The sequence below is a fragment of the Euphorbia lathyris genome, chromosome 3, assembly GCF_963576675.1.
Source record: "Euphorbia lathyris chromosome 3, ddEupLath1.1, whole genome shotgun sequence".
NCBI lineage: Eukaryota > Viridiplantae > Streptophyta > Magnoliopsida > Malpighiales > Euphorbiaceae > Euphorbia > Euphorbia lathyris.
Genome location: NC_088912.1, coordinates 92,327,461 through 92,399,549, shown reverse-complemented (window position 1 = coordinate 92,399,549; position 72,089 = coordinate 92,327,461). Strand labels below are relative to the sequence as shown.

At 34.8% G+C, this 72,089-nt stretch overlaps 4 protein-coding genes and 1 long non-coding RNA gene across 11 annotated transcripts; all 5 read right to left on the bottom strand.

Annotated features, from left to right (window-relative positions):
- Positions 1-5,787: 5,787 nt before the first annotated feature.
- Positions 5,788-12,792, bottom strand: LOC136223281 (uncharacterized). 2 transcript variants are annotated; one of them, XM_066011208.1, is made up of 2 exons: positions 6,804-12,792; positions 5,788-6,201 (listed from the first exon to the last, which is right to left on the bottom strand). In XM_066011208.1, exon 1 carries the CDS (start codon positions 12,683-12,685, stop codon positions 11,786-11,788), a length of 900 nt encoding a protein of 299 aa, XP_065867280.1. In that variant the 5' UTR covers positions 12,686-12,792; the 3' UTR covers positions 5,788-6,201; positions 6,804-11,785. The 2 variants fall into 2 exon arrangements, with proteins under 2 accessions (XP_065867280.1, XP_065867281.1); XM_066011209.1 differs by having other exon boundaries at positions 6,831-12,792.
- A 26,935-nt stretch (positions 12,793-39,727) lies between these two features.
- On the bottom strand, positions 39,728-42,948 carry LOC136223279 (uncharacterized). The gene is made up of 2 exons (XR_010685892.1): positions 40,240-42,948; positions 39,728-40,067 (listed from the first exon to the last, which is right to left on the bottom strand). It is a non-coding gene; the product is annotated as an uncharacterized lncRNA (long non-coding RNA).
- Positions 42,949-43,583: 635 nt separating this feature from the next.
- Positions 43,584-47,111, bottom strand: LOC136221906 (uncharacterized). Its single transcript, XM_066009387.1, has 5 exons — positions 46,870-47,111; positions 45,647-46,590; positions 44,766-45,569; positions 44,552-44,670; positions 43,584-44,444 (listed from the first exon to the last, which is right to left on the bottom strand). The coding sequence occupies exons 2-5, from the start codon at positions 46,356-46,358 to the stop codon at positions 43,935-43,937; spliced, it is 2,145 nt and encodes a 714-aa protein (XP_065865459.1). The 5' UTR covers positions 46,359-46,590; positions 46,870-47,111; the 3' UTR covers positions 43,584-43,934.
- Positions 47,112-49,387: 2,276 nt separating this feature from the next.
- LOC136223277 (transcription termination factor MTERF8, chloroplastic-like) lies at positions 49,388-55,104 on the bottom strand. Of its 4 annotated transcripts, none has more exons than XM_066011203.1 (2): positions 53,758-55,104; positions 49,388-49,477 (listed from the first exon to the last, which is right to left on the bottom strand). In XM_066011203.1, the coding sequence occupies exons 1-2, from the start codon at positions 54,907-54,909 to the stop codon at positions 49,436-49,438; spliced, it is 1,194 nt and encodes a 397-aa protein (XP_065867275.1). In that variant the 5' UTR covers positions 54,910-55,104; the 3' UTR covers positions 49,388-49,435. The 4 variants fall into 4 exon arrangements, with proteins under 4 accessions (XP_065867275.1, XP_065867277.1, XP_065867274.1 ...); XM_066011205.1 differs by lacking the exon at positions 49,388-49,477 and adding an exon at positions 51,999-52,788; XM_066011202.1 differs by lacking the exon at positions 49,388-49,477 and adding an exon at positions 52,838-53,423.
- Positions 55,105-62,411: 7,307 nt separating this feature from the next.
- LOC136224437 (SAC3 family protein C) lies at positions 62,412-67,635 on the bottom strand. Of its 3 annotated transcripts, XR_010686424.1 has the most exons (9): positions 67,270-67,635; positions 66,240-66,340; positions 65,498-65,713; positions 64,396-64,617; positions 64,200-64,285; positions 64,027-64,123; positions 63,696-63,764; positions 63,444-63,536; positions 62,908-62,924 (listed from the first exon to the last, which is right to left on the bottom strand). XR_010686424.1 is itself a non-coding variant. In XM_066012770.1 (8 exons), the coding sequence occupies exons 1-8, from the start codon at positions 67,574-67,576 to the stop codon at positions 62,754-62,756; spliced, it is 1,293 nt and encodes a 430-aa protein (XP_065868842.1). In that variant the 5' UTR covers positions 67,577-67,634; the 3' UTR covers positions 62,412-62,753. The 3 variants fall into 3 exon arrangements, 2 of the variants coding, with proteins under 2 accessions (XP_065868842.1, XP_065868843.1); XM_066012770.1 differs by lacking the exon at positions 63,696-63,764 and having other exon boundaries at positions 62,412-62,924; positions 67,270-67,634; XM_066012771.1 differs by lacking the exons at positions 63,444-63,536; positions 63,696-63,764 and having other exon boundaries at positions 62,412-62,924.
- Between the last annotated feature and the right edge of the window lie 4,454 nt (positions 67,636-72,089).

Genomic DNA, 72,089 nt, shown 5'->3' with positions numbered 1-72,089 from the left:
TGTCTGATTCTCATTAATAAAGTTCTATTCTTTTCAAAAAAAAATTAAACCAATCGTAATTGATCCACCAATTAATTAAACCAATCATATTATTTTAAAATATATATATATATAAGCAAAAGCTCAATAAACATTGAGTGGTTGATAATGATTACTTTTTATCCTACTCTCTCCAATGGGAGAGTATGATACAATGGAGTATATTGAGTGGTTTATTATACCCCATTGGAGATGCTCTTAGGGCAAATTATTACGGTTCTCCATGTCAAATGGAGGAACTCCCATACATATTTTGACATGTATAATATGGAGCCACGTATATTATAAGAAATCTCACTCTTTTAATTATTATGTGAGATCACAATACGCGTATCCAAATATAAATTAGAGATCCTCTGAGTGACATAAAAAATCGGATGTTTAAAAAACTCAAATTTTAAACATTATTAAAAATAAATAAAACTATTTTATTCCTATATTCAACTTCAGTTGCATATTAATAGATTCCAAAAAAAAAAGTTTTAACATTTTTTATTTTAATTTCATAATAGTTTTGGAATCGAAATATTTAGATTTTTTCATTCCATCACATTCGGACTACATTATACTTTTTTATTTTTTTTTATTTCTACATGCATACATTAACTATGATCGGTAATTGATAAATAATCTCTGCTTAATCCCCGATTATTTTTAAAGATCTTGTTCATCTGATTAGTAACTTGTCAATATTAAAAATAAAATTACATCATTTTAATCGTTAGGGATAAAATTACTCGTCGTTATGAATATTTTTACCTTATCCCTATTCAAAAATATCAAACACATAATTTCAAGGATTTAAAACAGCTCTAGTAACTTGCAAGCAGGAGTAAAATTACATGATTTTAATCGTTAGGGATAAAACTACTCCTCGTTATGAATATTTTTTATAGCTTATCCCTTTTCAAGGTTATCAAACACATAATTTCAAGGATTTTAAACACTCTACACTTCAAAAATACTCTATTTACCTCTTTAAATTGACTTATTCACTTTCTTAAACTGATCTATTGACACCATGAACTTATTCAGATTGATTTATTATACCACTGAACTAAAGATGTCAATAAGAATGGGTTTCGAAGGTATCTTAGTACTACCTAAGTTTAACTTTGGAACATTTAGCTGGTCGATTCTGACATGCAAGCTCATGTGCTATCTATGGCAATTGTATGCACAATAAGGCATATGTATTCCACACAAAGTGAAAGAAAAGCCCCAGTAATAGAGCTTGAATTACTGGCGCCCTTATATTTGAACTTATCACACACCTAAACTCTGTCAAATTTTCTAGCACTCTTATTTGATGACATGACATGAAACGTGTTTAGGTGAAAGTTTGAATAGGGGGTTCCATGTTGTCACGATCCATCCCACGGACCGTGACCGGCGCTAGGGAACGGGTAAGCTAAAGCTACCGGAACGCGTAGCAAGCCTTAATATAATATACGATCAACCTTACCAATAGTCTTAACATAATCTAATATTAAATCATTCAATGAAAAAAAACACACAACATACTCCTCAAACTGGTACCGCGGTCTTGAATATAAATTTTAACATAATTCTTAAATCGTCATACATAGTAAGATAGATGTGTTGCCCGAAGAAAGAAATTAGGCTGCAACAGACTTCTAGTCACCTGAAAAATTAAAGGAGTCAAACCTCCTATAGTGAATTAATTATATGCAATGCATGAGCACAATAATAATAATAATAATATATAATATAAGTGACCGCACAATATGTTTTTCATAAAATTGTCTTATAAATAAATAGATAGGTGGTTTAATACGTGTGTTGGACCCTAAACCTCAATACCCAATCTAATAATCCATCAATAATCAGCATTTCACTCATATCCAATAACTGGGGGACCGAGAATAACTCAACCGACCACACGCCCAGTTAGCTGGAGGACCGAGAATAACTCAACCGATTCCATACCCAGCCTCACTTAAATCCAAAATCCACATATCATATAGCTCGAAAATATCTCAACCGAGCTTATCCATATATCACAACATTCACAATATTAGTATCATCAATATCCAATAACCCGATAGTACCTGTGCGCACAAGGTCGTGATGCCGCTTACCAGGAAGCATGTCCATAACACGTATTCATCCACAAATAATTACGTATAAATTATTATAAATAATAATACACCTTTATAAGTGAAAATAATACTTTACTTGAAATATCATGAAATAATTTATTATGAATACAAATGCATAACATATAATTAAATCACAAATTGCTCCTAGCCGACTGTCTTAATTTTCAGGTACTGCTGCTCCTCCTACTAGTTGAGTATCTAAAAGAGATAATATTATTTTTAGAATTTATATATGTTTAGGGAAATATTAAAATTTATTTTGTCTCGTTTTACAGACTGTCTACAGAAAATTTGGCAGAGTCTCCCCTATAAAACGAACATCCTCTTAGTAATAACTAGGGTCAACCCTGCAATAAAATACACTTCTATTTTCAAAAATATCCAAAGTCCGAAGCGATACTCCATAAACTGCAATTATCAACCCGGTTGGACATCAATCATCCGACAATTCTATAAACTTCTAAAATTCCTTATCATCAAACAACATATAAACATATATATTTATAATTCATTTTCATAATATCTATTCCGATCAAATTAACTAATCAATAATATTAAGAGCATAATTAATTAATTATACTTAGTCCAATCTCCCTTCAACCTTTGTTTTTAAAATTATATATTCTGAATTTTTATTTAAATGAGGATCCAAAAATTATTTTTAACCCAACTTAATTATTTTCCTTAATTTCACCCAATTATATACTCTCATAATTTATAGAGACTAAACAGTAAGGAATTTGGCCAAGGTCCAAGAATTAATGTTGCTCCAAATAATGTTTAGAACATTCTGAAGTTAACCAACTATTTTTCTTCACTTATTTCGTATGTCACCAGAAAATATCACCGGTGTTCGGGATCCGCCTATTGGAAAAATTAAAGTTGATTGTTTTGAGAAATTAATTATACCACTTTGTTTCTTATGATTCCAGGAGTCTAGAATCACTCTTAAAACACCCAAAATCAACCGGAAAATTAAACTTTGGTTAGATTTCTTACTTTTTCCGGCGTAGCTCCGATTACACCTCAAAACTCTTTGCATGCATCAAAATCTAGTGTACCCATAGATAAATCGACCCTCTGAGTCCATTTTTAGTGTTAGAATTGCAAAATAATGAACATAGGACTGAGAAATAGAGAGAATGTCAAAAATGACGAATTTTCTCTCTCTAAACGTTTTTTAAAAATTCAAAATCTCACAATAAAACTTACATGCATGCGTAGCTGGAGTTGAGAGTTTCGTTTCGGTATAAAAATCGTGAGAAGTGGTGAAGAAATGAGGAAGAACAAGATTAGAAAGATTGAGGAATGAAAATGGATGTCAAGGAGAGGGCGATAAAGATGATCCGGAGATCATCTGTTATTTCATCAATATTTGGCCAAATTTCACTTTGGTCCTTCCTTTTTTAATATCTTTAAAAGTTTCTCAAAAGTAATTATATTTTAGTTTTAACTCCTTCTAATTAATTCATTTTAGCAATTAGCTTAAATATATATAATTTTGGGTATTACACACGTCAACTTTGAAATCCGCCAAATCGGCAAATAGGGGTGTCGGAGGTCCAAAATTGACAAGTTAGTGCTGTGAACTTGCTTAAAGTTACCTATTGGCCCCTTGAACTTGATTAAAGCGAAATATTGGAACCCTGAACTTAAATAATACGTGCTTCAACTTGTCCAAATTTCGACTTTAGACTGCCACGTAGGACTTCGGGAGTTAATAATATCCCTTTAAGTAAGTTCAGATGTAATAAAACATCTCCAAAGTTCATTAGGCCAATAGTATTATTTAACCAAGTGCAGGAGCCCTAATGTATTAAGCCATAACAGAACTCACAAAAATTGTCAAATTATGCAAATCTATAAAAGAGCAATTGTTCATCAGATGTTTACATATCATGACAAATAAGAACCTCAAAAAACAGCAACTTGTTCTTTCAAATTCACAAGATTATTCTTCCTACCTTAATGAACTTCTGAGCATTCAATCCGGCAACCTTATCTGTAACCTCAAACTCATAGAGATCTGGCTCAGTAGAATTCATGGCATCAACCACCACACTGGCATCCATCTCAATCACAATTTTAGACAAACCTCTATCAATAACGAACTGGAGAGCTCGTTGAAGACAGAGGGCTTCAGCAATCCGATGAGAGAAACAAATTGCCATAGAATCGACAAAAGCACTGCTAAAATAGCGCCTATGATCACGCAACACATCCCCCAATCTGACAAAAATGAAGGCACATGACGGAACAAGTTCTCTGATATGAAAATTCAAGGTTTCTAATACATAAAATTACTTCCTCTGGGTCATATAATAACCTCTTTAGCTTCCTTAGTACGAATATACATCTCCAATAGACATGGGACTTCATTGCTATACTTATCAACATATTTCTTCAAGAAATCCTTCTCATTCACTAGTAAAAACTACACAGTTTTGTTAGTTCGTTCTACCAGCCTCTTTGACTCCAAAACCTTAAAAACGTTATACCAGGGTCGAACCCTTTTTTCAATTGAAAGGTCAAATGATACGGGGGTTGCAAGTAGATATTGATGCCCCGTTTTCATAGTATGCAGGTAGAAATCTACACTATTCCTGATGTTCTCGTCTGGACAAGCTAAACAATTTGGAGCTCGCTTGAAAGCTTTCAGAATCTCCTCCTCCTTAAATCACATATCCCTCATCACCTCAATTTTTAAACTTAAAACCCATTTTTGGATCTCAACCTTTTCAAATGGTCAATTAAATCTCCATCGTATGTTAAAATCAGCAGCTAGAACACTGTAACCGTCAAATTTTATATTTTCTTTTAACCAATTTTTGGACCCAAAAGACTTATCCAAGTTGACATAATTGTTTCTCTCGTACTTGTACCGACGACGGAACAAGCAACAGAGCTATTATAACATCTCAAATGCAATGCAAGTAATCTCAAAAGATGTCAACATCTCAAACACCTAATCCCAGGAAAACCAGAATTACTTCCTCAAAAACCAGTATCATGTTCAACAGTAAATTTGAAGTGCAAGAAAAAGGCAAAAAGAGTTTCAAAATTAAATAGTCTTTCACTATTATCTAAGGAGTGCATAAGAGAATTTGAAAGAGAGCAAAATCATAATTCATTCACAAATTGGTACACGTAAGGTTATTGTGGAAGTTCAATTTTACTCTCATAATACATAATACTCTAATTTTACCCCCAAGATATAAGCTTTAGCTAGAACTGAGCATGGACCGGTTCGATTCATAAACCGAACCAAATAACCGAACTAAAAAAAGAGGCATTATGGAAACTAAAACTTTTGTATCAGATCAGACTATCACAATAGAATATAATATTAATTTCAGTTGTTCTTTTTCCAGATATCTTTAGAAGCCTACTGAGAAGTTAGATAAAAGGTTACCAAATTACCGTAGTCATAGCAACACAACAATAGAAAGCATCATGAGAATTGGATAAGTTTTCTAAATGAAAATTCAAAATTTAGCAACAATAGCAATTCTAATATCTATTATGAAAAGAGGTGTTCAAACCATCATTCTGCACTTTGCCAGATTTCACAGTCAATGAAACTGACACACACCTCAAATAGGTTTTGCTTTTGGTTAGAAAATCAAAAATCAATATCTAATGACATCCATTGAATTTATCATACAATCAGCAGCATTTTTCCTTCAATTTTAGTAAGGGTATAAGTATCGCAAGGCAGAGTTTCAAATCAGTTCCCAAAATAATATCCATTGAATTCAATACTAATATCATGTGAAAGACAAATTAGCCCACCAAAACCATAATTAGTAAAGTTAAGACTATCCAAAGAACTATTTACCTATTTTAATTGCAAAGGAAAACTTACTTCATCTCCATCGAGCACCGAGCTTTTGCCTTCCTTGATACCAAGATAGAACTCTAACAAACCAGGGACTTCATCTATAAACTGATCAATATATTTGTCACGGAAATTCTTCTCACCTATTTCTATGCGCTTTGGCTTCTTGATCCCTTTTATCAGCTTCTTTGACTCCAAAACCTTCAAATAACACTATATGGTTCATACAATTATCATTTTTCTTGTATTTATATCATATAACCCGAAATTGTCACCCCCTAGTCTCAACCCCATTACTTCATACTAGATTCTTTGAGTAGTGCATATACCAAAATTTGTAATACTTATTTAAAGAGAAAGATACAGAATGAGTTATTTAAAGGGAAGACATTGTAATTCCATCATTGCCAGATTTCACAGTTAATGAAACTGACATATACCAAAATTGTAATTCCATCATTTAAATTGAAAGATACAGAATGAGTTGTCTTCCTTTTCTAACAAACAGAGCAAATGAGAGAGACTTTTAGAGTACCTAAAACGAAGACATAGCAATTCTAATATCTAATATGGAAAGAGGTGTTCATACCATCATTCTGCACTTTGTCAGATTTCACAGACAATACACTCACGTGATGAAATTTATCATACAATCAGCAGCATGTTTATAAGTAAGCAACGGAGAGTTTCAAACAGTTCCCAAAATAATATCCACTGAATTCAATACTAGTATCATGTGAAAGACAAATTAGCCCACCAAAACCATAATTAGTAAAGTTAAGACTATCCAAAGAACTATTTACCTATTTTAATTGCAGCGGAAAACTTACTTCTTCTCCATCGAGCATCGAGCTTTTGCCTTCCTTGATACCAAGATAGAACTCCAACAAACCAGGGACTTCATCTTTGAATTGATCAATATATTTGTCACAGAAATTCTTCTCACCTATCACTAAGATCCACATCTTGATCCCTTTTATCAGCTTCTTTGACTCCAAAACCTTCAAAACATGATACCTTGGACGAACTCTTTTTTCAATTGAATACCCAAGTAGATTGGGATTTACAATTATAGTTTGAGGCTCCAACTTCATAGTATTTGTTAGCAACTATGCCACATCATATACAACCTAGCTCACACCAGATTATTTCCTTTTCTGTTATGCTGTAACAACTTGTAACAACTTGTAACAACTTTACTTTCCTCTCATTTTTCTGTATAAATAGCTCCTCATGGAGTTATTCTCTGTAATCTTTTCTGTGATAACTAGTTCAAATCAATAAGATCAATTCCACATTTCTACATGGTATCAGAGCTTCACTAGATCTATTGAAAATCGATTGTTACAATGCAACGAAGAAGACGAGCAAATGAAATCAACGCTGGAGATCCGTTTGCAGAGGAAGTCGAGATGACGAACGATAATGTGAATCCTTTCGGGATTCACACAACTCCATCCTTTTCTTCATCAGAGAATCCAGGTCTTGTGCTAATCAACATTCAACTTACCAGTACAAACTATTTGTCATGGAGTAGTGATATGATCCGAGTATTAACTGCCAAAGAAATGCTCAGATTCATCCTCGACGATGAAGAAATACCGACTGCAGGAACTCCAGCATTCCGAAAATGGAAGAAATACGACTGTCTTGTCTCTTCTTGGATCGTAAATACAGTTTCAAAAGAAGTCGCTGAAGGCTTCCTAACTATCGCTTCCGCTAGGGATCTGTGGAAAGAACTAGGGAAAAGATTCGGTGCCAGTAATGGTCCGATGCTGTACAAATTGAAGAGAGAAATCAGCCTATTTCAACAAGGTAACCTCTCAATCATGATCTATTTCAACAAATTGAATCGATATTGGGATGAATTGTCTATGTTGCGTCCAATCCCTAAATGTTATTGTGATGCTATGCACACTTGTACTTGTCAAGCTTTTAAGAGAATGGCTGATATGACAGAGGAAGATCGATTATTACAATTTCTTATGGGCTTAAACGATCAATACGATCATGTTAGAGGCCAGATTTTGTTAATGGATCCTTTACCAGATATTAGTAAAGCTTTTTCTATGATACTCAGAATTGAGAAGCAAAATGAAGTTTCATGTGATCAAAATGTTGAGATTGCCAGTTTTAGCAAGGCTCCACCATTGAAGCAATTTGACAACAAAGATAGGTCTAAAGTTAAAAAGGACAATGAAGATAAATTTTGTGATCATTGTGATTGTTCTGGACACACTAAAGCTACTTGTTTCAAGCTCATAGGTTATCCGGAATGGTGGAAAGATCCAAAGGGAAAAAACAAGAAAGCTTCAGGAAAAGGAGCTAAGGCAAATGCAATTTCCACAGGATATAATCCTAGTGAAAATACTGATTCGGATGATGACTTCAATCCTCGAGATATGAAGAAAATGGTTCATGAAATGTATAAAATGATAAAAGGAAAGAATGCCTCTAGCAGTTTAGAATCTCCTTTACAGGACTTCAACACTTTTGCAGGTTTTTCTGGTTTTTCAGGAAATGTGAAATTGATCACAAATTTTGAAGCTTCTTGTACAGATTACTGGATTGTGGATAGTGGTGCCACCACACACATGTGTTCAGGTGCAAACTGGATTACTGAACTAACTCCTTTGTCACAATGTCAGTCAGTTTCACTTCCTGATGGTTCTTCTCAGATTGTGAAACATACAGGCACAGTACATTTGCATCCTCATTTGACACTTACAAATGTCTTGTACTTACCTGGTTTCAAGTACAATTTATTGTCTGTAGGTCAATTACTCAAACAAACTGGGATTGCGATATCTTTTTCTGCAAATTGCTGCTATTTGCATCTTATTTCTTCTCACCAGTTGATAGTTGTAGCCTGGTTGGTGGATGGTCTGTACTTACTTGACAGGTCCTCATTTTCTCCTTCTGTACTTGCAAGAGTTCAAAAATGCAATCTAACCACCAATAATCCTACTACCACAGCAGATATTTGGCATCTCAGGTTGGGTCATGCCTCCTTTGACGCTCTCAGTCATATAGAGCCTATTGACATTGTTTGTAGCTCAGCAGATTGTGAAACCTGCCCCAGTGCCAAGATGCATCGCTTTTCTTTTCACCATAGTGAGATTAAGACTACAAGCATCTTCCAATTGTTACATGTAGATGTCTGGGGTCCTTATCAGGTGCCTACTCATACTGGTGCTCGTTTTTTTCTCACTTTGGTAGACGATTACAGCAGGGTTACTTGGATTGTTTTGTTGAAATCCAAAACTGAGGTGTTCAAAGCCCTTGAGACTTTCTTCAAAATTGCAGCTACACAGTTTAAAACACCAGTGCAGAAGTTGAGGAGTGACAATGGTGGTGAATTTGTTAATAAGACTTGTGCAGAACTTTTGAGGGCCAATGGCATTTTGCACTAAACCACATGTTCCTATACTCCACAGCAAAATGGCATAGTGGAGCGAAAACATAGGCACTTGTTGGAAATCACTCGGGCTCTTATGTTTCATGCTGCATTACCTGTTACTTTTTGGGGAGAGGCTGTTTTGCTAGCTGCTTCTATTATTAATGTCTTACCAAGCCGCATTCTACACTGTCACGTTTTTGGCTGTTTATGTTATTATAAAGTTTTGCCTATGATAGATAAGTTAGCACCAAAAGCTCTAAAAGGAATTTTCCTTGGTTTTACCCCAAGCAAGAAGGGCTATAAGATCTATGATCTTGATTCAAAACAGATTATTACCTCTCGAGATGTCATTTTTCATGAACATCTCTTCCCTTTCAAACAAACTTCACCTGTACCATCCCTTGCATCTATAGACCCTATCATTTCTTCTCCTTATTCAGACTCAGACCCTGTCATTCTTCTTGATGACCAGCTCTCTACACCCATACTTCCTGATACAGTTTCTACTTCTCTTACTCCGGTTCAGGAACCAGCTCGCAGATCCACTAGAGTGAGCAAAGCTCCCTCTTGGTTCAAAGATTTTGCACTTCATAGTGCTTCACCTTTTCCTATAACCACTTTTTCTCCATCACATAAGGCGTTTGTTTTGCAACTTACAAAACAGAAAGAACCAAAAAATTATCAGGAAGCTACCTCTAATCCTGCTTGGACGGGCTATGAATGAAGAACTAGACGCCCTTGAACAAAATAACACATGGCTCTTAACCCCTTTACCACCAGGAAAGAAGCCATTACCTTCTAAGTGGGTTTTCAGGATCAAATACAAGCAAAATGGTGATGTTGATAGATACAAGGCCAGACTTGTGGCTAAAGGCTTTACTCAGATATACGGAATTGACTTTCATGAATCTTTTAGTCCTGTTGCCCGAACTGTGACTGTTCGATTGTATTTGTGTATTGCAGCTTGCAGGAATTGGGAGATACATCAAATATATGTTAACAACGCCTACCTTCATGGCACAATTGATGAAGAAATCTATTTGTTGCCTCCTCAAGGATATACAAAAGCTTCTCCTGGCATGGTTTGTAAACTTGTCAAGAGCCTTTATGGCCTTAAACATGCTGGCAGAGCTTGGCACAAAGAAATTTCTACAAAATTGCTGCTGTACGGTTTTCATAGATCTGTCAATGACCATTGCCTTTTTATCAAAGCTAGCGAAGATGTTTTCCTGGCTCTTATCATCTATGTTGATGATATTCTAATTACTGGCAATCATCCTTCTAGTATTACAGCAATGAAAGAATATTTGCATGATCTTTTCACCATAAAAGATCTTGGCCAAGTCAAGTATTTTTTAGGCATCGAAATAGCCAGATCTTCTGAAGGTCTTCTTTTATCACAGGTTAAGTACATTGTTGATATGCTCAAAGACACAGGCCTCAATGAAGCTCACCCCGCATCTAGCCCTTTGCCATCCGGTGTCGTTCTTACTGATCCAGGCACTTTGCTTCTTGAACCTGACAAATACAAAAAACTGGTTGGCAAACTTCTCTACTTGGGATTCTCCAGGCCTGATGTCGCCTATTCGGTTCAACAATTAAGTCAATTCATGACTTCCCCTTGTGAGCATCATTTCAATGCAGGCTTACATGTTTTGCGATACTTGAAGGGAACTTTAGACTATGGTCTACTCTATCCATCCAATGCTTCCAATAAAATTTTAGCCTTTTGTGACTCTGACTGGGGCGGTTGTCAGAAAACTCGTAGATCACTCACTGGCTACTGCATTTTCTATGGCTCCTCCATGATTTCCTGGAAGACTAAAAAACAATCTGTTGCAAGCAAATCTTCAGCAGAGGCTGAATATCGCAGCATTGCTGCTACATGTTGTGAATTAAAATGGCTCTCAAATCTTCTAAAGGACTTCCTGGTTGATTTACAGTTTCCTATTACACTCTCATGTGATAGTCAGTCCGCTATCGCCATTGCTCGCAACCCCGCCTTCCATGACAAAGTCAAGCATGTGGAGATTGACTGCCACTTTGCTAGACAATGTGTAGAGGAAGGTTTTATTGATCTTACTCATGTCTCTACTCATGAACAACTCGCGGACATTTTTACAAAACCACTCAGTCACAATCACATGCTTCCTGTTCTGTCCAAGATGGGTCTTGTGCAACTCTCCCAATCTCCATCTTGAGGGGGGGCTGTTAGCAACTATGCCACATCATATACAACCTAGCTCACACCAGATTATTTCCTTTTCTGTTATGCTGTAACAATTTGTAACAACTTTACTTTCCTCTCATTTTTCTGTATAAATATCTCCTCATGGAGTTATTCTCTGTAATCTTTTCTGTGATAACTAGTTCAAATCAATAAGATCAATTCCACATTTCTACAGTATTAATGTAGAAATGCATTGTCTTCCTAATGTTCTCCTCAGAGTAAGATAAACATTGTGGACATCTCTTGAAAGCTTTTAGAATATCGTCCTCACTAAATCCCATACTCTTCATCACCTCAATTTTCTTCTTCCAAGTTGACTCACTCATTTGTAACATCACTTTAAAAGCATGTATGAACATAGTATCAGTAGTTTCAAAGCCCAGATTTTTAACAGAATTCACAGCACTAATCAACTTATCAGGATTTCGGAGTATACATATTGGGTACAAAATAAACAACCTCTCCACAGCATGATCAGGCACTCCCTCTTTAACCAAAACATCAACATTTTGTTTCAATAGAATCTTCACATTCTGACTCAATAACCATGGTGCACGCTTAATAGCCATTAGCAATTTCTCATCACTATCTAAAAACAACCTCAAGCACTGGACAGACGGTTTGATTTGAGAAGCTAAAGAGACTCTGGTAATATCCGTATTTGACAAAATGATATGGGGAAGTAGCTCACCTTCAAAGCCCATTTTGACGAGGTACTCAAATTTGGGTTTGAGATTGTTGTGAATTCTGCAATTGAGAACTTGAGGCCATTTCACGATCAATTGGGCCACATGGGTATCGCTGAAATGATGAGATTTAAGGAACTGAAGTACAGATTGAGGCTTTTGTGGAGTCTTCTCGTTGAACTGAAACTTCTTGGAGACAGAAAGAGCAGAGTTCAAAGAAAGCCCACATGAATTGACGAGGAATTCAACAGTATACGATGAAGGAGTTGCAGTAGTGGGTGATGGAGGAACGGAAGAAAGAGTTGCAGAGGATTGAAGAAAACGTTTTTGTATGCAAAATAACATGTTACTGATCAAATAATTCGCCATTTCGGAAGCTCAAACAATGCGAATTCAGAAATGGGAGGATAGGATAGGAAGAGAAATGAGAGTGAAGTGCATAAACTAGGGTTTCGTTCGGCCACCCTCCTATTCAATTTCAGAAACAAACGGGACTCATGAAAATAGTCCCTAAATTACGCATATGGTCCTGAATCTTATACTAACTTTCATTATGATTCATGACGATCAATTAATACTCGATAAATTAATAATCTTTTTAAAATAATAATTTTCTCCGATCCCGATTTGGATCAGATCACTAATTTTATACTCGATAAATTAATAACCTCTATAAATTAATAAAATTTCATGATCTCAATACAGTAAAACCTCTATAAATTAATAAACTCTTTAAAATAATAATTTTTTCTGGTCTCGATTTATGCTAGTTCAAAAAATGATCAATTTTAATAAATTAATAAGATAATAATTTTCTGGAACAACCTTTTATAAATACATTGTATTATTACCTCTATAAATTAATAATTTCTTAAATAAATATGCGAAATACATATAGATATACATACTTAAGATAATTTAACAAAATATGAATCTATAGTATTTTGATTTTTCTTGAAATTTAAATCTAGTTGAATTTCATCTCTAACTATTTTCAGTACATTCAAAAGTGTTCTGGTGTATCCTTATCAAATTGTAGCAAAAAATTGTAAAGTGTGGATGATGCTATAATTGTTTCCTTTCTTGTGACTGGTTTCAAAAGTATCGAATCATCCCCAACTTCATCCTCAATTGAATTTTGAATAACGCTCGACAAAATTTCTTCTAAACTTTGGACTTGTGAACATTCATTGTTTTCACCTGGATAATCCAATATTTGATTGACATCCATTAGATTGCGGTAACCAAACTGCCCAATTATTCCCTCAAATTTATGAATGTCTTCAGTGGTTGCTTCCTCTAACTTCGTTGTGACAGATTTATGAGAAGTCTATTTTTGGTATGATTTGAAACAACATTCCACATAAATTTATATAGTAATTCATTAGCTATGATACATTGAATATTTTTAACATAAATACAATGAACTTCCAAGTTCAATTAACTTATATAATGCACATTTAATTTTATTTGTTCATTGATTTTAGATAAAAACTTTATTTAAATTAGTAATTTAAAATTTATTTAAAAAAAATTTAAAATCACTCTATAAATTAATAATTATTAATTTATCGATTAATTAATAACTCTTTAATAAAATTCAATGGTCCCAACATTATTTAATTTATAGAGGTTTTACTGTATTATTAATTTATCAGTCTTGATCACATGCACCTTAATGAGCACGTAGAATTTGCTCATTCACCGTTAGATTTAGGCTTATTAGAATCCTAAGGTGGAGATTCAAATGATCATGAGGCTCAGATTTAATAAGCCTATTAAGATGTATGTGAAAATTCCTGATTAATTTATAGAGATTTTACTATATAATGACTTTTTTTTTTGTAGTGTTGTCAAGTCAAAATGACTAGTAATCTCAAATTTTGAAAAAAATCAATAATTAAAATAGTTTAAAATCACATTTTCTATAAAATTACAATTTTTTTCTCAGAGCATTGTTTTCAATCTCAGAACATTATTTTTTTTTAAGCCTTGGACTTCCCCTTTCATGAAGGTAAAAAATATCATTCCTATGCGATTCACAGGGTAAATAATTTATTATTTCCTTCATTTTTATCTTACACATTGTTTAGTTCCATTATTTTGAAAAATATATAATAATGTCATTATCTTTCGTCATTGTTAACTCTTTGATCATTATATCTATTTTTTAAGGTGTTCGCTATGGTTACTTTGTTTTTTACAAAGTACTATTACTTGGTGTGGTTTTCACCATTGGATTAATTTTATGCTCTATCATCCAATGGTGAAAACCACACCAAGTAACGGTACTTTGTAAAAAACAAAGTAACCATATCGGGCACCATTTTTTAAGATTTTTAAATGTTATATTTGGCATAAACAGACTAACATTGTCACTTTGTATCATACTATGACTGTCTCAAAAGTTAAGATATATTCAGTTAAAAATTAAAAAAATAGATAAAATGACTAAAGTGTTAATAGTTATAAAAATAGAAACCTTATAATTTGTTTTTCAAAATAAAAAAAAATTAAACAATTTATTATGTAAAAAGTTGAGAACTAATAAATTATTGAAGAGCGTTGCTTAGAAGAAAAACAGAAAAAAGCAAAAACATTACTTCCATTTATCATTTTAGTTTTTATTATTTTATTATTTGACATATACATCAAGTTATTAATAACTTAATATTGTTGCAAGTTATTTCATATTTAGGGGGTGTTTTTCTTCATTTCCACCTTTTGTTCGTCTTTCCATATTGAAAAATGACTTTTTTTTTTTTATTTCTTAAAAAAAAAGTAGTTTTTTATTATTTTTTTAACAGAAAAAAGTAGCTTTTTATAAAAGCATATAATTTCTGCTTTTCCAACAGAAACAACAAACCTTAACTGCAAACAACAGTTAAACCAAATTGACCCTTCATATATTCAAATTATATATATTTAGTAATTCTTTTAATATTTTAAATAATGTTATATACACAACTGAATTTGATCGGATCACAATTTTTAAATTAATAAGTTTTATCCATAAATTTAACATTTACATTTTACTAAAACAAGTTAGTAATTTTTTTATTTCACTATAAGATTTATAATGTATTTTAAATTCCGTGACTAGCGGTCACGCTAATTTAAAATGAAAATTAAAGGAAGAAAAAAAGGTAAACAAGCTTAATAATTTTATATTAATAGAAAATTCAATTTATTTCATAGAGTTCTTTTAGCAAAATAACAAAAACAACTTTTGAAAGAAATAAAATATTATTCGTTAAAAGTAATTTTGCTCGTAATGTTATCTCTATCTTTAGAACTTTCAGTGTTCCACCTCAATTGAGGATCTCCCACTTATATTTTGACTGGTGACACCTCCACTTTTTCAAATCATCAAATTAAAAATTGCGGAAAATGGTTTTGACTTATTGTAAGAGATTGTGAGAAAATGGCTTTGATATATGTGGATATATTTGTAAATTGTAATTTGCTTTTAGAAGGCTCTTTTTCTATCATACATTACAAACTTATCAAAGTTTCCAAGGGTATATAAAGAGTTGGGCTTTATAAGCTTTTAAATTGTATTTATTGGGTTTTAGCAAATATACCACACGCGCTCGGTCGTTTGCGCGCGACGCCCACCCGATCCGACTAGGCTCGAATTTTAATTTTATTTTTTAATTTTCTTCACAATATCTGTTTCACTCCTTTGAAGTTTTCTTCAACAATTTATTTAGTAAAAAACAGATCCTGATTTTTCTCCTGTTCTGCCTCCACGTTCTAACGTTCATATACACGTTCTAATGTTCTTATTTTTCAAGCTTATAAATACAAGTTTTCAGCTTTGAAGAAATACAGTTTTAATCTTTCTGGGCAATTAAACACTCTTGTTGTTCCATTATCTTCGAATTTGAGTGCACAAGTTCGAATGTCTCTATGTTAACCTTGGAGAGCGACCGGATTTCAGATTGCACCTCGGTCTGCTGAAATCGCTTTCAAGGCAGTGGCTTCCGCCACGGCACAGTTTGTTTCCTGTTTCAATTTGCTATTGTTTTTTCTGTAACTTTGTTCGTTTTCTAACAAAAATAACCTGTTATTGTTTTACTAAATCTCTAAGTGCATAGGCGATGGGGAAGTTATCATCGATTACTAGTCATTTTCTTCGTTCTTCTGCTTAGCTGTAGAGACAAGATGAGATTTATCAGTAATCTTCCTTTTCCAAAATGGAATTTATCAATGATCTTCTTCCTTTTTTCTCTCATCCTTGTTCTTCATTCAAGCGTGCTGGAGCCAACTGGAATTTCAGTTATTGTTGAAACACCTTTCCACAAGATTTTGATTTGACAAAATCATCCATGATTAAGAGACAATTAAATTTAAGTGTTTTATTTTAATTGTACTAATCCGTTTGTTCAATGTTGAGTGTAAATATAAATAAAGATAAATATAAGAAGTAAGACAGGAAGAGGTCAGCATAGAAGCCTAAAGTATCAAGCTGAGTGGAATCAAACTTAGCATCAAAAGACAAAGACATACACGCCCACAACAACTGTCTCACGAAGCTGAGCTGACTAAACTTACACTCAGATTGGAAACTGCAAATGACAAGGTTTTACGAAGTAGAAGCTGAGTGATTCTTCAGGACAGCATGAAAAAGTCGTTAGCTAAAAGACAATGATTACCGCCCCCCTGTACCAATAATTGAATCCTTGGAAATACGCAGCAAACACATTCCGAGATGTATGGGTCAATGGATTATTGGTAAAGGACAACTGACACAAAAAGACAAGCCAGACGTAAGAAGACAAACCTGACGTCTGAAGGAATGCAGAGGAAGGGAATGGCCGGAACAGTCTGAAGCTGACCAGAATCTGTCCCCTAAAAGAGCCGTTTCAACCTTAACGGCTGCATCATTTCAAAATGATCCAATTCCAGATTTTCTCCTATATAAGGACAATCAAAATCCTTGGATCATTGCCGGACTACAAAGAGAAAAATACAAGAGAGAAAAGATACAAAAGCACTTAGTTACAAAAATAGATCTTACACTCATCTTTCATTCTTTGTGTAAATGCTAGAGTGATTACTTGTAATCTTCTAAAGTGTTCTTTACTTGAAAAGAACAAGTGTTTATCAATTGTAAAATTGAAAGTGCTGTGTTGAGTGTTTGGTTGTAAACATTCAGTGGTAGAGAAATCTAGGTGCTGGGTTGTAGCACTTAGTAGGAGTTGAGTAGACGAATAGAGGAAGGTACTCTTGCATATTCAACTGCCTTGTAATTGGTTTGTGCTCTACCTTTAAAGAGCTCAGTATTGGATTCTAAAAGCCCGGAGGACTCTGGGGACTGGACGTAGGCGGAGAGGCCGAACCAGGATAAGTGATACTGAGTAATTTCTAAACTCTCTCTCAATTTATATATGTGCATGTGTTGTATGTGAAATTTACTCAGCATATAAAATTGTTTAAAGTTAACTCTGAGTAATTTCAAGTGATGAGTTAGAAGCTGACCTCCAAGAGTGTCAATATCTAACTTATAAATAAAACAGCTTTAGTCAATATCCGTCCAAAACTGTCTTATAGCATAACTGGCCAAACTGACCAAAAGCTGAGTTGACCAACTTGCAAAATAACTAAGTCAGCATACAATTAAACGAATATATTAGTTCCTAACCCCCCCCCCTTGGAACTAATCACACGGGACCAACAAGTGGTATCAGAGCCTAAGCTCACTACTCAAAGATATAACTATCTTGAGCTGATCCCATAAATGGGTGAGAACAGCACTCGTTTCCTTCCAGGGAACCAAACAATACAGATACTCCCTGAGGGATTATCAATCACTAGACCTCCCCTATTCTTTGGATCTAATTATACATTCTGGAAGAATAGGATGAAAAACTTTATTCAAGCCACAAACATGAGTGCATGGCTTGCAATTGTTCAAGGTCCACACGTGCCATATAAAACTGTTAACAATGAGAAAATTGTTAAGAGCAAAGCTGAGTGGACAGAGGATGACCTCAGGAAATTACAAAATAATGCTTCGGCTATAAATATGCTTCACTGTGCTTTAGATGCTGCAGAATACAATAAGATTTCAGGGTGTGAGTCAGCACATGATATTTGGAAAAAGCTTGAAGTGACCTATGAAGGCACCAGTAAGGTCAAGGAATCCAAAGTCAATCAGCATATGAGACTCTACGAGCTATTTGAGATGAACGAAAACGAAGACATCTCAGAAATGAACTCAAGATTCACCAACATCATAAATGAGCTCAAAAGACTAGGAAAGAACTTCACTGAAGAGGAACAGGTGAAGAAAATCCTGAGAAGTCTACCTAAGAGTTGGCAAGCAAAGAAAACAGCTGTAGAAGAAGCTCAGGACTTGACTACCTACAAATATGATGAGCTAATCGGATCCCTGCTGACCCATGAGATCTCTATGAAAAAATTTGAGGCAAAAGAAAAATCTGAAGATAAGAAACAAAAATCTCTAGTGATGAAAGCTGACTCCACAGAAGCTGAGTCAACTGATGATGAGGAAATAGCCATGTTCACTAGAAAGATGAAGAAGCTGTTCAGAAGAAATGACAGGAACAGCAAAAGGCCATACAAAAGAGGTGACAAATACAAAGCTGAGTCCAGTGACAAATATAAGAAGGACAGCTCCAAGTCTGTCACATGTTTTGAATGCCACCAAACTGGGCACATCAAGTCAAGCTGCCCAAACCTAAAAAGAGATAAGAAGGGAAACAAGAAGGCAATGGTAGCAACATGGAGTGACAGTGACGAGTTAACATCATCCGAAACTGAGCAAAATGAAACTGCCAATATATGCTTCATGGCAGATGATGGAGCTGACCAATCTCAATCTGAGCAAGCTGACATCTCTGATGAAACTGAACAGGAGGAACACAACAATGAGATAACATCCCTACTCTTTCTTAGAAATGAAATGGTAAATGCCTTGAGTGATTTATATGCACTAACTAAAAAGTGTAACAAGAAAATCAAATCACTTAGCAGGCGGTGTGACGAGATTGAAGAGGTCAAGCTAAGTGACCTCCGATATCTTCTCCAGGACAACTCAGATTTACATACCAACATGCAAATAATGCATAATCTTGTCACGGAGGTCCAATCTGAGTCAAAGAAACTTAGAAAGGATGTTACAATCTTACAGAGTCAAATAAAAGGCTCAAACAGGAATAAACCCCATACTGAGTACACAAGTACTAGCCAGCATAAGCAGTTCACTCAATGTGAATGTTGTGGGAAAAGGGGGCACACAAAAAAAGTGTGTTGGCATAACAAGCGAGTTGTCCAATGTGACTTCTGCGGAAGAAAAGGACATTTCACAAAGATATGCTGGCATGCTCAGCACAATAATGCTGACCACACTCAGTATAACCCTCAAAGGGTAAAATTTTGTGACTTTTATGGTAAACCAGGCCACACTATAAATGTATGTCGTCACAAATTAAAGTATGATTTTGCACCTGTTTACACTAACAAGAAAGGACCCAAAAAGAATTGGGTACCTAAAAATGAATAGTTTAAAATGCAGGTTAGCTTGACATGCGTAGAGAAGTCAAAGCTGTGGTATATAGACAGCGCATGCTCAAGGCACATGACAGGTGATGAAACACAATTCATCACACTAGAGCTTAAACGAGGTGGAAGTGTAAGCTTCGGAGACAATAAGAAGGGTAAGATAGTCGGCTCAGGTACTATCGGAGGTAACCCAACTATTGAGTCAGTCTCCCCAGTTAAAGGTCTCAAATACAATCTGCTAAGTGTAGCTCAGCTTTGCATGAGCGGCAGAAAGGTTGTATTCGATAATACTAAGTGTCAAATACTCGAGGGGAACACAAATGAATTGATTTTAACTGCCCCTCGCGTAGATAATGTATACATGCTAAATTTGGAAAAACAGTTTTCCAAAAACATATGCTTAGTGTCTAAAGAGGATAACTCCTGGCTATGGCATAGAAGACTTGGGCATGTCAGCATGGACCTTCTTGCCAAATTAGCTAGAAAGCAATTGGTTGAGGATTACCCAAATTGAAATTTGAGAAAGATCAATTATGTAAAGCTTGTCAGCAAGGGAAACAAACCAAAAAGTCATTTCAAAGTAAAAATATTGTCTCAACCAAGAGACCGTTGGAATTACTACACTTGGATCTTTTCGGACCTATCCAGCCACTCAGTCTGGGAGGTAAGAAATTTTCCTTGGTCATTGTAGATGATTTCTCTCGGTTCACTTGGATCATCTTGCTGAGTAGCAAGGATGAAACTTTTGAGATGTTCACTACACTTATTAGAAAGCTTGAAATTGACAAAGACCTAAAAGTAGCTCATATTAGAAGCGACAATGGTGGAGAATTCAAAAACCAACAGTTTGATGAATTCTGTGAAACCAGTGGTATTGACCACAATTTCTCTGCTCCTAGAACACCTCAACAGAATGGGGTTGTTGAAAGGAAGAACAGAACAATTGTCGAAATTGCTAGAACCATGCTGAGTGAAAATAGGCTTCCAAAGTACTTCTGGGGTGAAGCTGTCCACACAGCATGCTATATACTGAATAGGCCTCTAGTAAGACCTATACTTAAGAAAACCCCATATGAACTTTGGAAAGGACGAAAGCCCAACATTGGTTACTTTCGTGCTTTTGGATGTAAATGTTTCATACTCAATACAAAGGACAATCTTGCAAAATTTGATGCTAAAGCTGACGAAGCGATCTTCTTAGGGTACTCAACAAACAGTAAAGCATACAGAGTCTATAATAAACGAACTCAGGTTGTAGAAGAGTCTGTTCATGTTGAGTTCGATGAAGCTGACCCAACAGGAAAGACAACTCAGCTCACTGAAGATGAACCAAGCTCAGCTTCCGCTGATCAGAATGGAGCCTCTGAATCATCAATACAAGGGCTGACTAAAGGTAAGCAAGAAGTTGAAATAACTTTTATTGACCAATCTATTCCTATAGAGATTGTAGAAACACCTATTCCAAATGATTCAACATTGCCTAAAGAAATAAAAATCCCAAGAGGACATTCAGAAAAGTCCATTCTTGATGCTGCTGACAACAAGCTGATGACCAGAGATCAGCTTAGGAAATACCTCAGCAATATTGCGTTCGTCTCAATACATGAACCAAAGAACTTTGCTGATGCTGAGCACGATGAATATTGGATCAATGCCATGCAAGAAGAGCTTGACCAATTCACCAGAAATGAGGTATGGGATTTAGTGCCTAAACCTAGGGATCAAAAGCCTATAGGAACTAAGTGGGTGTTTAGAAACAAACTAGATGAGCATGGAAATGTGATAAGGAACAAAGCTCGACTTGTAGCCCAAGGCTATAGTCAGCAAGAGGGAATTGACTATGGGGAAACATTTGCACATGTTGCTAAGTTAGAAGCAATACGCATATTGTGTGCTTATGCCAGTTTCATGAACTTTAAGTTATACCAAATGGATGTCAAAAGTGCATTTCTTAATGGTTTCATAAACGAAGAGGTATATGTTAATCAACCTCCTGGGTTTGAAGATCCAAAATTTCCAAACCACGTTTATAAACTCAAAAAGGCCCTGTACGGTCTGAAACAAGCTCCAAGAGCTTGGTATGAGAGGTTGACCAACTTCCTGCTAACCAGGAACTATGTCAGGAGAAAAGCTGACACAACCTTATTCATTAAGAAAAAGGGGAAACATACCCTACTTGCACAAATATATGTAGATGATATAATATTTGGTGCTACTGACGAATCTTTGTGCAAAGAATTTAGCAAACAGATGCAAACTGAGTTCGAGATGTCCATGATGGGGGAACTCAACTTCTTCCTTGGACTCCAAATCAAGCAAGGTAAGAATGGCATCTTCATAAGCCAGTCCAAGTACACCAATGAAATGTTAAAGAAGTTCAATATGATGGACTGCAAACCAATATCAACCCCTATGGGTACTGATACTGTCCTATGCAAAGATGAGAAAAGTAAGTCAATAGACACTAAACTCTATCGAGGTATGATAGGTTCGTTACTTTATCTCACAGCTAGTAGACCAGATATACAGTACTCAGTATGTTATTGTGCGAGATATCAAGCTGACCCCAGAGAATCTCATCTAACAACTGTAAAAAGAATCTTTAGATATTTGCAGAGTTCAGTTGATGCAGGTCTATGGTATCCAACTTCAAATGACTTCACACTCATTGGATATACTGATGCTGACTATGGACGAGATAAGCTAGAACGTAAGAGCACTTCAGGAGGATGTCATTTCCTTGGAAGCTGTCTAGTATCTTGGTTCAGCAAGAAGCAATCATCTGTGGCCCTGTCTACAACTGAAGCTGAGTACGTGGCTGCTGGAAGCTGTGTTGCTCAAGTTCTATGGATAAAGCAACAGCTTGAGGATTATGGAGTAAAGACTGAAACAATAGAGATCAAATGTGACAACAAGAGTGCCATTGATCTGTCCAAAAATCCAATCCAACATAGCAGGATGAAGCATGTCAGCATAAGGCATCACTTCATCAGAGATCACGTACTAAAAGATGAGATCAAGCTGACCTATGTGCCAACAAATGAACAGCTTGCAGATATCTTCACCAAGCCTTTGGCATGTGAACAATTCAACATACTAAGGGAAGCTATCGGTATGTCTAATCCCCTTCAATAAATTCCTAAGTAAATGATGTATGATTGCCATGCTGAGTGAAAAGTTGAACCTTGTGCAAATGCCATGCCGAGTAAAATAACTCCTACTTACTGAACTTGAAATGTAGAAAAATCACATCATACTGAGTTGACATACATGCTGAGTGATTATCCTGAGTAGGTACATATACTGAGCAACTATCATGTACTAAGATAAAAAATTCATCTTGATCGAACTAAGTACTCAGTGTCATAAACGGTTCATTTTCTAGGAAAATTGCACTAGAACCCACCTGCACCATTAAATACCAACACGTGTAATAAAAAGGCACCTAGGAGAGGCAAACAATTATGAGACAACCCATGCGCCGGAAATGTCATAAATGACAGAATCTCTGCCGGTTGAACGCCCCAAGGAAAAACGGCTACTTCAATTAATACGACCGTTTTAGGTATATATAAATAATGGATAAAATACTTCTCAAATCTCCTCACACGTGAATCCTTTGGTATTCAGAATCTCTCTCTCTCAAATCTTCCACCAAAAATATCTGAAAATGACCAACACTCAGAAAATCTCCGGTGAAAATTCTGGAAAACTAATCACCGATGAAAGCCCTAAATCTCCTCCTAAGTCTAACCTAACTCCGAGCAAACGTCGTCAAACGGATCCGGCAAGTTCCTCAAAGTAGAAGAAACCCAAGGCTAGAACCATGGTGAAGGTTCACACAAAAGTCCACAATCTGGAAGTCCTCAAATGCCGCTGGTTCTCTCCCAGCTTCGTTACTGCCAAAAAGCCTTTTTCTGAATGGATTGAGAAGAACGAGTGGACAAGCCTCTTCTCTCTCCCCGGAACCTACTATCCACGATTGGTTAGGGAATTCTACTCCGGTCTCCATGTTGACAAGGATGATGCTGATTATTTAGAGACGCACGTTAAAGGTCACAAAATTGTCATTACTCCATCCTACTTAGCAACCCTACTCAACTTGCCTAATAAAGGAACCGAGTTTAGAACAACAAAAGAAAAGGTATCAACGGAAGTGCTTGACCAGATGAAGGGGTTTTGCAAACCCAAAAATTACAAAGGAGAAATACCCAGCACAAGTATGGGGCAAAACCAGAAGATGGCGCACTACATCTTAACAAACTTCTTCTTCCTTAAACTCAACTCAGCTTCGTCTGCCTCCAATTTCGAGTAGTGCTTCATATGGCACATGCTAACCTATTGTCCGCTGAATATGCCTGTGTTTTTGGTGGGAGCACTTCAACGAGGGGGAAAGAAACTTCGACTAGGATCTCTCATCACCAAGATCCTTGAAGATCACAAGATTGAGACCATCACTGAGACTAAAAGCTTGGGAGCAGAAATAACCGCAGCTCTGCTAACTGGGTTATTGTTCAACCAACCACTACAGGGAGGTGAAGATGTTGAGGAAGATGAGGAAGAAAACAATGCTGAGCAAGAACTTGAAACTGTGCTAGCAGCAGATGATGCTGAGCCAGAAGTTGAACCAGAGGATGTTCCTGCTGATTCCCCCAAAGCAAAGAAGAAGAGAAAGACACTTGCCACTTGTGCAAAGGATATTGAAACTGTGCCCAGGAAGAAGAGGGTCATGACAAGAGGAAAGAATATTGATGCTGACCTACCTCAGGTTACACCTGAGTCAGCAGAGCAAAGGAAAGGGCAAACTGAGCCCGAGGAAGAAAATGAAGAATCCCCAGAACAGCCGCTGAAGAAGAAAAGTAGAAATTCTGGGTTGAAAATAGTTGAGACTGATCCACTTGATTGGGTCGTGACACCCAAATCTCACAGCACTCAGAACATTAGGATTGATCTTGAAAAAACTCCAGTTGAGCAAGCTGATGAAGAAGAAGAACAACGACAAGTTGATACTCAGCTTAATGCTGAAGAAACAGATCATGCTGAGCCAGACAATGTTGAGCAAAATCAGGAAAAACATGTTGAACAAGAAGATGAGGAACTTCAAAGAGAGGATCTAAATGTTGAAGCTGAGGTTGAGGATACAAATGTCCAAACTGACCCGTCTCCTCCAAAAACTAAGTCCCTCAGAAGATTGAAAAAGAAAGCTGTCAAAACTCCTCTCATTGATCTCTTGGCAGATTCTCCCTCTTTGGAGCAAACTACGGATCCATCCGAAATCCAGTTCCAGTATTTTTCCCATTCTGTTGAGTCTCCTCCCAAGGAATCGGAGCAAAATCAAGCCTCTGTTACTCACACTGAGGAACATGCCAAGACTCCACAGAATCTAAATCCTTCCGAGCAAGAGCTCGAAGATCCAGCCACTCAACATGGGGAGAAAGCTATAGATCCACCTGTTCAAACTCAACATCCTGATCAAGACCCAACTGCTCAAGCTAGTAAGCAGCCAACTCCACCACCATCCAGCTCCACCTCCATTCCTGCGTCTGAGCCAACTTCCACTGAGCAACATGCCTATCTTAGTGCAACTCAGTCTAGCCGTCGCATCATCGAAACGGCTCAATCTCTTCTCCAGGAGTTCACCACTTCTGATGCTGCTAGGTCTGCTCATCCTGAGTCCACAAATATCTCTGCCATCACTCAGCTTCTCATGGAAATTAAGGGACTCAAGGATCTTGTCAGTATTGTGACCACCATCCAATCACAGCAACCTAAGCAAGATCACATTGCCAAGCTGACTGAGCTATTCCTTCCGATGATAAATCACATGAACTCACTTGAAGGTAAAATCAATAATCTCTCTGTCCCTACTCCAGGATATGCAACTTCAACTGAGTTAGATCAACAATTTGCCAAACTGAGAGCAGAACTACCCAACCTTGGGCCTACGGCCAATCCTGAGTATGCCACATCTGCTGAGTTGCAGGGATGCTTTGCCAAGCTGACTGCCGATCTTACTTGTACACGCGATCTTGTTTCCTCCACTTCTCAATGTACAATTGATCAACTTAGTGAAGCCGTGAGTCTTCTCAGTGTCAACAAAGCTCAGATGGATATTGACCCCATCAATGATAAACTTTCACAAGGTATTCTACAGGCTGTTCGTTATGACAATGCTCAACGCATCTTCTATGATTCTGCCCTATTGAAGATGTATCATCAATCCTTTGCTCAGATCACCAGCTCCCTTACCTGGCTTAGCAAGTCCCATGAGTGTATTATCAACCTGATCACTGGATCCATCCCCGTTCCTCGAAACGTTCGAGATGATTGCGTTCCTGTAATAGACGGCTTGAGTGAGAGCACGAAGCGTTTACAATGCTATTCGAATGTTCTATCCTCAGCTGCAAGAAATGACACCTTTGTCTACAAACCCGATGCTGGCAAAATGGGGGAGAGAACTCAACCTGGAACTCAACAACAGACAGGTGCATCTGGAAGCAAAGTGAAAGGAAAGGGTAAAGCTGTGTGAAGAAGTGAAACTTAAGTGTTTGTGTGTGAAACTGTTTTTGTGTTTGTTTCGAAATATATTTTGTGGGCACAAGTATTATGTATGTGTATGTTTCATCCAATGAACTGTTTTTTTCTTCCGTTCAAATGCCATGCGTGTCAATATACATCAACATAAACAAATTGAACAAACAAATACTCAGTATACATAATAACGAGTAAACTAAACTGAGCATTCAAGCATTTCTGAAAGCTGACCTAGACTCAAAATAAATTAGAACTAAATATTGTCAGTACACACATCTTTAGTTTATCTCAAATAAATCTTGGTAGGTTTAAGAGGTAAATTAACAGATGCAACCCTTACGGGGGAGAAATTTCAGAAATATGAAAAATAAATCAATCATGGGGAATTTCAAAACTGAGTTCCATAATTATGCATTTTGCCAACATCAAAATGGGGGAGTTTGTTGAAACACCTTTCCACAAGATTTTGATTTGACAAAATCATCCATGATTAAGAGACAATTAAATTTAAGTACTTTATTTTAATTGTACTAATCCGTTTGTTCAATATTGAGTGTAAATATAAATAAAGATAAATATAAGAAGTAAGACAGGAAGAGGTCAACATAGAAGCCTAAAGTATCAAGCTGAGTGGAATCAAACTTAGCATCAAAAGACAAAGACATACACGCCCACAACAACTGTCTCACGAAGCTGAGCTGACTAAACTTACACTCAGATTGGAAACGGCAAATGACAAGGTTTTACGAAGTAGAAGCTGAGTGATTCTTCAGGACAGCATGAAAAAGTCGTTAGCTAAAAGACAATGATTACCGCCCCTCTGTACCAATAATTGAATCCTTGGAAATACGCAGAAGACACATTCCGAGATGTATGGGTCAATGGATTATTGATAAAGGAAAACTGACACAAAAAGACAAGCCAGACGCAAGAAGACAAACCTGATGTCTGAAGGAATGCAGAGGAAGGGAATGGCCGGAACAGTCTGAAGCTGACCAGAATCTGTCCCCTAAAAGAGCCGTTTCAACCTTAACGGCTACATCATTTCAAAATGATCCAATTCCAGATTTTCTCCTATATAAGGACAATCAAAATCCTTGGATCATTGCCGGACTACAAAGAGAAAAATACAAGAGAGAAAAGATACAAAAGCACTTAGTTACAAAAATAGATCTTACACCCATCTTTCATTCTTTGTGTAAATGCTAGAGTGATTACTTGTAATCTTCTAAAGTGTTCTTTACTTGAAAAGAACAAGTGTTTATCAATTGTAAAATTGAAAGTGCTGTGCTGAGTGTTTGGTTGTAAACATTCAGTGGTAGAGAAATCTAGGTGCTGGGTTGTAGCACTTAGTAGGAGTTGAGTAGACGAATAGAGGAAGGTACTCTTGCATATTCAACTGCCTTGTAATTGGTTTGTGCTCTACCTTTAGGGCTCGTTTGGTAAGATGTAATGGGCTTTGTAATGGAATGCCCATTACATTGAAGGATCATTACCATGTTTGGTTGCACTTTAAAATTTTGTTGTAATGGAATGAGAAATACATAGATTAAATTTTGTTTAACAACCATTCATTACATAAAAAAAATGGATTGAATTCTCATTACATCCAACAAGTAATCCTAATTTCTATCTTTAAAGTTCCATCTAACCTCTCATTTGTCAAATCTCACTTCTCATCATTCTCAAAAACGCAAAAACTAGAAAACATAAAAACGAAAAAAAAAGCAAAAAAATAAGAAAAATAAGAAAATGATAGAAAAAAACGGTGAAAATGGAAAACGAAAAACGCGAAAAATGTAAAAAAAAACTATGAAAACACGGGAAATTATATACTAATTTCATGATTTTCATGTTTTTTTTGTTGATTTTAATTATGTAAATAAAAGTTTGCGATTATATTTAACTAACAAACATAAGTAATGTAATGCTATTTACATTTCATCATTTGTTTTAACCAAACATGGTAATGGAATCACCATTCCATTCCATTACATTACAAGTTTGATTACATTACAAGTTTGATTACATTACATTGCATTACGTCATACCAAACGCACCCTTAAAGAGCTCAGTATTGGATTCTAAAAGCCCGGAGGACTCTGGGGACTGGACGTAGGCGGAGAGGCCAAACCAGGATAAGTGATACTGAGTAATTTCTAAACTCTCTCTCAATTTATATATGTGCATGTGTTGTATGTGAAATTTACTCAGCATATAAAATTGTTTAAAGTTAACTCTGAGTAATTTCAAGTGCTGAGTTAGAAGCTGACCTCCAAGAGTGTCAATATCTAACTTATAAATAAAACAACTTTAGTCAATATCCGTCCAAAGCTGTCTTATAGCATAACTGGCCAAGCTGACCAAAAGCTGAGCTGACCAACTTGCAAAATAACTAAGTCAGCATACAATTAAACGAAAAAAGTTATATTAGTTCCTAACCCCCCCTTGGAACTAATCACACGGGACCAACAGTTATATCATAGTCTTCCTTTTTCATTTTACCAAAATTCGATTCCAGAACACCAAAACTGATTTTCTTGCAACACTTTACCATTATCCATTCCGATGTGTAAAACTGATATTCGTGATAAACCGGGATTTCAATTCACTCGCTATTGGCTTGTTAGCTTTTTAAAACAAAATTTTGTTTTGGTTTGAGGTTCTTTTTATATAGATATTTTCCAATTTTGTTCGTATTAACAACCTTAATCTTTCTTAGTTTATTGTGTATGATTGAATTGAAATCCTAATTAGAAAGAATCTGGGTTGGACACGACGGAATGGAGAACGATGAAAAGCAGTTAAGGAAATCAATTTTGTTGTTCTGGAATTGAATTTTCTTAGAAGGAAGAGTATGAGAGAACTAAAATTCCAGTTGGATTCGGCCTGCTTGAATGGAGAACGGTGATGAAAGAAGAAAAAAGATTACTGATAAATCCCCTTTTGTTGCTGTAGCTAGGCACAAGAAGGAAGAAAATCATTAGTAATTCCTTTTGTCTATGCATTTAGGAATTTAGTAAAATAATAACTAGTTTTAATTTGATGGTTTTGAAAAGTTGAAATACCACCTATCAAAATATAATTGGAGGTCCTCAATTGAGGTGGAACACATGGTCCTTTATTAAAATCCCTGTAAGACTAGTTTTACTCTAAATATTGGTAAGTTAGAGTAAATTTCAAATATCATTATTGAGAAATACATATATTTTGTTCTTATATTCTGCACAATTTGCATATCAGTTGACTAAAAAAAATAATTATTTTTAATTTCAAAATAAATTAAGAGATGAATTTTTTTAAACTCGGTAAAATATTTAAATTTTAAATGTTTTTATCCAACATAACGCATTATAATTTTTTTTTCTTTTTTTAAGTGCATACATTAGTTTGTTTTTCATAACTAATGAGTGATAGGATAATTCACATATGGAATGAGATAACAATATTTATTACTAAGAGACAATTTCATGAATAATATTTGAAATTGTGATACCACTTGTCAAGGGACCAGGTCGGAGCTAGGCCAAAGCCTCGTGTGGCGCCAAGATTTTTCCCAGGTCTCAACCAACCAACACCTACCGAAGGGGTTTATCCCCTTAAAACATCAGACATCTCGTCAATTCGTAAATCCGTAGTCCGTCCCAAAGGGGATTCCCGTGGTTAAACCTCGCTTCCTAATGAACCTGTATTATAGGGCATCTCGTGTACCCAAAGTGTCCGTAGGTAATCCACCCTACAGAAATATCTGCCTCCTTTCCCAAAGGCCGGATTCCCGACTCTCCTATTCCCTAATGAACAAAAATGGATTACTTAAACCAATTACGATAACTGGTCCAAGGATTAGCGAAAATCTGATGCTAGAGACCCTATCCCCTTACAATGATCCAACATTATTAATAAAATATTAGACTTTATGAGTAAAATTATATTGTACTAACAAAGTTAAGAATATTTGTATACTTTTCCTGTTTTTAAAATATCAAACATAAATTCCAAGGACTTTTTTTTAAAACAAAGAAGAAATTCCAAGGACTTAAAACAGCTATAGCATCTAGTCCAATAGCATCTAGTCCAAAAAAATCAATTGTCTTAGTATGCTTTAAAAATGTCATATTTACCTTTTTAAGTTACTTAAATTCATCTATTCACTTTTTTAAACTGATATATTGACTCCCTAAACTGACGTAGAGTGTTTAGAGTGGTTTATTGAATCCCTAAATTATAGAAGACTTACTTAGAGTGTTTAGAGTGGTTTATTGAATCCCTAAATTATAGAAGACATCATCCCCCGACCTTTTCAAATGGTCAATTAAATCTCCATCATATGTTAAACTCAACAATTGGAACACCGTCAAATTTGACATAATTGTTTCACGTGCTTGTATCGACGACGGAGCAAGCAACAAGCCATTAGAGCATTTCCGATATAAGGAACTTTAAAACTTATCAAACACCCAAAATATAATATTATTTTGACTTAATACATATTTACACCTTTAACCCTTCGTAAGTTTTGCTTATTGACACTATGAACTTTCAAAATAACTTATATCACATACCTATACTTAGCTTTAAAAACCTATTATACGTCTATAGTGAGCTTTAAAAACCTGTCACACACATATACTTGGCTCATTCAGTCCACCTATACAAAAAAAAAATCATTGATTTGTCATATTTGACAAATGATGTAGCATGTGCATACTATAGAGAAAAAAAAAGAGCATGAATTCGTTTTGTATGTCACTCATCTGTCAAATATGATAAATCAACAATTTTATGTGCAAGAGATCTAAATGAGAGTTTAGTATTAAATCAACAATTTTGCGTGCAAGAGATCTAATTGAGGTGTGTGATAGATTTTCAAAACCAACTATAAGTGTGTTATAAGTTTTTAAAATCAACTATAACGGTGTGATAAATTATTTTAAAAGTTCAAAGTGTCAATAGGTAAAACTTGTCAAGTTGAAAGGTGTAAATAAGCATTAAATCATTTTATTTTCTCTTATCCTATAACTTTTAATAACTTCTATTTTTTTAAAAACAAACTCAAATACTATGCAAATTTATGATCAACTCTAATTCGTTTAATTATGGATTACACATCGTTAAATGGATCATTAACCCATTTTGATTTGAATCGAAAAATTGATTCTGATAAGGGTAATTTTATAAAATAAATTTTTAACCCTCTCAAACTCCTGAATTTGAAGATGTTTGTGATCTTTTCATTCAACCCTTCTCAACCCTCCAAAACTCCCCCCTTCCACCAATCACACCCTTAATAATACTAAGCATTGTCAAACACCTAATCCCAGGAAAACCAGAATTACTTCCTAAAAAACCAGTATCATGTTCAACAGTAATTTTGAAGTGCAAGAAAAAGGCAAAAAGAGTTCAACAGTAAATATGACTCTAAAGTCATTAAGTTGCACATCAGAGCCATTAACCCTCTTCTTGAATTTGATTATTCCTGTCACATCTAATTTGTGGTTGCATAATTATTATCTTTGCTTCGCAATGGAAGCTATCTTTTCATTCCATGAAAATATCAAAACACACAAGGTTCACAGACCCTTGAAATTTCAGAAAGTATGGTTCCAAGTTACATAACATAACAGTGAACAGCAAGTTTACATAACATAACAGTGAACAGCAACAACAAGAGCAAATCAAATCACTCTTTCGGAAGTAACAAAACAGCAAGTTATAATCAAACATCAATGGATGAATGAGAAATTACCAAATTCAATGGATGCTCAACGAACAATTATAATCAAACATCATCATCAAATATTATAAATTGATGTTCTCCTCTATCACAAACAACTGATACTTGTAGGTTGTCGGAAGAGATTTTGAAAGAGAACAAACTCATAATTCATTCACAAATTAGTAGATCTAGTGATAATGCTCGAATTCTCCTTGGGGAAGTTCAATTTTACTCTCATAATACAAAATACTCTAATTTCACTCCCCAAATAGAAACTTTAGCTAGAACTGAGCATGGACCAGTTCGATTCATAAACCGAATCAAATAACCGAACTGAACAAAGAAGCATTTTTTGGAAACTAAAACTTTTGTATCAGACTATCAAAGGGTATTGAGCAAACAATAGAATAGAAAACAAATCACTAGCCCGGTCACTGTTCTGAATATTTCTTTACTGTAGTCATGGCAACACAACAACAGAAAGAATCGTGAGAATTGGATAAGTTTTCTAAATGAGAATTCAAAATTTGCAAACTTTGACATGTGTTGAACTGATACTTGAGTTCAGCACCAATTGTCATATATTAAATAAAACAGTGATTATAAAGAGATGAACTATTGACTAGTGATGATGATCATTGCATCTGGTGCACAAACATGATGATGATCATTGCATTTGGTGCACAAAAATCTGATTCTGGTAATTCAACCCAAATATTTATATTTATATTGGAAGAAGCAGATTCTTGATCTTAATCAACTGCTGATGAGTGGATTGTTTCTGCTGCGGAATTATCTCCACCAGCTCCCTTAGTCAATGCCATTTACTCACAATAAAATAAAAGCCAAAACAAGTAAAAGAAGGTAATTTGTCTGGACTCCATTACTCCATACTAGATATACCAAAATTGTAATAGCCATTTACAGAGAAAGATACAGAATCAGCTGTCTGCCTTTTCTAACAAGCAGGGCAAGTGAGAGAGACTTTTAGACTACCTAAGACCAAGACATAGCAATTCTAATATCTAATATGGAAAGAGCTGTTCATACCATCATTCTGCAATTTGCCAGGTTTCACAGTCAATGACCTCAAATATCTAATAATATCCATTGAATTTATCATACAATCAGCAGCATGTTTTCCTTCAATTTTAGTAAGGCTATAAGTACCCAAGGTAGAGTTTCAAATCAGTTCCCAAAATAACATCCATTCGATTCAATACTAATATCATGTGAAAGACAAATTAGCCCACCAAAACCATAATTAGTAAAGTTAAGACTATCCAAAGAACTATTTACCTATTTTAATTGCAAAGGAAAACTTACTTCTTCTCCATCGAGCACCATGCTTTTGCCTTCCTTGATACCAAGATAAAACTCCAACAAACCAGGGACTTCATCTATGAATTTATCAATATATTTCTCCCGAAAATTCTTCTCACTTATCACTAAGTGCTTAAACTCCTTCATTCCTTTTATCAGCTTCTTTGACTCCAAAACCTTCAAAACATGATACCTTGGACGAACTCTTTTTTCAATCGAAAACCCAAGTAGACTGGGATTTACAATTATAGTTTGAGGCTCCAGCTTCATAGTGTTAAAGTAGAAATTCAATGTCTTCCTAATGTTCTCCTCTGAGTAAGCTAAACATTGTGGATGTCGCTTGAAAGCTTTTAGAATATCGTCCTCGCTAAATCCCATACTCTTCATAACCTCAATTTTCTTCTTCCAAGTTGACTCATTCATTTGTAACATCACTCTAAAAGCTTGTATGAACATTGTATCAGTAGTTTCAAAGCCCAGAGTTTTAACAGAATTCACAACATCAATAATCTTTTCAGGATTTTGGAGTATAGATCTTGGGTGTGAAATTAACAACCACTCCACAGCATGAGCAGGCACTCCCTCTTTCACTAAAACATCAACATTTTGTTTCAATAGAATCTTCATATTCTGACTCAATAACCATGGTGCACGCTTAACAGCCATTAGCAATTTCTCATCACTATCTAAAAACAACCTCAAGCACTGGACAGACTGTTTGATTTGAGAAGTTAAAGAGACTCTCGTGATATCAATATTTGACAAAATGAGATGGGGAAGTAGCTCACCTTCAAATCCAATTTTGATGAGGTACTCAAATTTGGGTTTGAGATTGTTGTGAATTCTGCAACTGAGAACTTGAGGCCATTTCGCAACCAATTGGGCAACATGGGTGTCGCTGAAATGATTAGATTTAAGAAGTTGAATTACAGATTCAGGCTTTTCTGGAGTCTTTTCGTTGAGCTGAAACTTGTTGGAGACAGAAAGAGCAGATTTTAATGAAAGGCCACATGAATTGACGAGGAAATCAGCAGTAAACGATGAAGAAGAAGTTGCAGTTGTGGGTAATGGACGAACAGAAGAATGAAGAAAACATAATCGAATGTGAGGAGGGAAGATGATATTTCTAATGAAATGATTAGCCATTTATGCGAATTCAGAAGTGGAGAAGTGAGAATGGATGAGGATCGAATGCAGAAACTAGGGCTCAGCTCACCCAGCCTCTTATTCAATTTCAGAAAGGGGAAAATCTTAAATAGACTTTTTTTTTTTGATAAAAAATCTTAAATATACTTAAAATCTTATTTATCCTGTAGCTTTTTTCAGGATTAGGTGCATACAAAAAAAAATAATAATAATTTTATATTAATAAAAATTTCCATTTATTTTAGGTATAAAAGGACATAAGAAATTTTGGATCTAGATCAATGCACACCTCTTACAACTCGTTTGTTTCCGATGTTACAGTTTGTTGTTTGTTATTAGTAAGTTAGTGAATATTAAGTTGTTCTTTTATGCTAAAAGTAGTTGTTTTAGAATTTTACCAAACACTTTCTATCTTTTGTTCAATAATGATAAACAAAAAACACAGTTCCGAAAAATGGAAACAAACTAACACTTAATTAGTCGAGCCAGCTTCCCCCATCTCCGCTCGAAATAAGTAACTCAATGTGATTATCAGAATAAGATTGAAAGATCCACTTACCTCGAATTTCCACATCATCGCCAATCCATCGCTTCTTCCCCACCGATCAACAGAGAAACATTCATCAAACTTGAACTTCTTACATAGCAGTGAAATACAATTCTGGTTTGTAAGTGTCTCAATCAGGAATACAATAGTAGGTTTGTTAGCTTTAATAACATCCCCCAACACACAAGTTGCTCGGGGATTTCCGAGACCCCGGCAATTCCAACTTAGACAATTCATAGCACTCGGTGTGCCAGAGCTGCAGGTCGCACCCATACTTCTGCTGAAGAGAGCTCCCCATCTTTCTGAGAAACGAAGTCGTCAAGTGTTTGATTGCCTTGGTTCAACGGATTGGAATTTTCATCAATAGCACCCGAGCCTACCAAAAGTGGATTGCTCTTCAGAATTGGTCGGCCCCTCCTTTGCTTGCGATCCTCGGCTAGCTCAATACCATTATCTTCCTCACTATCCATGTCAACATCCACAATGCCATTACTCAGTATTGGCAGACGACCTTGGTTGGGACCTCTAGCGATTTGAGCATGGTTCACTGGTTTCATGACCTGCTGTTCAGGAACGTTGAGGTGATTGGAAATATCCTTGAGAGGAAAGCCTTGCTTCGCACGACCCTGTCCAGCCTGGTGGGATCCACTTACTACCCTAGTACCAAAGGAATTTCATGCCTCCTTCCAGTCAAAACCTCCTTCGCAACCTGGATCCCACAGCCAGCGAGAACTTCCTCTGTCCCCACCACTACGGACATTGGCCTTTTACCATTCTCCCCACTCCGCACTAAGTTCCGCGAGTGTGTAGCAAAAATCTTTTCACAGAATTTGTCTGAATGACCCAAAACACCACACATATAGCAAAAGATTCATAGTCGTTCATACTTAAAATGGATGAACATCGATTCACTCTACGAATTTTAATTTTCTTAAACCGTTTAAGCGACTTGCAAACATCAATCTCCACTAGAATCCTCATATATTTCATCTTGACTCCCAATGTGCTATTACTGTCGAATTCATGAAAGCGGCCAAGAAAATCTCCAATTTGCCTACCCACATGTTCAGACATCAAGCCAATAGGAAAATCATAGACCGGGACCCATATCTCCATTTGAAACAACTCTATTTCCTTAGGATTGACACCTCCAGGCCGGTCAACGAAGGCCCCCGTCTACAACCCAGTTCTTGTCCACCTAGCTAGTGAAAGAACTCGAATGTGAAAAGGTTTGGTGTGAGTTCTTGAATGGCAACACCCCTTCACGGTCGACACAGATTCGCTAGGCAAGTCTTCATTGCCGGAACATTCAGCACTTTATCTGTAACAAAACTCGCTATAAGGATGAGACCATTATCAAAGGTCACAGGCTATACAACTGGCAATCCCAAGTCCAAGCCTTCATTCTCATTGTCCTAGATGTTCAATTGAGCCAAACTTGCTTCCATGAGAAAAACCGCGCATAGAGAAAACAATAGCACAAAAAAAAGCAAAACACACATCTGGTGGTAACCAGAGATCATCAATAAGAAATTGTAGCAAAACGAATCTGAACCAAAATGAATGAGGGTCACCAAATAGGATCGGCGACAAGAAAACAGTGAAACAAAACACAAAAACTCTCACATGGAGAGACCAAAACAACTACTAATTTTATCTAATTACTATTAAGATTTGAAATTGCACCATATGATAAATTTTAGAGTTAAGGTTGCATTGTATTACACTTAGACTAAATATATTTCCCTGATAACTAATATATAGCTAAATTTATAACTTATATTTGTTTAAATTTTTAGTGCATTTTAAAGTGAAAACAAAGGAAAGCTAAAAATAAAAATAAGAAAATAATTTTATATTACTCCCTCCATTTTTAAATAAGTGTCATTTTAGAATTTTCACACAAATTAAGAAACACAATTAATATGCACTTAAATTAATAAATTTATATGGATTAACTAAATAAAAATTATCTCTCCTATAATGATTGGAGAAGAAACTTTGAAAGCTTAAAAAACACATAAATCAAGATAAAATTTAAATGCTTAGATCAAAAAACTATACTAAATTTTATTGAAAAATGAAAACGACACTTAAAAAAGAATAAAAACAATTATCTAAAACGACACTTATTTGAGAATGGAGGGAGTAATAAAAAATTCCATTTATTTTAAGTATAAAATATAAATTTAGGATTGGAGAAATTTTGGATCAGATCAACTTTTAATTATTTGGAACTCAAAAAATAAATTCAACTCATATATGCTGAATTAAAAAAAAAATCAATATACAACTCTTAATTTGCTGAGGGTATAATTAATACTGCTACACGAGACTGGAGGGGTGTGGAATGGAACATAAGAACACCTATAACGGGTGGTTCTTGATGAGTTGAGATAAACTGGCATTCTTATGCCTGCTCTGTCTCACATTTATAGTATTTATATCTACACGTTTCAAAAAATGTTACAAATAAATTAGATAAATTTAGATTGTATCTTTTACTTTACGAATTTAGCAAAAGAAACAAAAAATTATCCAAATACAAATGTTTTAGCAAAATGTAAACAAAAAAAAAAGTGTAATCAATTTCTATAATACCAAACACATAAATTTCAAGAATATAAATTTCCTTAATTTTTTTTATATATACATTGTTATTTTTCATTAAAAAAATGTTAGGATTTAAACTTAAAATCTCAAATTTTCATGTTGAAATTAATAGGGTAAAATTCTACAATAATTAGGTCTTGTTAGGTTAAGAATGAATTATGGATCAAATTGGTTTAAGGTATTTTGGTAAAAAACTAAAATTAATAGTCAAGTATCCACTCGTAACTGAAACGGATAAGGTAAAATTCTACAATAATTAGGTCGGATAAGGCTAAGATTGAATTATGGATTAGGTAAGTTTAAGATATTTCGGTAAAAACCGAAACATCGTTACCCTACCTAAGGTAATATTTAGTAATTAGGATTTGTGCTGCAAATTAACGCTTTAGCCTGATGAAATCTAAGAAAATGATTAACGGTTATCTTTTAAGCCTATAAATAGAGGCTTAAGCTTCCTCCCTTTCAACATTCCTAAAAAAAAAAAAAAAACTCCCTCTCAGCAGACACAAAAGTCTCATTTCATTTTACAAAAACTTTGTGGTTCTGTTGCATCTCCTTCCAAAAGCGATTTAGTATAAGAGTTATAATACGATATTACATTTTGATTTCACGGTTTTTTCTCTATTCTTGTCTAGTGGAAATTTGTTTAAAATGGATATGAAGAAATGAGCCATTTTGTGGTTAGTCTCGTCTATTTGAGTGTATACAACATTAAATTCGGTTAATTGTTGAATTATAGATTGTTTATTTTGCATCAAGTTATAATTGTTGCCGTTTTGTTGCGACTTGTTCATATCTTCTCCACTTGTTCATAGCTTTCCTATTAGGAAGAGGATTTGTCTTTTCTACTTTGTTCCATTATTGTAACAAACAGTTAGAAAAATACTCTTCATTCTCTTCTTCCTATTACGTCAAAATCTATCAGAGTGGAATTAAATATGGAAACCAGTGTTTCAAATGCAATTTGGAAAGTTCTAGATTCTGTTATTTCTGCATAATGTAAAAAAGAAAAAAATTGAGTAAAAGAAGAAGGAGAAAGATGAAAGAGAGAAAAAAATAATAATTTAAAATTAAAATCTCATTTTTGAAATGCCAAAAAGTGTAATTTTATTTTATTTTTGACAAAAATGTCATTTTCTACGCCATCAATCTAACGGTGTCAAGGTTAGAATTCACGATTTTGTTAATTGAGCAAGCCACAGAGTTACTTTTGAGGCAAAAAACCACATGTACTAATTTGCACACATTCGTAAAATCATAGGATTTTTTTAAAAAAAAAAAACCTAAAAATATAATATTTTATTCTTATATTATGTACAATTGGCTCCAAAAAAGATTTTATGTTATTTTTTAATTTTAAAATAGATTCACGAAATATTTTAATTTTTAATTTTTTCTGTGCAACATATAAAGAATATACTGCACAACATATACAATGATGTCTAAAATTACTCCAACTTCCAAACATTAAGACTAAAATAGCCTCGTCTTAGACATTATGAGTAAAATTGCTTTTTAATGTTAACGTCAGGAATATATTTATCAAAAAAAATAAAATAATTGTCTTGGTATACTTTAAAAAAATCCTATTTATCTATTTAACTTACTTAAATTACTTAAATTGATCTATTCACTTTTTTTATTTCGTATTAATTCCCTAAACTTATTTAGATTGATTTATTGGACTAACTATGGATGCCAATAGGAATGGGTTTTGCGAGTACCAACACGAATCTCATTTTTAAGACTTAAACCCTAATTTAGGTCCTATTTTATACTTTAAAAGTGGGTAAATTACACCCATGGCCACTGAATTTTGCTAATTTTCAAAGTATGGCGATTGACATAACATAAAAAAACACTGAACTTTACACTAAATTACATCGATTAAGTAAATTTTATATTACATTTTGAAATTCAATGGCCATGCCGTAAAAATGAGCAAAGTTTAGTGGCCATGGCTATAATTTACCCTTTAAAAGTCAATTAAGTGTCCCCAACCTTCATTTGAAGAAATGATCAATTAAATATCCATAATATATGCTAAAATCAGCAGCTAGAATACCTAGAATACCGTGAAAACGTCAAATTTTATATGTTATTTTAATCAAATCATCCAAGTTGACATAATTATTTCTCGTACTGGTGATGGAGCAAGCAACGGAGCCATCAACCCTCTCCTTGAATTTGATTATTCCCGTCGCATCTAATTTGTAGTCGCTCAGTCCCTGTCCCGACAATGGAGCAGGCAACGACGCTATTAACCATCTTCTTGAATTTGATTATTCCCATCACATCGAATTTGTGGTTCTGTAATTATTATCGTTGCTTCGCAATATAACCTTAAAACACAAAAGGTTCATAGATCCTTGAAATTACATAACATAACAGTGAACAGTAACAACCAACAAGAGCAAATCAAATCACATGCAATGGATGCTCAACGAATCGAACAATTATAATCAAACATCATCATCAAATATTATAACTGGCTTTGGATATAGGAAACGTTACCGGGAAGAACTAAATTGATTTTCTCCTCTCTTCAAACAATTGATACTTGTAGGTTCTCGGAATTATAAATCACCACCAAGCTAGCCCGACTCCACTCGACTCTCTTCTCTTAGGACAGAATCGCAAGTTCCTGTACAGACAAGAGTTTGCTAACACAAGCTTATGCATACAGTCTCGGAATACAAAAACTTTACCTTTGTCGATTGGAGCTTTTAGCTTGTCGATTCTGGTAAGCATGATCATGTGCCTATCTATGGCAATTCAAAACAAAGAACAGAATGAATGATGTATTTCTCACTTCTACCACTATTTGCACAACTATGCTTCCTTCAGAATTTGAAGATTTTTGTTATCTTTCCAAAACCCTTCCATAACCTTATCCTCTGTTATCTTTTCTCCCAAACAAGAATTTTCATCAATCAATCCTTCTAAACCGTTTCATTTACTAACCCTCCAAAATTTCCTCCTTCCAATCACACCCTTAATAATGATTGTCAAACACCTAATCCCAGGAAAACCAGAATTACTTCCTCAAAAACCAGTATCATGTTCAACACTAAATTTGACTCTCTCTGAAAATTAAATAATCTCATTAAGTTGCACAATTGATTTTCAGTATTATCTAAGGAGTGCAGAAGAGAGTTTGAAAGAGAGCAAAATCATAATCCATTCACAAATTGGTTATTGTGGAAGTTCAAAAATCTTACCCTCCTAATACAAAATACTCTAATTTTACCCCAAGATAGAAACTTTAGCTAGAACTGAGCATAGACCGGTTCGATTCATAAACAGAACCAAATAACAGAACTGAACAAAGAGGCATTTTGGAAACCAAAACTTTTGTATCAGACTATCAAAGGGTATTGAGCAAACAATAGAATAGAAAACAAATCACTAGCCCGGTCACTGTTCTGAATATTTCTTTCAGATCTCTTTAGAAGCCTACTCAGAATTTAGATAAAAGGTTACCAAATTATTGTAGCCATGGCAACACAACAACAGAAAGAATCGTGAGAATTGGATAAGTTTTCTAAATGAAAATTCAAAATTTGCACACTTTGACAAAACAAGTAAAAGAAGGTAATTTCTGTTGAGATCATTCATATATATTAAATAAAACAGTGATTACAAACATGAACTATTTACTAGTGATGGGGGGTATGCATCCTACAAAAATCTGATTCATTCTGCACTTTGCCATATTTCACAGTCAATGACCTCAAATAGGTTTTTCTTTTGGTTAGAAAATAAAGAAATCAACACCTAATATCTAATAACATCCATTGAATTTATCATACAATCAGCAGCATGTTTTCCTTCAATTTTAGTTAGAGTTCCAAATCAGTTCCCAAAATAACATCCATTGAATCCAATACTAATATCATGCGAAAGACAAATTAGCCCACCAAAACCATAATTAGTAAAGTTGAGACTATCCAAAGAACTATTTAACTATTTTAATTGCAAAGGAAAACTTACTTCTTCTCCATCAACCACCGAGCTTTTGCCTTCCTTCATACCAAGGTAAAACTCCAATAAACTGGGGACTTCATCTATGAACTGATCAATATATTTCTCCAAAAAATTCTTCTCACCTATCTTTATGAACCCTATCCCCTTGATCCCTTTTATCAGCTTCTTTGACTCCAAAACCTTCAAAACATGATACCTTGGACGGACTTTTTTTTCAATTGAAATACCCAAGTAGATTGGGATTTACAATTATAGTTTGATGCTCCAACTTCATAGTATTAAAGTAGAAATTCAACGTCTTTTTAATGTTCTCCTCAGAGTAAGCTAAACATTGTGGACATCTCTTGAAAGCTTTTAGAATATCGTCCTCACTAAATCCCATACTCTTCATCACCTCAATTTTCTTCTTCCTAGTTGACTCACTCATTTGTATCATCACTCTAAATGCTGGTATGAACATTTTATCAGTAGTTTCAAAGCCTATATTTTTAACATAATTCACAGCATCAATCAACTTTTCAGGGTTTTGGTATATAGATCTTGGCTGCAAAATTAGGAACCTCTCCACAGCATGAGCAGGCAGTCCTCCCTCTTTCATTAAAACATCAGCCTTTTGCTGCAATAGAATCTTCGTATTCTCAATAACCATGGTGCGCGCTTAACAGCCATTAGAAATTTCTCATCACTATCTAAAAACAACCTCAAGCACTGGACAGACGGTTTGATTTGAGAAGCTAAAGAGACTCTCGTGATATCAATATTAGACAAAATTATATGGGGAAGTAGCTCACCTTCAAAGCCAATTTTGACGAGGTAGTCAAATTTGGGTTTGAGATTGTTGTGAATTCTGCAATTGAGAACTTGAGGGCGTTTCACGATCAATTGGGCGATATGGGTGTCGCTGAAATGATGAGATCTAAGAAGTTGCAGCACAGCTTGAGGAATTTGTGGAGTCTTGTCGTTGAGCTGAAACTTGTTGGAGACAGAAAGAGCCGATTTTAACGAAAGGCCGCATGAATTGACGAGGAAATCAACAGTAAACGATGGTGAAGAAGTTGCATTGGTGCTGGGTAATGGAGGAAGAGAAGAATGAAGAAAACGTAATCGAATGTGAGGAGGGAAGATGATATTTCTAAAGAAATGATTAGCCATTTATGCGAATTCAGAAGTGGAGAACTGAGGATGGAATGCAGAAACTAGGGCTCAGCTCAGTCTGCCTCCTATTCAATTTCAGAAAGGGGGTAATTCTTATTTGAATGTACATAAAATATGATTAAAGTTACAAAGTTAGGTGCAAAGAGACCTGGGCATGGGCTGTCGAGCCGGCCCAGGTTCTGACCTATTTAGTTGGGTTTAGACACCTGAAATTAGTATCGGGTCCAGCTTGAGCCCGTATAAACCCGTTAGAAACTGGATGGGTTTGGACAATATGAATTGTATTGGTCCGATCTGATATACTATATATATATTATAATTTATAAATATAAATTAATTATATTTTTTTTTATGAGATGATATATATATTTACCTTACCATTAATAGACACCTTAGTTTATTAGAATTTTTCCAAACTTATTAAATATTGTGTTATGTGTACTTTTTTTTTTAGGGATAAGTATAAAAAAAATGTCTGTGGTTTACCTATTTTGCAAACGCGAATCTGTGGTTTTTTTTTTTTACAAACAGATGTATGTATTAAACGTCGTTAGTAAACAGAGGTCAAATTGACTAACGGTGTTAAAATTCAAAGAGAAAAGAGTTAATTTGGTCCTTATATTTATTTATTTCATAAATTAACCCTCCTAATTTTCTAATTATCACAAATAAATCCCAAAATCAAAAATCAAAATAAAAAATATCATCTTCTCCATCTATTTTTAATTTTTTTATTTTCCTTATTCTTTCTCTCTCTCCGCTCTGTTAATTTCTCCCTCTAAAATCAATCGATTGAAGCTCCCATAGTTGCGAAAGGCGAGCCGAGGCGGTGAGGGCAAAATACCGTCTTGAGGCGAGGCGAGAGGCGAAGCGACAACCTTTCGCATGTGAGGCGACAAAAAATTAGAAAACAACACCAAAAAATAAAATCATTAATATTACTAACTCAAATCTACTACTTTAAGTCTAAAGTTGTAAAACACACACACACACACAAAAAAAAAACACTCCTAATCCTAATAACATCTAATTCCAAAATAAAACCTAATATCAAATGAACTCCATAATCAATCCAAATCCTCATCATCATCAAACTCTATCTCATTGATGTTTTCCTCTTCTTCATCCTTGTATTCTTCATCTTTATATTCATCATCCTCATCCTCCTCCTCCTCATCATCATTTTCTTCCTCCTCATCTCTACTAACTAGAAGAGGATTGACTTTTCTTGCCTGAGATGTGCCTCCTCTCACATATGTTTGTGTAGGCCTAGTAGTAGACACAACACTTTTACCTTTTGCCCTAGTTTTATAGGCATCTTCGTCCACTCTAAGAGCATCCGAAACTAAATCCCACATCCTCTCATCATTATCAAATACTAAATCTTCATCATCATTACCACCATCTTCTTCCATTGTACATGTCAACCACTCATTACTATCATTGATATCTTTCAAAGATATAGGATCAATGTGGTCTCGTTCATCAAATCGACGTTTCAACGCTCGATTATACTTGACATAAACCAAGTCATTCATGCGTGTTTGAGCTAGTCGATTTCTTTTCTTGGTATGAACCTACAAAACAACAATTAAAAAACAAAACAACACTTTTATGATCCTTTGAACTATGTCAAAACCTAAAGTGATCAAATAAGTGACAAAGTTATATTTATAAAACTTACATTCTCAAAAGTACTCCAATTCCGCTCACAACCGGATGCACTACAAGTGAGACCAAGCACTTTCAGTGCAAATTTTTGTAATTGTGGAGTACATGATCCATATGTCTCCCACCATGCAACTAAAGAAAGAAAATTACAAACAAACAAGTATTAAAATGCATTCAAGTTGCTAAATAATAAATACGAAGGTATGAGGGTGTAGGAACTTATATACCTGGGCTCACTGTGTCTCTATGCCTAATTGACATCTTCATTCTGAATAGATCATTACTAGAATTTTGATACAAAATCAGTTGTTCACCGATCTTGTCTTGTTCATCTTCACTTTCTACCAATCTTTCCAACGCTTTCAGATAACCCTTTTTAATCTCACCATTTCGATCGGGTTCACCAAGGAATGATGGATTTAAAAGGAATCCAACTGCATGTAGTGGTTGGTGGAGTTGCTTATCCCATCTATGATCAATGATATCATAGATATTTTGATAAGAAGCCAGCTTATGGTCGAAAGCTTTTGCTATTGCCTCTTTAGCCTTACCCATAGCCTCATAGATATATCCCATGGGTGGCTTTTTCTCACCATCCACCAATCGGAGTACACGGACTAAAGGGCCAAATATCTTCATGATATACAAAACATTTTTCCAAAAGTGTGCGCTTAAGACACATCCCGATGCATTTTTTGCAGCAACTTCTTTTGCCCACTTACTCTTAGTCCACTCATCAGATACAAACATTCTTCGCAAATTAGCCTTCAACCTATGCATACGTTGAAGCGTGAGATAAGTAGTGGCAAATCTTGTGATACCGGGTCGTACAAGCTCTAGGTGCCCAGTGAAACTTCTCAACATATTTACAACCCCTGGACGTGTATAAATATAACCATTCAACTTAATGGCTCTCTTCACCGTCTTACTAACAACCTCCAACTTTTCGATATCTTCCAACATCAAATCAATACAATGAGCTGCACATGGAGTCCAAAACAAGTGTGGCCTCTTTACCTCCAAAAGCTTTCCTGTAAAAAAAGATGATAATAATTCATAAAAGATTACAAACTATTAAAATGTAAATAAGAATTAATAATAATAGTACCTGCAAGCACATTAGATGCTGCACTGTCAGTAATAAACTGAACCACATTCTTCTCCCCAATTTTGAGCACCATCCGGTCAAATAATTCATATAACTTCTCACCGGTCTTTGAATAATCAGAAGCATCAACAAATTTAATAAAAACAGTCCCTTTATGCGAATTAACTAAGAAATTAATCAAAGTTCTTTGCCTCTTATATGTCCAACCATCTGCCATAATTGAGCATCCATGCTTCTCCCATTCTTCTTCATATGATCTCATTCCAACCTTCACTTTCTTAACTTCTTGCCTTAAAAGAGGTAATCGAACTTCATGAATGCTAGGCGGCTTCATTCCAACACCATACTGTCCAATAGACTCAATCATCACAGGAAAACTAGGATACTTTACAGCATTAAAAGGAATTGCCACATCATACATCCACCTAGCAAAATCCGCACAAGCTTTCGCTCGGAGCTCTTTTTTACATGTTTCATTAATGGTGGTTTGCCTCAACTTTCTATCTTTAAGGGCTTTTTCAGCATCAGGAGTAAAAAAAACATCCATTGGACCCTTTAGCTTTGGTTTTTTTCTACGAATTGATTTAATACCTACGCTATTAGGCTCTCCAAGATCATCAACCTCAGTCTCATCATCCCCAAAACTATCTAAATTAGTAAAATCAACATCAATATGCTCATCAACAACCTTACTTGCCTTCTTTGATAGCATATAATCTCAGATTTCTTGGCGCACATGCGGTGGACATCTAACACACTTCTTGACATTAGTGTTTTCTCCAACAATATGATGCTTAGCTCTACATATCCCCCCTTTTGAGATAAAATCACAAAAATTACACCGCAAATCATTTGAATTCCCCGTCTTGACTTCTTTCACATACTTCCAACAAGGATCATTTCTTTTCGTAGTTTTGGATGGATTACTACTCATGATAAACAACCTACAATATTTGGACAACAAAATTAGAAATAAACTTTCTGACCTAAAATCAAACTTTCTGACCTAAACAAAATCTACAACATAACATTTAGAATAAGGACTACTAATTAAGAAATAGAAATAAACAACTAAGAAAAGAGATCATAAAAGAAAAAAATTGGGCAGCATAACATTTAGAAATTAAGGAATTAAAGAAAAAAAAAGAAGAGAAGAGAAGTAAGAAATTAATCAAGTTGTGAAAAGATAAAGGAAGAAGAAGAGAAGAGATGAAGATACATACCTGGAATTATTGGTTGCTGAAGTAGAAGTTGAAGTAGAAGCAGTAGAAGTCGATGATAGGTAAGCAGTCGAAGTCGATGATGAGGAGAGGAATACAACGGCTCTTTCTCTAAATCGTGACCTAAAAGTGTCTGCTTCTTTCTTTTTATAAGTATTAAATATCTATTTAGGTCCTTATTAATTTAAAAAACATTTCAATACAACCCTATAATTTTCCTAATTTTTAATTTCGGCCCAATACTCCTAATTACCGCCCGACCTACCCAAGGCGACCGCCACTCGCCCGGCACCGCCCCTCGCCTGCGTCGAAGAGGCGGCCGCCTCAATGATTTCGCCCACCTTCTGCCACAGAAGGCGGGGCGTCGGTCGCCCGGGTCGCCTCTCGCCTCAGACGACCCGGGCGACCGCCTTTGACAACTATGGAAGCTTGATAAACCTATATATCCTAGTGCCAATAAACCTGAGCAGAATATCAAAATGTTTTGCTACTACTCTCTATAACAATTCAGAGTTCAATAAAATAAAATTTACAGTCAAAACATGAGTACCCAACGAGAAGCAGAAGATGTCACATCTGAAAACACAAAGAAGAAGCAGAAGCAGAAGAAAAGGAGGTTTAGTGAGGAGCAGATCAGATCATTAGAGTCAATTTTCCAATCTGAAACAAAGTAAGAGCCCAGAAAAAAAACTGGAAATAGCTACAGAGCTTGGGCTACAACCCCGCCAGATTGCTATATGGTTTCAAAACAAAAGAGCTACATGGAAGTCTAAGAAGATTGAGCAAGACTACACAACCTTACAAGCTAATTACCAAAAATTAGCTTCCTGCTTCGACTCCTTAAAGAACGAGAGACAATCTTTGATCCGAATTGAAATTAAGAACGGAAATCGAACTGTGCAATCTGTAACTCCGGTCGCTCTCCAAGGTTAACACAAAAACCTTCGAACCTGTGCACTCAAAGTCGAATTCGGGCCCAGTCCAGTCGGGTGTCGCGCGAACGAACGAGCGAGCGCGCGCGTGTGGTATATTTGCTAAAAACCACTTAACACAATTTAAAGGCTTCTAAAGCCCAACTCTATATATACCCACTCAAACCTTTGTAAGTTTCCCACGTGGGATTGTGAAAGTGCTTTTGAAAGCAAAGTCCTTAAAGACAAATATACCCCCACTTCAAATCCATTTTATTCAATCACCAAAGCTAAAGCCATTTATTCTAACATCAATCTCTCTCTCTTTTTAATTTTGTTTCTGTGTCAGCAGTTGCAGAAGCTAAACAAGGATTTGGAAGAGAGTAATAGTAAAGAAGAAGTAGACATAAACGTAGTGGATGAATATAAAGATGGTTCATAGATGGTTCATTAGTATCAAATGATCATGAATTTTATAGATTGGATTGAGGACCAGGTTCCCACTTTGATCTAACTTGTAGTACTTCACAGTGGTTCAATTTCTGGATTTGAAGTTTTTTAAGAAGAAAGGAGAAGAGAGGAAGAAGAAGAAGAAGAAATGAGGAGGAGCTTCAATCGATTGATTGTAGAGGGAGAAATTAACAGAGCGGAGAGAGAGAAGAGAGAGAAAGAATAAGGAAAATAAAAAATTAAAAAGAGACGGAGAAGATGATATTTTTGATTTTGGGGTTTATTTGTGATAATTAGATAATTAGGGGGGTTAATTTATGAAATAAATAAATATAAGGACCAAATTAACTCTTTTCTCTTTGAATTTTAACACTGTTAGTCAATTTGACCTCTGTTTGCTAACGGCGTTTAACACATACCTCTGTTTGTAAAAAAAAAAACCACAGGTTCGCGTTTGCAAAATAGGTAAACCACATGCATCTTTTTTGTACTTATCCCTTTTTTTATTAAGAAAATTTGGTATGACATTTTAATTGTATTTTTTTAATATACAAATGGGCTTGGACGGACGGACTTGGGATTCATATTCTGACTCAATTTACTGCAGGCTGGACTAGGCTTGGATTGGTCAGGTTTTATTAAAAGCCCGAAGGTCCGACTCATGTACATGTCTAGGTGCAAACATGAACCAATTCAATTTTAGTCCAATTGTTGTAATTTTATGTCTCATTAATATGTAATTTCAAATTTTATAGACCGACTAAATTGGTGAAGGGTAGAGAGGATAGACATGAAATTTGAAATAATTATTTTTCCGTTATTAAAATTTGAAATTGCACCGAATGATAGATTTTAGAATTAAGGTTGTATTGTATTACATATAGAGACTAATTTTTTTTTCTAATAACTACATGGTTAAATTTATAAATTATGCCAGACAACCAATAACAATATCAAAATCATCAAAAGAACTGAAAGCCCTTATAATTTGCTCACGGGTTAAGCAATTAGAGCAAAGATACAACAATGTCAATCCATATGAAAGAATATCTCATCTGCCAATATCTTAGAACAGTTGAAACAAACGCATCACATGATACTAAGCACTGTCTTCAGAAAGCATATCTATCCAGGGAAAAAAAATAGCACAAATGGATGAAAAATGAAGAATAGAGTGAATCTATCTTAGAACAGTTGAAACAAACACATCACCGATGATGACAATCGTAAGAGCGATCTATGGAGAGGATCTGTAGAAGGAAAGAAAACAAAACAGATTTAGATGAGAAAGCTTTACTAGTTTTTTTCCTTACAACTATTACTGTTTGTGCAAAGAAGAAGGAGACGATGAAGAAGGAAATGATTGAAAGATTGTTATATACGCATCCCATGATTGAAAAATCGGAACTAAGTTTAAAAGGTAAATGTGGGAGAAATTGGTGTTTTTTTTTTAAATTGACACTGTTAATGTTTTCCACTTTTATAAGTATATATAATTTGTTTAAATTTTCAGTGCATTTGAAATAAAAATAAAGGAACCACTGGAGTGGTAAAGGCTCCTGCTCCCTTAACCAAAAGTCCAAAGTTCGATCCTCCCTTAACCCTTAAATTAATATTAAATATTTATATAATGTGAGACTCATTAAAATAGTGTGTAATTGTTCAACCACTATAGATGATTTTTATTAGAAGTGTTTTATAAGTAGAGAGTGTTTTTTTTTGTATGAGGTGTCATGGTTGGAGAGTTGAAAACCCTCCAACCATTAGAGACGCTCTTAAACTTTTTTATTTATACATTGTATTTTTTTATTACTATTTAAAAAAAGTTAGGATTTAAATTCAAAATTTCAATATTTATGTTGAAATTAATAATCGGGTTAGAATTAGTATCCACTTGTAGCTAAAATGGATAGAGTAAAATTCTATAATAAGTAGATCTTATTAGGTTAAGACCGGATTATGAATCGGGTAGGATTTAATGTATTTTGGTAACCAAAATACCATTACCCCTACCTAAGCTAATTTTTTGTAATTAGAATTTGTGATGCAAATTAACGCTTTCTCTAATGAAATCTAATATGATGAATGGTTAGCGTTTTAAACCTATAAATAAATAGGCTTAACTCCCTCCCAACATTCCTAAGGAAAAAAAGCTCCCTCTCAACATACATAACATTTTACATAAAGTTTGTGGGTGTAGGAGTTATATGACTACGAGATCGCAGTTTGATTTCTTCTACTGCAAAACATGTGAATTGAGGTCACGATTTGAGTTGAGATCACAATTTTCCTCCATACTTGTCCAATGGAAATTTGTTTAAAATTGATATGAAAAAATGAGTCATTGTATGATTAGTTTGGTCTATTTGATTGTTTGCAACATTAAGTTTGGTGACTATAAGTTGTTAGTGTGCATCAAGTTATAATTCTTGTCGTTTTTGGCGACTTGTTCATCTCTTCTCCACTTGTTTGTAGCCTTTTTCTATTATAACTTTTTTCTATTAGAAAGAGGTTAGAGCCCGTTTGGATTACCTTCTGCTTGCTATTACTGTTTGCTTTTTGCTGTTTGAATAAACCGCTTTACTAAAAAACAAGATTATCTGCTTTTATATAAAAAAAACTACTTTTCAGCTACGAAAAACAACATGAAATGGCTAACCACACACCTAAAAATGTTTTTTTTAATGTAAAGGCAAACAAAAGGTGAAAAAAACAGCCAAAAACACCCCCCTTAGGTCCATTATCATCGTATCAAACATTTAGAAAAATATTCTTCGTTCTCTTCCTATTACGTCAAGTTCTACCAGAGTGGAATTCAATCTGTAAACCAGTGTTTCAAATGAAATTTGGAAAATTCTAGACTAGAGAATGTAAAAAGAAATGAGAAGGAGAGAGAACAATAATTTAAAATTAAAATTTCACTTTTGATATGTCAAAAAGTGTAAAAACAATTTCATGCCGAGTCCTAGTGTCCGGCGAGTGCGATACCGCCACTCCGACCCTCTGGAAGAGTGCTTCATAGCTCTCTCCTTATCTACCAAATCATCAAACTGCAAAAGATACTAACCATATCCAAGGTTCATCATGTCCATCGGTACTTATTTTTTACAGAACTTAAGTTTAAATTTTACCAAACACCGCCTACATCTCCATCCTATGTTAAAAATCAGCAACTAGAACAAAATTGTAACTGTCAAATTTTATATGTTCTTTTAATCAATTTTTGGACTTAAAAGACTTATCCAAGTTGACATAATTGTTTCTCGTACTTGTACGGGTGACGGAGCAAGTAACGGAGCTATTAGAGCATCTCAAATGCAAATAACATCAAAAGTTGTCAAAATTTAAAACATGACCCAAAATATAATATTTTATTTTCCCTATCATCCACACAACTTTTAGCAATTTTAATTAAAAAAATTCAAATGCTAAACAATTCCAAAAGTTGTCGCTTTTACTCTCATAAATCATTATTTTATTATTTAAAAGTGTATTTTTTTATTGGAAAAAAAAGATATAGTGCCGCCAAAAAGTCGCAATAAGCAAGCACAATTATCTCTCCCCCAATGCATGACACTACTCCAATCCTCGTTCACCTTATCACACTCATCTAAACACTCCTTGTCCTGTCAACGGAGTAGGCAACAATGCCATTAACTATCTTCTTAAATTTGATTATTCTCGTCATATCTAATTTGCGAACGCTCACCGGTAGTAATTGTTGTATTTGCTTCGCAATAGAACCCTTCTTATTGTATAAGAAACAAAGCCCCCAATCATCTAAACAAAGGAAAAGATCACTTTTGCCCTTATTATCTTTTCTCCCAAACAAGATTTTTGTTATCTTTCCTAAACCCTTCCATAACCTTACCCTCTGTTATCTTTTCTCCCAAACAAGATTTTTGTTATCTTTCCTAAACCCTTCCATAACCTTGCCCTCTGTTATCTTTTCTCCCAAACAAGAATTTTCATTCAACCCTTCTAAACCGTTCATTTACTAACCCTCCAAAATTCCCTCCTTCCAATCACACCCTTAATAATGTTAAGCATTGTCAAACACCTAATCCCAGGAAAACCAGAATTACTTCCTCAAAAACTATATCATGTTCAACAGTAAATTTGAAGTGCAAGAAAAAGGCAAAAAGAGTTCAACAGTAAATTTGACTCTCTCTGAAAATTAAATAAACTCATTAAGTTCCACAATTGATTTTCAGTATTATCTAAGGAATGCGGAAGAGAGTTTGAATGAAAGCAAAATCATAATTCATTCACAAATTGGTACATGTAAGGTTATTGTGGAAGTTCAAAAATTTTACTCTCATAATACAAAATACTCTAATTTTACCCCCAAGATAGAAACTTTAGCTAGAACTGAGCACGGACCAGTTCGATTCATAAACCGAACCAAATAACCGAAGTGAACAAAGAGGCATTTTGGAAACCAAAACTTTTGTATCAGACTATCAAAGGGTATTGAGCAAACAATAGAATAGAAAACAAATCACTAGCCCGGTCACTGTTCTGAATATTTCTTTCAGTTATTCCAGATATCTTTAGAAGCCTACTGAGAATTTAGATAAAAGGTTACCAAATTACTGTAGGCATGGCAACACAACAGCAAGCATCATGAGAATTGGATAAGTTTTGCTAAATGAAAATTCAAAATTTCCAAACTTTGACAAGTGTTGAACTGATACTTTAGTTCACCAGCAATTATCATATATTAAAGGCTAAATACATCAGAAGCCCCCATGAACTTGGCTATAAAAACTAATTGGCACCCTGAATTTTAAGAGTATCTCGTTAGTCCCTCGAGATACTCTTAAAATTCAGAACAATAGAAAGCATCATGAGAATTAGATAAGTTTTCCTAAATGAAAATTCAAAATTTCCACACTTTGACAAGTGTTGAATTGATACTTGAGTTCAGCATCAATTATCATATATTAAATAAAACAGTGATTACAAGCATGAACTATTGGCTAGTGATAGGGGGGTATGCATCAGCATCATACAAAAATCTGATTCTGGTAATTATATTTATATTAGAAGCAGCAAATTCTTGACCTTAATCAACTGCTGATGAGTTTATTATTTCTACTGCGGAATTATCTCCACCAGCTCCATAATCAATGCCATTTACTCACAGTAAAAGAAGGTAATTTGTCTCGACTCCAACAGAATGAGTTGCTTTTTCTAACAAGCAGGGCAAGTGAGAGAGACTTTAAAACGAAGACATAGCAATTCTAATATCTAATATGGAAAGAGGTGTGCATACCAAGACATAGGTTTTGCTTTTGGTTAGAAAATAAAAGAATCGACACCTAATATCTAATAACTTCCATTGAATTTATCATACAATCAGCAGCATGTTTTCCTTCAATTTTAGTTAGAGTTTCAAATCAGTTCCCAAAATTGAATTCAATACTAATATCATGTGAAAGACAAATTAGCCCACAAAACCATAATTAGTAAAGTTAAGACTATCCAAAGAACTATTTACCTATTTTAATTGCAAAGGAAAACTTACTTCTTCTCCATCGAGCACCGAGCTTTTGCCTTCCTTCATACCAAGATAGAACTCCAACAAACCAGGGACTTCATCTATAAACTGATCAATATATTTGTCACGGAAATTCTTCTCACCTATTGCTATCTGCTTTGGCTTCTTGATCCCTTTTATCAGCTTCTTTGACTCCAAAACCTTCAAAACATGATACCTTGGACGAACTCTTTTTTCAATCGAATACCCAAGTAGAGCCGGATGTACAATTATAGTTTGAGGCTCCAACTTCATAGTATTAAAGTAGAAATCCAATGTCTTCCTAAAGTTCTCCTCAGAGTAAGCTAAACATTGTGGACATTTCTTGAAAGCTTTTAGAATTTCGTCCTCACTAAATCCCATACTATTCATAACCTCAATTTTTTTCTTCCAAGTTGACTCACTCATTTGTAACATCACTCTAAAAGCTTGTATGAACATTGTATCAGTAGTTTCAAAGCCCAGAGCTTTAACAGAATTCACAGCATCAATAATCTTTTCAGGATTTTGGAGTATAGATCTTGGGTGTGAAATTAACAACCACTCCACAGCATGAGCAGGCACTCCCTCTTTCACTAAAACATCAACATTTTGTTTCAATAGAATCTTCATATTCTGACTCAATAACCATGGTGCACGCTTAACAGCCATTAGCAATTTCTCATCACTATCTAAAAACAACCTCAAGCACTGGACAGACTGTTTGATTTGAGAAGCTAAAGAGACTCTCGTGATATCAATATTTGACAAAATGATATGGGGAAGTAGCTCACCTTCAAAGCCAATTTTGACGAGGTAATCAAACTTGGGTTTGAGATTGTTGTGAATTCTGGAATTGAGAACTTGAGGGCGTTTCACAATCAATTGGGCGACATGGATGTCGCTGAAATGATGAGATTTAAGGAACTGAATTACAGATTGAGGCTTCTGTGGAGTCTTGTGGTTGAGCTGAAACTTGTTGGAGACAGAAAGAGCAGATTTTAATGAAAGGCCACATGAATTGACGAGGAATTCAACAGTAAACGATGAAGAAGAAATTGCAGTGGTGGATGATGGAGAAACAGAAGAAAGTGTTGAAGAAGAATGAAGAAAACGTAATCGAATGCAAGGGAATATATTTTTAAAGAAATGATTAGCCATTTATGCGAATTCAGAAGTGGAGAACTGAGAATGGATGAGCATCGAATCCAGAAACTAGGGCTCACCTCAGCTCGGAAAGGGAAAATCTCAAAATTGAGAAAAATTGTGACCAACATAAAAACAAGCCTATAAGCTAAAAACATACCATTTGTACGTCAATAATCTCAAAAATCGATAATGATTGGTATCAGAAATTGATGAGGATGAATAGAAGAAGAAGAAGAAGCAGAAGAAGAATAAGGGTAATTTTATCCAAAATGGTTGAAATTGTCTTATTTGGTAAGATGGAAGCAAAGTGGGTTAGATATATAAAATGCCTCTTTTAATTGGGCTAGATTTGTAATTAGCCCATAAAAATATTTAAAAATTAAAATGGTTCAAAATAATATTTATTATAAAGGGAAAAGTACAAAAATAAACCTTGTGATTTGACCCATTTTCGAACTGCACCCATGTGGTTTAAAAGTTTACAAAGTGGTACATTGAGGTTCATTCCGTTAGCAAACACAGGCCAAATTGACTAACGGTGTTAAAAGTCAAAGGGGAAAGAGTTAATTTGGTCCTTATATTTATTTATTTTATAAATTAATCCCCTCTATTATCTAATTATCACAAAAAAACCCCAAAATATAAAATAAAAATCAAATATACTATCTTCTCCATCTCTCTTAATTTTTTATTTTTTTCCTTCTCTACCTCTCCTCTTTTTCTCTCTCTTCTCTCTCTCATCTTTTTTAATTTATCTTTACAATCAATTGAATTAAAGATTGAACATTAAAATTAACCCAATATTCAAAATGGGTTGATTTTAAACTTGACAAACATCTCTTCTTGACCGGATAGCATGAAACTATGCTAGTTGGTGCACCCCAGAGAGAAGCAAGAGCAATTGGGTCGTCGTGTCCAGGAAATTGTCTAGCTACTTTTGAACTAAATCAGCCCATTTACTGGTGATGAAGGAAGAAATCACAGCCATGGCCAACACTGGACTCTGATCCTACCCCTCAGCCCTTCGCCTACTACAGTTTATCACCAAAACCATCTTAAACTTGCAAATTACAAACAATCCCAAATTTCACAGACAAGAACAGACCAAAACAAAATCAGTAATCGGTAATTCCTTCAATAAAATCTGCATGGTCTTGTTCATTGGTATATTCAAAATAATAATTTATAAACACATGCAATAAAAGCCTCTTTTACGAAACCATGAAAAGAAACAAATTACTGAATAACATTTCTAGGATTTTTTCAGCCCTTTTCGTTTTACCTCCAATTTCTGACCCACAAAAAAAACGAAAGAACACATCGGAGCGTAGGAACTCACCGCGAGATTCTGAGTCCAGAAAATGTTGTGTCCGTAGAAGGGAGGAAATTGAAAAAATAAAAAGTAAAATAGAATTATTTATACCAAAGTAATAGGAACTAAATATAGAAAGGCGGAGAGCATGGAGAACAGAAAAGAGGAGAGCAGCAAGGAGAAAGAACAGAAGAGGAGAGAATATTGGGTTGATTTTAATGTCTAATCTTTAAGTCAATTGATTTTGGAGAGAAATTAGAAAAGATGAGAGAGAGAAGAGAGAGAAAAAGAGGAGAGGAAGTGGAGAAGAAAAATTAAAAAAAAAATGGAAAAGATTGTGTAATTGATTTTTATTTTTTATTTTGGGGTTTGTTTGTGATAATTAGATAATAAAAGTGATTAATTTATAAAATAAATAAATATAAGGACCAATTTAACTCTTTTCCCTTTGACTTTTAACACCATTAGCCAATTTGGCCTGTGTTTGCTAACGGAATGAACCTCAATGTACCAGTTTGTAAACTTTTAAACCACAAGGGTGCAGATCGAAAATGGGCCAAACCATAAGGTTTATTTTTGTACTTTTCCCTATTATAAATACACATTTTTTATTTTTTCTAAAGTCGCACTTTTGAAACTTTCTCTCTTTAAAGTCTGTTTTTTTTTCTAACCAAACAACATCTAAATGATCTGAAAATAAAAAATTTTAAGAATTAAAATATCTTAGAATATAATGGGTAAGGAAGAAGAAAATGGGTAAAAGAGAAGAAGATGAAGAGAGAGAGAGAGAGGAGTTAGAGCGATAAATTGAGAAATAGGTAAGGAAGAAGAAGGAGGGTAAAAGAGAAAATTAATATTTTAAGAGTTGAAAAATGATAAAGATGGCGTGTTGACCAGATATTGATAGGTCATTTTTACCTACTGTGTATCAAAGTGAGAAGTCACATATAAGGTTATAAATATAAGTGAGACAAAATGAAAGTTATACATCAAAGAGTAAATGTAAAATGAGGCAAATATTGCATACCATTAATGAAATTTATCCGAAAAATTGATAAAGTCAATGATCATTTATCCTAAATCTTAAACCCTCACTTTTAGTGTAACTGTTGTAATTTTAAGTCTCATCAATGAATTTGTTTTTTCATTAACTTATCCTTTCAAATTTTATTTAGCTTTTTAAAGAAGGTGGGCACAGCATGAAATGTCAAGCGAAAAAAGAATAGTGAATTTTGGATATTAAGATTTGAAATTGTAACGTATCATAAATTTTAGAGTTAAAGACACGTTATTTTTTTCTGCTAAAAAATACGTAAATTGAAATAGTGAATTGAGATATATTTTTCCGCCAACTTATCATTTCAAATAGTGAACTGAAATCATGATTTAATTTGAGATTACGGTTTTTCCTCTATTCTTGTCCAATGGAAATTTGTTTAAAATGGATACGAAAAAGGAGAAGTGTGAAAAAAATAATTGACAAAAAATGTCATTACCTATCAGTGGCGAATACAGAACTGCTCAATGGGGGGAGGGTAATTTAACACCAAGCCGAGCCGCCTAAGTCTGGAGGTGCTAATTCAGCACCCCCAACCTTAAACAATGGAGACAGGGGAGCCGGAAACCACCCCTACTCAGGGTGGTTCCGGCGGTCGGAGGGGCCCGGGCACCCCCAGGCCCCCTGTCTCCGCCCCTGTTTCCTACATTGGCAACCTAATGGTGTCAGTCAAGGGCGGAGACAAGGGGGTCCGGACCCTTTCGGCCACCGGAACCACTATGACCACGAGTAATTTCGATCCTCCTGTTTCCACAAAAAATTGAGGTTGTGGTGGTTCTGGTCCTGTGTTTCCAAAAATTTAGACCAGGTGTTGAATTAGCATCCCAAAATTGGCACAAGTCCTGTTAGGTCATCTTTAAATCTAAAATTCCATTCTTTTTACCTGTTAGTCATCTCGAAATCCAAAATTCTAATTTTTTTTTACCCATTAGGCCCTCCTTAAATCCAATTTTTTATTTTTTTTTTGCCAGTTAAGCCCTTATTAAATCCATTTTTTTTTGTCTATTAAGCCCTCCATAAATCTGATTTTTTCTATTAGACACAACTTTTTTCATATGTTAAGAATCTTAAATACAATATATCTTAATTTTGAAAAGTTTTACATTGGTTCTTGAGCACTCTGATTATAACACGTGTATATATATATAATTGGCTTAATACCTTTACAGCCCCCCTCAAGTTGTCCCAATACTGCAACTGACCTCCCGAACTTAGACTTGTGACAACTAACCCCCTCAACTTGCTTATTTAGAACAAATAACCCCTAAACCTAAAAAAACATTCAACATAATATTACATCAGAAATAAAAAATTTCAAATTATCGATTGCTACATCTAACTAATCTGGTGATACATTAAGTAAAGAGCAAAAAAGACTCCCGAAATAACTTATTTGAGGGGTTATTTGTTCGAAATAAGCAAGTTGAGGAGGTTAATTGTTACAAGTCTAAGTTCAGGGGGCCAGTTGCAGTATTGGGACAACTTGAGGGAGCTGAAAAAGTATTAAGCCAAAAAAAATTGAACAAGTTCAATTTAGTAAAAAAAAATATTTTTTTTACACACTATGTTAAAATTGCCCCTCCAACCAATTCGCCACTAACGTCAGTCTAAAATTCGTGGTTTTCCTAATAGATCAAGCCACTGAGTTATTTTTTAGGCAAAAAAAACACATATATCTATCTACGAATTCGTGAAATCATATGTTTTTTTAAATTAATCTTAAAAATATAATATTTTGTTCTTATATTCTCTATCAATTGCATATCAATTAGCTAAAAAAATACATTTTTCTTAATTTCAAAATAAATTTAGAGATGAAAAGTTTTATAAGTTCGACAAAATATTTAAGTTTTTCATGTTTTTTTGTCCAACATGTATAGAACAAAGTATTTTTTTTTTGATAAATTCCAAAAAAAACCCCTGTGGTTTGATGTTCTTCCAAAAAACCCCTTGTGGTTTGTTATTACAAAAAAAGGACTGTGGTTTGTACCGTTAACCAAAAAACGGAAAATGGCTTAACGGTGTTAAAATGCTGACGTGGCACAGGAGTAAGGTTGGAAATTCGAATTTTTTTTTTATTTTTTTACTTTTTTTTCCCTCTCTCTCTCCTCCTTCTCCTTCTTCCTTCTTCCTCTTCCTATTCCTTATTCTCCTTCTTCTTCTTCTTCTTCTTCCTTCTCCTTCTTCTTCTTCTTTTTCTTTTTCCTTTTTCTTCTTCTTCCTTCTTTTTTTTCTTCAGATTTCTGGAAATTTTCTAGAAATCTGAAAAATTTCCAGATTTCTGGATTTTCCAGATTTCTCGAGAAGGGTCACATAATTATCAGCACTCCTGAAAAGTGGGATGCTTTGTCTCGTCGCTGGAAACAGAGGAAGTATGTGCAGCAGGTTAGTCTATTTATCGTCGATGAACTCCACTTGATTGGGGGTGAAGGTGGTCCTGTATTAGAAGTCATCGTTTCTAGGATGAGGTATATTGCCAGTCAGACTGAGAACAAGATTCGAACCGTGGCTTTATCTTCTTCCCTTGCTAATGCTAAAGATCTTGGAGAATGGATTGGAGCCTCTTCGCATGGCCTTTTTAATTTCCCTCCTGGTGTCCGTCCTGTCCCCTTGGAGATACACATTCAGGGAGTGGATATCGCTAATTTTGAAGCCAGAATGCAGGCCATGACAAAACCAGCATACACTGCTATAGTACAACACACCAAAAACGGAAAAGCCTGCTATCGTATTTGTTCCTACAAGAAAGCATGTGCGACTTACTGCTTTCCAGAAATCCGGAAAATTTCCAGATTTCTGGAAAATTTCAGAGTGTCCGAAATTAAAAAAAAGAATAGAGGAAAAAAAAGAAAAAGGAAGAAGAAAGAAGGAAGAAGGAAGACGAAGGAAGAAGAAGAGAGAAGAAGAAGAAGAAGAGGAGAAGGAGGAAGAAGAGGAGGAAGAAGAAGGAGAAGGAAGAAGGAAGAGAGAGAGGGGGAAAAAAAAAATAAAAAAAAAATGAATTTCCAACCTTACCCTTGTGCAACGTCAGCATTTTAACACCGTTAAGCCATTTTCCGTTTTTTGGTTAACGGCGCAAACCACAGTCTTTTTTTTTTGTAATAACAAACCACAAGGTTTTTTTTGGAAGAACATCAAACCACATGGATTTTTTTGGAATTTTTTTTTGTCTTTTTTCGCATACGTGCATTATATAGTTTGTGATTTGTAAGTGATGAATGATTAGATAATACACATGTGCAATGATACCTAAAATTGCTCAAACTTTCAAACATTAAAGGTAAAATATTTTAGACATTATAAGTAAATCCTTCTCACTCACTAGTAAAAATGACACAGTTTTGTCTGTCCGTTTTTACTAGGCCCTTTGACTCCAAAATCTTAAAAACGTTATACCTGAGTCGAACCCTTTTTTCAATTGAAAGGTTAAATAATACAGGGGTTGCAAGTAGATATTGATGCCCATCTACACTATTCCTCATGTTCTCGTCTGAACAAGCTAAACAATTTGGAGCTCGCTTTAAAGCTTTCAGAATCTCCTCCTTAAATCCCATATCCTTCATCACCTCAATTTTCTTCTTCCAAGTTGACTCACTCATTTGTATCACTACTCTTAAGAGCTTCTATGAACATAGTATCACTAGGTTCAAACCCCAAGTTCTTCAAAAGATCCAAGAACTCAAAAGATGGTTTGATTTGAGAATCTTAAGAGGCTCCTGTAATATTCGGCTTTGACAGGATAATACTATGAAGTAGCTCACCTTGAAATCCCATTTTTGTAAGGTACTCAAATTTGGGCTGGAGATAGTTCTGAACTCTACAATGGAGAATAATAGGGTACTTCCACGATCAATTGGGCCACATGAGTCTCGTTGAAATGATGAGATTTAAGCAATTGGAGTACAGATTGAGGTTTTTGTGGAGTCTTCTCGTTGAGCTGAAACTTCTTGGAGACAGAAAGAGCAGAGTTCAAAGAAAGGCCACATGAATTGACGAGGAATTCAACAGTATACAATGACGAAGAAATTGTAGTAGTGGAGGAACGGAAGAAAGAGTTGCAGAGGATTGAAGAAAACGTTTTTGTATGTGAGATAACATGTTTCTGATCAAATAATTGGCCATTTCGGAAGCTCAAGGCACAACAATGTGAATTCAGAAATGGGAGCAAAGGAGGAGAAATGAGAGTGAAGTGCATAAACTAGGGTTTCGTCCGGCCACCCTCCTATTCAATTTCAGAAAGAAAGGGGAAATCTTAACAAGCGAAGAATTGGGTAAATTACATTGACTGCCGTGAAATTAGGGTTTTTTTTTTATATTTTTTTGTTATAGCCTCTTATTTTTTATTTTTTTATTTTTTTTAAATAATGGGAAGTCTGGCCGTTTTTGCTAGAGCATGGACAACCGAATTCGTTGAACGCTTAATAAAGGAGATAGAGCATAGCTCTAAATCTCGTAATAAATGAATACAATAAAAAAATAATGTCAACTAAATACGAAGAATCATCTAAACCCATTTGAATTACCTACCTTGACTATGACGAGACAATCTAACGGAATTTAAATTTTCTCACTAGGACGATACATCTTAATCCAACTTAAAACATCTTTGATAGTCATAGTCTCATAGCTAGAATGCATTCTCTAAGAATTGAAAAGAAAAGAAAAATTGTAAACCAAAAAAAAGAAAAGAAAAGAAAAAACTCCTTAAAGGACAAAATAAAACCAAACTTGTCAGATGACAAGACTCATATCCGTTGAACAACAGCGGAGATTAAAGAACTCCAAATTCACCTTTTAATCAACATTGTTTAACTCATTTTTTCTGTATTGGGTATTCCTCTGTTTTTTTCTCATCTTCACGTTGCTTCTTAGAGCTTCAAGTAAATAAAGTTGCCCCGGTCAGAACTCCTTCTAGTCAGCAACCTCGTAGCAGTTTATCTAGATTTACTTATTCCTTGTTCCTTCTTGTTCCTCCAAATTGCATTCACACGCTTAATATATGTTTTTAACAAATTTATATCAGTGATTATGAATCCAAACTCATTCTATTTAAAAAAAAAAAAAAACACAAAGTAGTTTGTATAAAAAAATAATACAACTTCGAAGAAATGATATGTTTTATCGAGTTTATCTGTGGTAAGGTCATTTTGGAATTTGCATGATCCATATTTTCTTATCACTTGCTTAAAATTCATTAGCACTGTTGTCAACAAATCTATGTTTTTGAACAACATTGATCTCAAGTATTCATATATCAATAACGGCAAGTTTACACATCAAATACAACAATGTCATCCTTTCCTCAACTTCCTTAAAATCACCTTCCCGCCACCTCGTCTTGCTTAAATTTCCAATGGCATGTAAAGTTCGTGGTACTGCCATATGGAAATAAGGGTTAGCCGTAGCAGTTTAAACGGTTTGAGGTAAGGAAAAAAAGTTTAGGGGGTTATTAGGTATTTATGTGCAAGTTGGAGGAGCTGGATATTATTAAACCGAATCAATACTCTCAAATTGGTCTATGCCTGGAAAGTTGGAGCTCTGGAATCCTGCCTTGGGAATACAGAAAGTTGTTTGCTTGGTAGCTAACAATTTGTTTCCTGTTTCATCTGTGGAAGTCTCAAGACCACAAGCATTGCATAAAATTTCCAAATCTGGTTCCTGAAATCATAATCAGCTTTCAATATAATACATACATTAAATCATCTGCCAGAAAAATGCAGCGGGTTTCTGATTGATGAGTAGAGTTGCAAATGAGGTGGAGATTTCCCATCCTGGCCGGGGTCCGCCCCATCGGGACCAGGAATCCCTGATTACAATCCCCATGGAGCAGGGATAGGGAGTGTTTTATCACCCGTGGTATCCCCGTACTCGTCCCCCATATGCACCCCACGGAAATCCCTGCAGGTTCCCCAATCAATTCACCATCTTTTGTCGTTATACTATATTAAATGCCAAGAAAATGGAGAAAAAATAGAATAAAGTTTTATATATAAACAGAATGAGACAAGGGATGGGGATCTCCCGCGGGGACGGGGATTCCCTGTGGGGTGGAGATGGGGACAAATTGTTCCCTTTTAGGTTTCGGGACGGGGAATTTCCGGCAGCTCGGGGAGCGGGGATGGGGAATGTAATCTCTGTCCCGCCCCGTTTACACCCCTATCGATGAGATTCTCGTACCTTCATTATCAAGAGTTTTGATAGCTTCGTTAATGGATATGGATGAAGCTTGTAGCCGATACTATTTATACACGACAGCGATTTCGCCCTAACCTTCATTGTTAGAAATTGTTTAAACCAAAAATGAGAATGGCAAAATAAGGTAACACAAGGTACTACAGATTTATAAGGTAAAATTAATCTATTGCCCTCTGACTTATTCATATTTCACACATCTGTCACATAGCTTTTGAAATTTTAATAGAAGAGTACCTTCTATCAGAATCTTGCTAGTATGAGCTGCACTGGGCATTACGGAAGCCAAATATATTGTTTATCTTTCTGAATCAATGCGAAATGAAACAATTATCATAGAATTTTTAGGCAAAAATGATATTTTACATTGAGTCAGAAATATAAACTACTAAATGGCTCGAGTAGAACCCAAATGCATGCCGAACTGATCATCAAACCATTGCTATATCATCATTTTCCTACGGTAACCGCAAGAAGTTTTTTTTTTTTTTTCTTACAACTCTAATAAATTTAAGTGTATTTATGTGACAAAGTGACATTCGGTGGCTAAAATAGGAAACGATATTACCTCATTAATGTAAGGTTCAATAATACAGTACTGCAGAAATGATGCCTCGGCAGCTATGATGTCGAAAAACCTCTTGTAATTGCCCATACGAAAACATCTGCATAAAAAGAAGAGTTCAGGGGGGGACCAATTCAATTCAAAAGAAACAATGGCACAAAGATAAGTGTACAAACTGCAAAACTCTTCGAGCAAAGCACATTTGTTTTGATCTGATGATTGTACGAGGCGCACGACGAAACCACAGAGAAAGTGACTCCCCCTAAGCATCATCATACATCCAACCTATTTAAATACCTAGTCCAACCGAGGATGCCTTTTATGTATGAAGAATATGATGAGTCAACAACACCAGTGAAAAAGAGTTCAAACCGTTGGTTGGCGTTTATAATCGAGATGAAGAAGCACGTAAAGTGACTGGAACTCGGCCTCGTTTTCATAAATAGAGTTGGAATCTCGATTGGCATTGTACAGATTATATAGAGATGTCAGAGCCTTTATAAGTTGTTCCATATTGAGGTAATGTGCAGATGAACTATCTGCATTGCTACCGCGACCTCGAAGCTTATGGTGAGATAAAATATGAAATTTAACCTGTGGAAACAAAAACATATATGTTAAAATTTCGTATGTGCTCCTGAAAATCCAAGCAGGAAAATAAAAAGTAAAAGAAACGGTGAAAAAAGATGTAACGAAAAGGTTCTTTGAGAGGAATAACTTTTACAGTTGACAAAAGTACATCTCATGGATTCTTGAAAGTGAAGACTAATAGCTTCTGATAGAAAAGGACACTTTGATACTGCTTATTATGAACAATTATTAATCAGTTGGAAGAGAAAGAGCCGGTATTTGATACTTCTTTATGGCCCTTAAACTTCAGAACCGGACAGAAGTCCTTACAACTTTACTTTTTACTAACATAAATGTCGCTTTTGAAAGTAATGACCCCAAAATGACTAATGACGACCTCAAAATGGAAAATTTCAAGAATTAAAGTTGTTTAGAATCACATTTCCCATGGAACAACCGTTTTCAATTTGTCAAATTACCATTTTCGGATCTTTCTATCTCCTAACCTACAATACCTAAATAAACTCAAAACCAAAAAGTTCAAGAATTAAAGTTGCATAGAATATCGTTTTCATCAGCTCTACAATGGAGGCTTACCTGCTATTGGAGTGAGTGGTCAAAGGTTAAGGAACTTTAATCAAAGCAAAGGCAAAGTTCATGGACTTTTATGTCCGATTTTGAATTTCAGGGGGCCATAAAGTAAGTCAAAGTTGATTGGCCATCGGTGTAATTTGGCCGAGAAAGAGCAATTCAAGTTCATGATGGACGAGTAAAAACGATACGAACATCATGCAAGAGCAGTTCTAGCACTAAAAATATATTTCAGGGACACATATTTGGAGAAGAAAAACAGTTGCTCAAAATAGACAATTGAGAGTTCATGTGAACAAAAACATAATAATACCATTTTCTCATACATGTGGATCGCTTTATCGTTGACTATATTCTGTATGCTAAGATCTTGTCTTACGGACCTCGTCCTGTCAAAGACAAAATCATGAACTACTTCAAAAGGATGGTCTGTAGTATCTACCAAGCTTAGAAGGTAGCTCAAAGTGTCGTCCAATACAGGAAGCGGCCTCACATCAGAAGATTGGGCAGTTGATATAGTTCTGCAAAACTAACAAGTAAAGTAGAAGGTGAATAATGTTTTTGCAGCTAAAATGTCTATTAAAAAGAGCAGAGGACCAAGCTCCAGTTGTCCTTTTAAGCACATAAACATGAAAAAATAAGAAAGTGACATCAAAGTATATAAGAACATATATTCCACGAGCAAGCATGTGACCGAAAGAGAGAACATTAATTGTGATCACTTTCAACATTTGAAATATGCCGTCTCAGAAATTTTATGGAACTATTGAACAAACTGGCACTTTCAGACAGGGATATTATGTTTCAGGTAAAAGTTCAAAGTTTAGATTGCCTCATATGTATTTCTTACATTTAGAAAACAAAACTGAAATGAGACGTGCAGGGAGGCAATGACAACAACATTCTGAAAATTCCCTGTAAGCTTCAAACAAAAACTTCCCAACAAACTCCGAAACACTCAATAATGTATTCAGTGAAAAATGCATTGTCATGAATATATACTCTAAGAGGAAAAACATAGAACCAAGAGAGGAATGCTTATAGGGTGAGACTACCTTCTTGACAGCTAGGCTCGGAGATGTTTTCCCTGGATTTCCATGTAGCCTTTCAAACACAGCTAAGTCTCGCAGCCGTTCTCGTTGGGTCCTTTCACCCTCTATTAGCACAAGATGAACACAATAAACCACAAAATTAGAAAGAGATTAATCGCCAAATCAACAAAATGATCTTCATATCGATGTATGCTACAACTTAAAACCATGAGTTAAGAAAGAATCAAATCCTTCACTTGGCAAGTTGGCAGATTAGCAACTGAAGTCTCTAATGATAAAATGAAATCTCATTCTTCTCCATGTAAAATTCAAGTTTACCGACTGGAAGGAAAATGAATCCAAAGAACAGAAGATAGATTGAGGAAAGCTTGTATGGACAGGCCAAGCATATTAATGTCAACCATTCAGATAAATGGCACAATAACTCTTGGATAGGTAATAGAGCATCTTACACAAGATATGATTGTAAAATTAATGACTAGAACCTTCATGACTTCCAAATTAGTAGGGTGCCAGAAATGGTTGTCAATTTCTAATACGAAAACACGGTTTTTAGAGACAAACCGCCTAACATGGTGTGTTTTCAGAGACAACCCCCCTAACACGGTTATCATTTTTGTTACATTTTAATCAAGTGGAGTATGTATATGTAGATAGCATAACTCGATTAAAACACAACAATCCATCCATTTTCACACCCCTACAAATTAGGCCCTTTGCATAGTATAGCAAAGAAATTCTTAAGTTCAACTACTATCAGAAGTTAAAAAGGCTTTGTTTCTCCATTAATGAACAATTAAAATCATGAAAATCATTTCTGCAATTCACCAAAATCAAGAACAGGTCAAAATCACTAGAGGAAGTAAAAAAAAAAAATCCTTATTATATATTCATTCATATTCCCCGTTAGAGCATAGGCCAAGGGATTCATCAACCATTAAGCTCAAAGGCAAGAATCTTCCAATACAAATATATTGATCAGAAAAAAAAACTAATTTAAGAACAAAATGAAGAAGAGAATTGCAAAAGAGACCTGGGCACATAAATTGGCAAGTTCCAACCAAAATTGGAAAAGTAGAAGACTCGTCCTCTGTTACTTGTTCTTCATCTCCTCCTCTGGTTTTATTAGTAATGCTCGATCTTCTTCTGGGTAAATCGCGCTGATTATTTGGGTTGTTAGGAGCACTGTTGGTTATAGTGCTGTGGTCAAAGCGCGAACCGTTGGTGTTTCTGGAACGATTAGCGGTGAAGGACGACGATTTGGGCAAAGAAGAAGAAGAAGAAGAATTGGAGGAAGAAGGATTTCGACGGGGATAACGATTCTGATGTCCCCTTTCCATAGCTCCTCTCCTACTCAGATCCTTACTTCAGCTTTACACAGAGCACTTACTGTTTTTTTTTTTTTTTTTTGTAGAGAGAGAAAATGATTAGAGGGCGAGCCTTGGCGCAACGGTAAAACGTTGTTGCCGTGTGACCTGAGGTCACGGGTTCGAGTCTTAGGAGCGGCCTCTTGCCAATTAAATTGGCAAGGGAAGGCTTGCCCCCAATACACCCTTGTGGTGGGACCCCTCCCCGGACCCTCGCTCAGCGGGGACGCGTAATGCGACCGGGCCGCCCTTTTTTAGAGAGAGAAAATGATTATTAATGAAGTTTATTGTTTTTAAACTTATTAGGAACAATTATTGATTGAAAGATTCAATTGTATTTTAATCAATTGAAATGTACATTTGTTTCCTAGAAAAAAGGGCCAATACACGAATAACCCCTCAACTTGTCCAAATATTGCAACTACCTTTCCGAACTTTCAATTGTAATAACTTACCCCTCAAACTTATCCATTTATAAAACATAACCCCTCAAACTTGTCCAATTATAAAACATAACCTCAAATTGATGACATGTACTGCAATTGAAGAAACACATTAAATACAAAAGCTATAACGCTCATGAAGTGTGATAATCGGATCTTTGACGTGATACGAATCCGGAAAAACATTTTTACGGTTGCTTTAAGTACGGGATAAAAAAAATTCCCAATTTGGGATTATGTTTTATAATTGAACAAATTTAAGGGGCAAGTTATTATAATTGAAAGTTGAAGAGGACAGTTGCAATATTTAGATAAATTCAGTTGGGTTATTTATGTATTAGGCGTAGAAAAAATAATGCTAGAAAAATTGAGTATATATAATATTTTATAGGTTGATTTTCATCATTTTGAGACTTCATTATACAAAGTATAAAATATATAAAGGATAAAATGATATTTTGAATAATGCTAATACGAAAATAGAATGGGTTGGTACACATATTTGTTGATGTATTTGTTTCTTATAACATATATATCTTGATATCAAATAAACATATAAATGTATTCTTACATTTTTCAAATAACATCAAAAATACCATAATCTAAGAGACTAAGCTTATTTGACTAACGGTGCAACACGGCCAGCCTCCACATCAACTTCAATGTCAACGCCTTCTTCATTACCATTTCCAGAAAATTAAAACATAAAAGAAAGCATACAACTTTTTTTCAAATAAAAATTGTATTTAAAGAACAACAAGCTTCAGGTTAGCATTTTTCGAATATAATTCAGCAATTTGAGATGGTAAAGGGCCGAAGTCCCTTAATTCCAAATTCGATCACCAAAAAGAAAAAGGTGGAACCGATCTCAAAATTAAGCTGAATTTTCCCAACTTATAGCACAGTAACAATTAACCCAAAGAGAAAGTAAAGAAGCAAGAACGATTGACCACAATTTGAGCCGCAAGTATAGATAGAAACACACCTCTGGTAAAATTATGCATCAAGACCGTCATCAGATTGTCTGTATATGTCCAAAATAGAGAGATTCAGTGTAATTTAGCTTGCAATGCAGGGAAAAAATGCAAAGATCCCTTGCTCCATCTTCTTCTTCCTTCTTTTCTGCCTTCAAATTCCAACAATTTCCCCCTTCCTTTTCTTGATCGGTCTCTGTTGATTGCCTTTCATAGTTTCCCTCCACCAAATCTCTCTATTTTGGAGGGAAACTATGAAAGGCAATCAACCGAGAGCGATTAATGAAAGGAATGGGGAAATTGTTGGAATTTGAAGACACAAAAGAAGGAAGAAGAAGATAAAGCAAGAGATCTTAGCATATATATCTTAAAATGACCTTATTTTTCCCCTGCATTGCAAGCTAAATTACACCGAATCTTCCCTCCACCGAATCTCTCTATTTTGGACATATACAAACAATCTGATAACGGTCTTGATGCATAATTTTACCAGATGTGTGTTTTTATCTATACTTTCAACTCAAATTGTGGTCAATTGTTCTTGCTTCTTTACTTTCTCTTTGGGTTAATTGTTATTGTGCTATAAGTTGGGAAAATTCAGCTTAATTTTGATATCGGTTTCGCCTTTTTCTTTTTGGCGATCGGATTGGGAATTAAGGGAATTCAGCCCTTTACCATCTCAAATTGCTGAATTATATTCGAAAAATGCTAACATAGAGCTTGTTGTTCTTTAAATACAATTTTCATTTGAAAAAAAAAATCGTATGCTTTCTTTTATGTCTTAATTTTCTGGAAATGGTAATGAAGAAGGCGTTGGCACTGAAGTTGATGTGGAGGGTGACCATGTTCCACCGTTAGTTAAATAAGCTTAGTCTGTTAGATTAGAGTATTTTTGGTGTTATTTGAAAAATGTAAGGATACATTTGTGTGTTTATTTGATACAAGACCAATCCTGGGATTTTAGAGGTTCAGGATTGGTCTTCAAATTTAACAAACGATCTAATGAAAACATTTCAAATTTAACAAACGATCTAATGAAAACATTTCAAATTTAACAAACGATCTAATGAAAACATTTCAAATTTAATAAATTAGAGTATTTTTGGTGTTATTTGAAAAATGTAAGGATACATTTGTTAAATTTAACAAACGATCTAATGAAAACATTTCAAATTTAATAAATTATAAAATAGTTCTAATAGATTTTATGCTATTCAGGACACAAAGCATGATAACAGAAAAATGAAAAACCAAATCTGAAAATCATCTCACTTAAGGGGCTTTAGGGGCTAAGTTTTTGAAATTGGAAGATTTTGATGCGTTTCTCCTAAATTGCCTCTGAATACCAAGTAAATCAGAACCTGGTAGAGTTTTTCAAAGATAAAAAAACACTATTAGCAATTGAAAGTTTCACAATGAAGTGATTAGAGAACAAAATTGATTATATAGCTCATAAATTGAAGATGAATATTTTTTGGGATTGGAGTATGATTAAAGAATGGAGAAATAAATTAGAAATTTATTAGGATTGATGGGTGAGAAAGATAATTATAAAAAGACTGTGTGATAAATTAGGGAATTGATGACAAATATTTTTATTAGGAAATTTGAAAAGAATTTAAGGTAAATTAGAAAATTTGGTAATTGAGGCCCATGTTTTTAATCAAGTATAATCTTTTTTTTGAATTTAATCTAATGTCAACGTTTTTAATTTGGAAAGAACCTGATCACAATATTTTTAATCAAAGTACATTTTTTTTTACTTTAATTAAGTATAATTTAAAGGGTAAAGTTCAAATAAAACCCTTGTGGTTTCACTAATTTTCAGATAAAGGACTATGGTTTACTTTTTGTCAAAACGAGAATTGAGGTTTTCAACTTTAACAAAATAAGGACTTTTTCGATTGATACTATTAAAATCACCTTTAACGACTTCAAAAATGACATATTTTAAGAACTAATAGTATTCTAAGCAACTTTAATTCTTCAACTTTTTTATTTTGAGATTGTTTAGATGATGTTTGGTAGAGAGAGAGAAAGTTAATGTTTAGAGAGAGAGTTTCAAAAAAGATGATTTTCGAAAATCGAAAATGTAGTTCCATAGAAAATATGACATTGGACAACTTTAATTCTTGAAAATTTTCATTTTCAGGTCGTTAAAGATGGTTTTAATAACATTAATCCAAGTTTGAAACCTCAATCATTGTTTTGACAAAAAGTAAACCACAGTCCTTTATCTGAAAATTAGTGAAACCATAGGGGTTTTATTTGAACTTTACCCTAATTTAAAAGCCTCAGTATTATACATTACTATAATTGGGCACTCTCTCATCCCTCGGCCCTGGGCTAACGCCCCTCTTGTCTAGGCTCAGGGACGGGCATGATTTGATATAGGGATATATGTGTTAAAATGTACAAATACAGAGGCAAATATGTGTATTAACCCAAATAAAATATATGCCATGAAAGATTTTCAATGGTGTATTATACACTCAAAACCGGACAAGTGATAGAATAAAAAACTAAAGCTTAAAGTGAATCACTTAGAATTAATTGCATTTAATTGAAAGATTAATTACATTAACCACTTGGAATTAATTGCATTTAATAAAAAGATTAATTACATTCAATTTCTAAAACATTGAAATTAATTACATTCAATTGACAGATTAATTGCATTCAATTGAAACGGTTATAACATTTTTTCCTAATGCCTTAATATATAAATAAGGATTTAATAGTATTTAATAGTATTTAATTGAAATGGTTGTAACATATGAGCTTGATTGCATTTAATTGATTGATTAATTACATGAATTAATCAATCTATAACATTTTTTCCTAATGCCTTAATATATAAATAAGGATCGAATTATTTTGTTCAATTCGGTCAATAGAGAGAAATCGCAACTTCTCAAACCTTTCTTCCAGCAAATTGTTCTTGTTCTTCTACTTTCTCTTTTTGCCTCCAGTGATAACTTTGCACGTGGTTAGAGTTTGTGACAGAATCTATTGTTTCCTAAGAAATGGCAACCTATTACGGTGCAATCTGTCTTAAGGAAACTGGTT

What these genes read in the sequence shown, in the direction of transcription:
- LOC136223277 (XM_066011202.1), bottom strand. Translation starts at nt 54,909, where the DNA reads ATGGCTAATCATTTCTTTAAAAATATATTCCCTTGCATTCGATTACGT. An exon ending in CGGTGCTCGATGGAGAAGAA is followed by an intron (nt 53,424 to 53,757) that starts GTAAGTTTTCCT and finishes CCTGCTTGTTAG; the next exon opens with AAAAAGCAACTCATTCTGTT.
- LOC136224437 (XM_066012770.1), bottom strand. Translation starts at nt 67,576, where the DNA reads ATGGAAAGGGGACATCAGAATCGTTATCCCCGTCGAAATCCTTCTTCC. An exon ending in ATTATAAACGCCAACCAACG is followed by an intron (nt 64,286 to 64,395) that starts GTTTGAACTCTT and finishes GATGATGCTTAG; the next exon opens with GGGGAGTCACTTTCTCTGTG. An exon ending in TTGAACCTTACATTAATGAG is followed by an intron (nt 63,537 to 64,026) that starts GTAATATCGTTT and finishes CTAACAATGAAG; the next exon opens with GTTAGGGCGAAATCGCTGTC.
- LOC136221906 (XM_066009387.1), bottom strand. Translation starts at nt 46,358, where the DNA reads ATGCTATCAAAGAAGGCAAGTAAGGTTGTTGATGAGCATATTGATGTT. An exon ending in AGCATCTAATGTGCTTGCAG is followed by an intron (nt 45,570 to 45,646) that starts GTACTATTATTA and finishes CTTTTTTTACAG; the next exon opens with GAAAGCTTTTGGAGGTAAAG. An exon ending in TAGAGACACAGTGAGCCCAG is followed by an intron (nt 44,671 to 44,765) that starts GTATATAAGTTC and finishes TTCTTTCTTTAG; the next exon opens with TTGCATGGTGGGAGACATAT.
- LOC136223281 (XM_066011208.1), bottom strand. Translation starts at nt 12,685, where the DNA reads ATGGCGAATTATTTGATCAGTAACATGTTATTTTGCATACAAAAACGT.